Raw genomic sequence first — 72089 nt, forward strand, 5'->3', positions numbered from 1 at the left:
CTTGACTTTGCAATACAGAAGATATGCACTATGGTGGTTCCATTTTCATTCCAAACATGCTGCTATCTTCATCCAGGGCTATACAGGGACCAGACGACCCTTAGACCTTCACCCTCTAACCTTTCCCAGCCAGACAGAACAGAAGAGCACAAGGTCAAGGGGGAGTTGGAAGAGAAGCAGGTGGGATTGATGTAGCTTCTGTCTACAGTTCCACTGGGTGAGTGGTGAGTGTTAGTGCATGCTGCAGTGTATTGTCTGTCTGAGTCTGGCCTGTCTGTCACGTCTGCTCCTGGGCTCTGTCAACACACACACACACACACACACACACACACACACACACACACACACACACATACAGCGCAGTCTCACACCACCTGTGTTCTCTGAAACATTTTATCTGAGCTGATCTGTCTATACGGCCTCACTACTTCCTTGTCTGACCTCTGCCCTTAGCCAACGAGAGGAGTGTTTGCTCTATGGTGAGTGGAAGTTAATCTCTCTCTCTGAATTTTAATGGTGGAGCATTTGACGAAGACCATTACATTCATCAACCCTGACCTCACTGTGGGCAAACCATTTTGAGCCCCCTGCAGTGCTCAGTTCTTAAAGCCGATTTTTGCAAGGTCTGATATTTATTTTAAGATCGCCTTGCTTTATACTGTATACTAGTTTATCTGTGGGTGAGTGAATGTGTCTGCCTACCAGACCTTTCTCCTAGCCACTGTTGCCTTTACATTTGTGGGAGCCTAGTTTTGTCGTCTAACTTCAAAAGTTTGGCATTAACGACTGTGATGCCACGGTTTTCACAATTACTACTTAATAGTTTTGATACCAACTGGTGACAATTTTTATCAAGGAAAACATCTTGTGTTTTCTCTCCTCCCACCTCCTCGTGGTAAATTGTCCCCCTCAGGACGTACTGTCATATGGACTGGTATCTATCGATGGCAGCCCGGGCCCAGCAGTTATTAGAACTTCACACGAGCTGAGGAACACAGAGTTCAGGGGACGTGTCCACTTCGATTGACTCATTTGATTTGAGTGGAGCCGAGCGACATGGCGGGAGGGAGGCGGGAGACGATGATGCATTTATTTATAATCAGCTAGGCTGGCTGGGGTGAGGAGGTTCTCCAGACAGAATCGGTAGGTTTGGGCCTTAATACATGAGGTTCTAATGGAACACAGCCTTGAGAGGCTGGTGGTGGAGGTGAGGAGGCAGCCAGGGTTGGGGGGGCTGGGGGGCAAGGGTAGGTTGGGGGGGCTGCTGGTGGGGGGCCAGGATGAGGGTGGGTGTATGTGTCACAGTGTGAGGGTGTGTGGCTGATATGCTTGTGTATCTCTCACCTCCTGGCCTTATGAGTGAGTGACAGAGTCACAGGCCACTACAGGCTGTCTGGCTTTTTTGTTCCCTTTAACAATAGCTGTGTCTTGTCATATATAGATACGCTTCCTGTCTGTCACTTTAACACTGATATTTTCCGTTATTTTGTTTAACTGGCTAATATACAGTAGTGTTTCCATGGCCTGTGCACTCGCTTGGGCATAGGTGTGTGAGTGTGTATGTGTGGCCTGTGCATTTACTTTAGAGTGCATGCCTGTGTGTGTGTGTTGAGATAGTGATCTGCTGACGGCTAGGCTAGTCCCGCCGCTGCCCCTCTGTCTCCATAACACTTCCCCTGACACCTGCTGTCTCACCCCCAGAGAGAGATAGAGATCTGAGCCGGCCTCTCTGCACCCTGCTACCCCGCTGTCTGCTCCATAATAGAGCGCTCCTTTAAAAGGGCTTTACCACTAAACCCCACTCCCACCTTTATCTATCTCCCCCCTCTCTCTTTCTCACTCACTCTATTTCTTTTTCTCTGTCTCTTCTCTCTCCCCCTCTACCTCTCTCTCCCTCTCTTCTCTCTCCCCCATTCCCTCTCTCTGTCTTTCTCTCCCCACCCTTCTCTCGCTCTCTCTCTCTCTCTCGCAATTCAATTCAATTCAATTCAATTTAAGGGCTTTATTGGCATGGGAAACGTATGTTAACATTGCCAAAGCAAGTGAAGTAGATAGTAAACAAAGGTGAAATAAACAATAAATATTAACAGTAAACATTACACTTAGAAGTTACAAAAGAATAAAGACATTTCAAATGTCATATTATGTATATATACAGTGTTGTAGCAATGTGCAAATAGTTAAAGTACAAATGGGAAAATAAATTATAATAAATATGGGTTGTATTTACAATGGTGTTTGTTCTTCACTGGTTGCACTTTTCTTGTGGCAACAGGTCACAAATATTGCTGTTGTGATTGCACACTGTGGTATTTCACCGAGTAGATAAGGGAGTTTATCAAAATTGGGTTTGTTTTTGAATTCTTTGTGGATCTGTGTAATCTGAGGGAAATATGTGTCTCTAATATGGTTATACATTTGGCAGGAGGTTAGGAAGTACAGCTCAGTTTCCACCTCATTTTGTGGGCAGTGTGCACATAGCCTGTCTTCTCTTGAGAGCCAGGTCTGTCTACGGCGGCCTTTCTCAATAGCAAGGCTATGTTCACTGAGTCTGTACATAGTCAAAGCTTTCCTTAAGTTTGGGTCAGTCACAGTGGTCAGGTATTCTGCCACTGTGTACTCTCTGTTTAGGGCCAAATAGCATTCTAGTTTGCTCTGTTTTTTTGTTAATTCTTTCCAATGTGTCAAGTAATTCTCTTTTTGTTTTCTCATGATTTGGTTGGATCTAATTGTGTTGTCCTGGGGCTCTGTGGGGTCAGTTTGTGTTTGTGAACAGAGCCCCAGGACCAGCTTGCTTAGGGGACTCTTCTCCAAGTTCATCTCTCTGTAGGTGATGGCTCTGTTATGGAAGGTTTGGGAATTGCTTCCTTTTAAGTGGTTATAGAATTTAACGGCTCTTTTCTGGATTTTGATAATTAGCGGGTATCGGCCTAATTCTGCTCTGCATGCATTATTTGGTGTTTTTCGTTGTACACAGAGGATATTTTTGCAGAATTCTGCATGCAGAGTCTCAATTTGGTGTTTGTCCCATTTTGTGAATTCTTGGTTGGTGAGCGGACCCCAGACCTCACAACCATAAAGGACAATGGGTTCTATAACTGATTCAAGTATTTTTAGCCAGATCCTAATTGGTATGTCGAATTTAATGTTCCTTTTGATGGCATAGAAGGCCCTTCTTGCCTTGTCTCTCAGATCGTTCACAGCTTTGTGGAAGTTACCTGTGACGCTGATGTTTAGGCCGAGGTATGTATTGTTTTTTGTGTGCTCTAGGGCAACGGTGTCTAGATGGAATTTGTATTTGTGGTCCTGGCAACTGGACCTTTTTTGGAACACCATTATTTTTGTCTTATTGAGATTTACTGTCAGGGCCCATGTCTGACAGAATCTGTGCAGAAGATCTAGGTGCTGCTGTAGGCCCTCCTTGGTTGGTGACAGAAGCACCAGATCATCAGCAAACAGTAGACTTTTGACTTCAGATTCTAGTAGCGTGAGGCCGGGTGCTGCAGACTGTTCTAGTGCCCTCGCCAATTCGTTGATATATATTTTGAAGAGGGTTAAACTGCATCCCTCTCTCTCTTATTTTTTAATTTTTTAATTTTAATTTTATTTAGCAGACGCTCTTATCCAGAGCGACTTACAGTTAGTGAGTGCATACATATTTTGTCATACTGGCCTCTCTCTCTCTCTCTCTCTCTCTCTCTCTCTCTCTCTCTCTCTCTCTCTCTCTTTTCTCGGCTGCTATTGCACATGGAGGATATTTGCCTCAAGTGTCCACAGCTTTGTTCCTCTCCTCCGCACATTGGAGTCTTCCATCCGTTCATTTTTCACATGGTATTACCGCACAGCGCCCGTATTAATCATGCTTTTTCCAGTCGTTCCGGTGTTCGAACCCAAGTTTTCTTCCCAGCCAATTAACTCACATGATATATATCTGTGGAAATAGGGGAGACTGGGAAAGAAGCAGCGTCTCTCCTTTCCTCCGCTCCGCCTCCCAGTTTGGCTCCTCAAGGCCTGGGTCTCATCAATTTGTGGGAGATAATCAGCAACGCTCACACCAATAGAACATAAATAAAAAATAGAAAAGGATGCGAGAGAGAAAGAGAGAGAGAGAGGGAGCGAGAGCGATAGAGAAAGAGAGAGAAAGAGAGAGATAGCGAGAGCGATAGAGAAAGAGAGAGAGAGAGAGGGAGCGAGAGCGATAGAGAAAGAGAGAGAGAGAGAGGGAGCGAGAGCGATAGAGAAAGAGGGATTTACTCCCTCCTATCCTCCTGCCAGTCGTACAGCGCTGCGAGCAGCAACAGTAAAGGCATGCAGGGGAATTATCTTGGCAGCGACACTAATGTGGCGACGGTTGTTGTTTCCTAAACGGATTTCCTTAATCCGCCGCTTGTTCCACACTCTATAAAGACGGGGGCTTGTTTTTTGTTATCTGGGAGGTCCCTCCAACGCCTTCCACCCACAAACACACACCACCCACCAGCGTTAACACCTCTCCCCTCTACCCCCCCTCCACCTCACCCCCACCCAGTCAACCAGTGCCCTAATTAGTCCGAATTAAGATGAATGCCTGGGCCTCCCACGATCAATTGGTATCGAGCGGACCTCCGTCTGCCCCTGCCCAGGGGGCTCTCGCGGCCGGCAGATCATTTATATCAATCGCTTTTGTTTTTATTTTCTTCTCCCCTTTCCCAGTCCTCCCTCCATCCTCCCTCCATCCCGCTCCCTCTCGCAAGCTAGTAGAAGTGAAAGGCTCTTTGTATTGGATGGAGGGGTGGAGGGTATGAGGGAGGGAGGGAGGGAGGGGGGAGAAGGCCAATGGCAGGAGAGTAAATGGCGTTGCCTACGACGTTAACTTCTAGAGTTGTATTGACGTTACTGAAAGTGGAGTCCTGGGGTTAACAGAGAGAGTGATGGTGTATGTGAGCGTGAAGTGTGTGTAGGCCTTTGTTTTGTGCGTGTGTGAAAGCAAGGCTTAACTGGCCTGTCCCTTTCGACGCTGCCTCCTCCGGCGTTGTACTAACAAGCTCACCCTTTCGAAACTGAATCCCCTCTGCCCTTTTCTCCCCTGCAGGACCTTTAGTGAATTGTTACCCTCTTCTCCCTTCTCTTCTCTCACTTCATTGTTATTTGTCTGTGTGAAACAAGGCTGTACGTGCTCCATACTAGTCTATCGATTCAGCCCCTCTGGACATTATCTCAACAAGGGTACCAGGGCATCCTCTCTCTACCCCTCCTGGTCCTTCTCCACCCTTTATACATCTTCCCTCCCTACCACACTGAGTACTGCTTTGTGTCGACATTGTGTGGCCAGCCAAGAGATCTTAGACAAAATTGAAAAAGAAAAATGATGGGGTGAAATACGTGAGTATTTACATCCAAAGCGTAGGAGCACAAAATGATAGCTAGTATTTCCAAGTAGCCTACAGTACTACAGAGAGGGACAGACAGTGTGTCCTCTGCATGGGTCCCTAGATCCCTTTGGATCCCTTTATTTCCTTTACTTTGATCTGCATAGCACATTCTAGGCCTATGTGGTGGTGTGAGAGGAGAGCATGGTTCATTGTCTACCCTGGGGACAGGCTTAAGACTCTCAGGTTAGCGTTAGCCGCCTCTCCATGCTACGCTTGGTGTGCAGGTCTGCTGGATTAGCCATGCTGGCGTGAGCTTTAGGCTAGCTTACGTTAGCCATGACGCTGATAACGCTATGCCAAGCTTGGACTTCAGGCAAAGTATTTTGGCCTTGCTGGGTGTAGTTGGCAACTGGACCAAGGTTAACCATTGCTATGCAGTGCATCAGAATGAGGTTGTGTATGATACAGCTGGAATGCAGGCCTGATGAATTAGCTATGCTTGGGCTAGGCTGGGCCTTGGTATACTGCTAAGATACAGTAAGACAGACCTTGGGCTCTCCTTTTAGCTCAGGCTTGTTGACTGTGGCAGGACCAGATGATCTCTCTCTCTCTCTCTCTCTCTCTCTCTCTCTCTCTCTCTCTCTCTCTCTCTCTCTCTCTCTCTCTCTCTCTCTCTCTCTCTCTCTCTCTCTCTCTCTCTCTCTCTCTCTCTCTCCCTCTCTCTCTCTCTCTCTCTCTCTCTCTCTCTCTCTCTCTCTCTCTCTCTCTCTCTCTCTCTCTCTCTCTCGCTCTCTCTCTCTCTCTTTCTCTCTCTGCATGTGTAAGTGTATATTTTGAGTTGAGAGGAAGAGAAGGAGTGTTTTTATGTGTGAGCTCCCTGCTCTTTCTGCCCTGTCCCTAAGGCTGAGGCTGTTCTGGCATAGTGACTCTCCTCCTCTCTTTCCCTCTGTCTCTGTGCCACCTGCTATTTAGTGACGAGGCCTGCCCTTTCCAACCCCCAAAACATGGGCTGTATGCAGCATGCACTAGACAAACCACATCTGCACAACCAACTATCTCTCCATACTCTGTTTCCCTGCACTCAAAATATGGGTGGAGGGAGATTGGTGATAGAGAGAGATAATGTGTGTGTGTGTGTGTGTGTGTAAGCTTGCTCCATATAGATACGTTATGGATAAAGGGGAGGAGATCACAGCAGCTATTAAAGGATGCATGTGACTATTAGACCACTGTATCATCTCCTCCCCTCCCCCCCACCCCTCTCTCTCTCTCTCTCTCTCTCTCTCTCTCTCTCTCTCTCTCTCTCTCTCTCTCGCTCTCTCTCTTTATCCTCTCTCTCTTCTCTCTCTCTCTCTTTATCCTCTCTCTCTCTCTCTCTCTCTCTCTCTCTCTCTCTCTCTCTCTCTCTCTCTCTCTCTCTCTCTTTCTCCTCTCTCAGCACTTAAAAAAATAGTATCATTTTAATCAACGCCCCACCGTGTATGATGGTGACAAAGTGCCCTGGTAAATATTAACCAGTGTGTTTTTATTGTGCCAATTCATCTATATTTTTCTCCTGATTCTCTGCTCTCTAATGAGTCTCAGACGAGTGTAATAGGAGTTACTTAGATTCAGATTAACTCAGGAGTGAAGTGTGTGTCTGTACCGTGCACGTGTGTGTCTGTGTGTGTACCTACATGAGTGTGGTAGTGTGTGTTTCTGATTCTAAGTGTTTGTGATGTCATAGTGAATGTACCACTGGGTGAGAGGGGGAACTGAGGCATGTCTGTTTTATGTTGTTTCCTAAACCCCTGATGTGGCTATAGCATAGCACTACTATAACACTAGCCCCATAAGCGTTCCTGTGAGAGGTATCAGGGGAACGAGACATTGCAGTAGCCAGTGAGGAACATATTAGATGCTGATGAAGCAGGGAGCAGGAGCTGTGGGGAGAGACTAATTTTCATTAGGGGGCCAAGCCTTGGCATTCTTCAACAAAAATGGCCCCCATGGGAGGCCCAATGGGACAGGTCATGGGTGGGCTGATGAGCCCCTGCCAGGCCTACTGCCCAACCGGGCTGTCACAGTTGGCAGAGAGTAGCACTGATGTGGCAGGGCAGAGGGCAGAGGTCATAGGAGGAGGATGGGGTGAGGGTGCAGAAGGGTAAAGACTGGGGAGAAGCATATAGATCCACTAATTTCTCTTATGCAATAATGAATTGTGAAATAGATGCTTTCAGAGGATTTGTGTCTGTTCCAGGAGGAGGAAAATGGTGGGAGATTGGGTGTGTTGAGAGTATATTATTATTATTATTAGGATGGGGATGCCCGTCCCCGAGGTCAAAGAAAGTTCCATTCAGACTTTTACAGGTCTTGTCAACTCTTACAGGAGAGTAGAGGCAGGGATGCCTATTCCATACACTATCCATTCATAACCCTGTAGGAACAGAAAGGAAGTAGGGTAAACTCTGCATGCGTGACCCTATGGCACCTATGACCCTGAGCACTGAGCCATGTGGACAAACAGCATGGCTCCAGAATAACCAGTCAGAATAATTACTGACCAGCACGGTGAGGAAACAAGGTTGGATATCACAGGTACACCACCACCACCACACACACTCACCCTGGGGTCACTGTAGAGGGCACAGAGAATGTAGGTGTTAAGGGAACTAAGGTAGTGTATGGTTAGGGTTTGGATTTAGTGTTCATAATCATAATCTGTGTGAGATAAATTGTTAAAGCAATAGAGTTTTTTTTTTTAGGGGGTAGATCAGCTTTAATATTGCAGATAGATTGTAACTTCCATCAATGTAATTGTCTGCATCACTTCCAATCACCCATATGTTTTTTTTCCCTCGCAAATAGATATATGCATATATATATATATACATATATTATACATATATATACACACACACATACATATATATATATATATATACAGTGGGGAAAAAAAGTATTTAGTCAGCCACCAATTGTGCAAGTTCTCCCACTTAAAAAGATGAGAGAGGCCTGTAATTTTCATCATAGGTACACGTCAACTATGACAGACAAATTGAGATTTTTTTCTCCAGAAAATCACATTGTAGGATTTTTTATGAATTTATTTGCAAATTATGGTGGAAAATAAGTATTTGGTCACCTACAAACAAGCAAGATTTCTGGCTCTCACAGACCTGTAACTTCTTCTTTAAGAGGCTCCTCTGTCCTCCACTCGTTACCTGTATTAATGGCACCTGTTTGAACTTGTTATCAGTATAAAAGACACCGTCCACAACCTCAAACAGTCACAAATTGTAGACCTGCACCAGGCTGGGAAGACTGAATCTGCAATAGGTAAGCAGCTTGGTTTGAAGAAATCAACTGTGGGAGCAATTATTAGGAAATGGAAGACATACAAGACCACTGATAATCTCCCTCGATCTGGGGCTCCACGCAAGATCTCACCCCGTGGGGTCAAAATGATCACAAGAACGGTGAGCAAAAATCCCAGAACCACACGGGGGGACCTAGTGAATGACCTGCAGAGAGCTGGGACCAAAGTAACAAAGCCTACCATCGGTAACACACTACGCCGCCAGGGACTCAAAACCTGCAGTGCCAGACATGTCCCCCTGCTTAAGCCAGTACATGTCCAGGCCCGTCTGAAGTTTGCTAGAGTGCATTTGGATGATCCAGAAGAGGATTGGGAGAATGTCATATGGTCAGATGAAACCAAAATATAACTTTTTGGTAAAAACTCAACTCATCGTGTTTGGAGGACAAAGAATGCTGAGTTGCATCCAAAGAACACCATACCTACTGTGAAGCATGGGGGTGGAAACATCATGCTTTGGGGCTGTTTTTCTGCAAAGGGACCAGGACGACTGATCCGTGTAAAGGAAAGAATGAATGGGGCCATGTATCGTGAGATTTTGAGTGAAAACAACCTTCCACCAGCAAGGGCATTGAAGATGAAACGTGGCTGGGTCTTTCAGCATGACAATGATCCCAAACACACCGCCCGGGCAACGAAGGAGTGGCTTCTTAAGAAGCATTTCAAGGTCCTGGAGTGGCCTAGCCAGTCTCCAGATCTGGGAAAAAAAGTATTTAGTCATATATATACAGTGGGGAGAACAAGTATTTGATACACTGCCGATTTTGCAGGTTTTCCTACTTACAAAGCATGTAGAGGTCTGTAATTTTTGTCATAGGTACACTTCAACTGTGAGAGACGGAATCTAAAACAAAAATCCAGAAAATCACATTGTATGATTTTAAAGTAATTAATTTGCATTTTTTTGCATGACATAAGTATTTGATACATCAGAAAAGCAGAACTTAATATTTGGTACAGAAACCTTTGTTTGCAATTACAGAGATCATACATTTCCTGTAGGTCTTGACCAGGTTTGCACACACTGCAGCAGGGATTTTGGCCCACTACTCCATACAGACCTTCTCCAGATCCTTCAGGTTTCGGGGCTGTCACTGGGCAATACGGACTTTCAGCCCCCTCCAAAGATTTTCTATTGGGTTCAGGTCTGGAGACTGGCTAGGCCACTCCAGGACCTTGAGATGCTTCTTACGGAGCCACTCCTTAGTTGCCCTGTCTGTGTGTTTCGGGTCGTTGTCATGCTGGAAGACCCAGCCACAACCCATTTTCAATGCTCTTACTGAGGGAAGGAGGTTGTTGGCCAAGATCTCGCGATACATGGCCCCATCCATCCTCCCCTCAATACGGTGCAGTCGTCCTGTCCCCTTTGCAGAAAAGCATTCCCAAAGAATGATGTTTCCACCTCCATGCTTCACGGTTGGGATGGTGTTCTTGGGGTTGTACTCATCCTTCTTCTTCCTCCAAACACGGCGAGTGGAGTTTAGACCAAAAAGCTCTATTTTTGTCTCATCAGACCACATGACCTTCTAGATGGTCATTGGCAAACTTCAGATGGGCCTGGACATGCGCTGATCCCTCACCTTCCTCATGATCATTGATGCCCCACGAGGTGAGATCTTGCATGGAGCCCCAGACCAAGGGTGATTGACCGTCATCTTGAACTACTTCCATTTTCTAATAATTGCGCCAACAGTTGTTGCCTTCTCACCAAGCTGCTTGCCTATTGTCTTGTAGCCCATCCCAGCCTTGTGGAGGTCTACAATTGTATCCCCTGATGTCCTTACACAGCTCTCTGGTCTTGGTCCTTGTGGATAGGTTGGAGTCTGTTTGATTGAGTGTGTGGACAGGTGTCTTTTATACAGGTAACGAGTTCAAACAGGTGCAGTTAATACAGGTAATGAGTGGAGAACAGGAGGGCTTCTTAAAGAAAAACTAACAGGTCTGTGAGAGCCGGAATTCTTACTGGTTGGTAGGTGGATTTTTGTTTTAGATTCCGTCTCTCACAGTTGAAGTGTACCTATGATACAAATTACAGACCTCTACATGCTTTGTAAGTAGGAAAACCTGCAAAATCGGCAGTGTATCAAATACTTGTTCTCCCCACTGTACATACATACATACATACATACATACATACATACATACATACATACATACATACATACATACATACATACATACATACATACATACATACATACATACATACATACATACATACATACATACATACATACATACATACATACATACATACATACATACATACATACATACATACATACATACATACACACACACATACATACATACATACATACATACATACAGTGAGGGGAAAAAGTATTTGATCCCCTGCTGATTTTGTACAGTGAGAGACATAATAACAACAAAATAATCCTGAAAAACACATACATACATACATACATACACATACACATCCTTTAAAAACATATATTTCCCTTTATTATCTTCCAACCCCACCAACCCTTCCCTAATTGGAGTAAACTAGTGAACAACAATGCTTAGGCCTCTACTTCCAGCTTATACATACTATATGCATTTTATGGACACAGTCAATTTTACAATAATTATATTTTGTTTGTTTTTACTCCTGAACTTCCTCTACCCTCAACCTCTCCGATCATTTTCATGATCTCTTTCACAAAAGCTCTCATCCTATAACCTATATACTTATTATGCTTATTATGGACACAGTATGCTTACATTATTAGTTATCTTGTTGTTATTGGTTGTTGTTAGTTGTTATTAGTCCCATCCTTCAACTCCATTCAACATCACCCATCTATCTCTTAACACCATCCATATTGGATTTCAATTTGCCATATATTTTTCAACTGTACTGTGATGTTTTACAAAAGTTCTGAACCTTTCTATTCTCATTGTTTCTACAGATTGTAAATTGAAAAGAAACATTTTTGCTAAAAGTATTATTATATTATTGATCGATTGACTATGACTTTTCAGATCACTCTGTAATGCTATCTGCAGGGTTAGCTCCAAGTAAATATTGCAATCCTTTAGCCATTCCTGGACCTGTGTCCAAAAACAAGCTACAAATGGACAGTACCAAAACAAATGATCTAATGATTCTGTCTTCGCAGCAAAATCTGCAGAGCTGGGAAGATTATATCCCCCATATAAATAACATTCTATTGGTTGCAAGAATTTTATATAATAATTTAAATTGAAAAATTCTAAGTTTTGAATCCGGCGTCATCTTGCGTATCAGTTCATAAACACTATGCCATGGAATTGGTACGTCAAAAATCTCTTCCCAACTATTTTGCAATCTATATGGGACGGCTGTCAATCTTTTGGTCCTTAAATGAAACTGGTATACTTTTTTATATATCACAGTTTTCTTTAACCAATTATGTTCTTTAATGCAAGGCCGATATACAAGTTCCTTACTTTTTCCACCTTCCACTTTCCTCTTCCATTTTTGCGATAATGCTGCAATTATTTGGTTGTAATTTTGGGTAGAGCAGACATTTCCATATGTTTTTGTTAGCTGCATGTGCGACATGACTCCACCAGTCCTACCGATGAGATCATTTATGAAGATTATACCTTTTTTAAACATTTTGTCAAAACAAATAGGTTTTTTATCAATTAGTATATTTGAGTTTAACCACAATATTTGTTGCATTATTTGTTCTGTCGTTTCTGGAGGACTAAATTGAAATTGCAACCAACTTTCTATGGCTTGTTTTAGAAATAGTGATATTTGGGAGATGATTTATTTTTCAAATAACTGAAAGTGAGAGGTTGTAATCTGAATAAAGGGGAAAAGGCCATTCTTGAACATTGGGTGATACGATCTTACTAATTTGCTAGAGAACCAGTTTGGATTTAAGTACAACTTTTGTATGACTGAAGCTTTTAGTGATAGGTCTAATGCTTTAATATTTAATAATTTCTGTCCTCCGAATTCATATTCATTATATAAATAGGCCCGTTTAATTTTGTCTGGCTTGCCGTTCCAAATCAATTGGAATATTATTTTCTCATATAATTTAAGAAACTGTTCACTAGGCGTAGGCAAGACCATAAGCAAATAGGTAAACTGGGATAATACTAAAGAGTTAATCAGGGTGATTTTCCCACAAATAGACAGGTATTTACCTTTCCATGGTAACAAGATCTTCTTATTTTTGCTAACTTTCTATAAAAATGTATTGGAGTGGGATCATTTATTTCATTTGGGATATGTATTCCGAGTATATCCACATCACCATCAGACCATTTTATTGGTAAACTACATGGTAATGTAAAATGTAATTTTTTTCGTGATCCAATATGTAATATAGTACATTTATCATAATTTGGTTGTAATCCAGAGAGGTTAGAAAATGTATCTAGATCTTCTATGAGGCTTTGGAGGGATTCAAGTTGTGGATTTAAAAGAAAACATGAATCATCAGTGTTCAATGACACCTTTGTTTTTAAGCCCTGGATTTCTAATCCCTTGATATTATTGTTGGATCTGATTTTAATAGCTAACATCTCGATGGCCATAATAAATATCTATGCCTATAGTGGACAACCTTGTTTCACTCCTCTTGACAGTTTAAAACTTTCTGAGAAATAGCCATTATTTACTATTTTACACCCAGGGTTACTATACACGATTTTAACCCAATTTATAAGAGATTCTCCAAAATTGAAATGCTCCAGGCATTTATATATAAACACCAATCATACTTTATCAAATGCCTTTTCGAAGTCTGCTATGAATAGCAGGCCTGGTTTCCCAGATTTTTCATAGTGTTCTATTGTTTCCAGTACTTGCCTTATATTATCTCCAATGTATCTTCCATGTAAAAACCTGTCTGATTAGAATGAATAATATTCGACAATACCTTTTTAATTCTATGCGCTATACATTTTGCTAGAATTTTTGCAACACAACACTGAAGTGTAAGGGGCCTCCAATTTTTTAAAATGGACTGGATCTTTATATTTTCCACTTATATCCTGTTTCAGTAATAATGAAATCAGCTCTTCTTCTTGAGTGTCTGATAATCTACCGTTTACATAGGAGTGGTTAAAACATGCTAATAACGGTCGTCTGAGTATATCAAAAAAGGTTTGGTATACCTCAACTGGTATGCCATCCAACCCTGGAGTTTTCCCGGACTTAAAGTCTTTAATTGTATCCAGAAGTTCCTCCTCTGTAATTTCACCTTCACATGAGTCTTTCTGTATGGCTGTTAATTTTACATTATCAATAGAAAAAAAAATCTCTACAATTAGCTTCAGTTAGAGGAGACTGAAACAAAAACATATGCTTAAAGTACTTTGTTTCCTCTTTCAAAATATCATTTGGTGAATCATGGGTGACTCCGTCATTCGTAACCAGTTTCAGTAATAGCAATAGTCTTTATTACAATGAAGATAATCAAATTGTTAAAGTAATAGTCTTTATTACAATGAATAGAATCAAATAGTTAAAGCAATAGTCTTTATTACAATGAAGATAATCAAATTGTGAAAGCAATAGTCTTTATTACAATGAAGAGAATCAAATTGTTAAAGCAATAGTCTTTATTACTATGTACAGTGCCTTGCAAAAGTATTCATCCCCTTTGGCGTTTTTCCTATTTTGTTGCATTACAACCTGTAATTTAAATGGATTTTTATTTGGATTTCATGTAATGGACATACACAAAATAGTCCAAATTGGTGAAGTGAAACGAAAAAAATAACTTGTTTCAAAAAATTCTAAAAAATAAGAAATGGAAAAGTGGTGCGTGCATATGTATTCACCTTTTGCTATGAAGCCCCTAAATAAGATCTGGTGCAACCAATTACCTTCAGAAGTCACATAATTAGTTAAATAAAGTCCACCTGTGTGCAATCTAAGTGCCACATGATCTCAGTATATATATACACCTGTTCTGAAAGGCCCCAGAGTCTGCAACACCACTATCCAAGGGGTACCACCAAGCAAGCGGCACCATGAAGACCAATGAGCTCTCCAAACAGGTCAGGGACAAAGTTGTGGAGAAGTACAGATCAGGGTTGGGTTATAAAAAAATATCAGAAACTTTGAACATCCCACAGAGCACCATTACATTTTACATTTTAGTCATTTAGCAGACACTCTTATCCAGAGCAACTTACAGTTAGTGAGTGCATACTTTTTTTTCTTCTTTTCTTTTTCAAACTGGCCCCCCGTGGGAATCGAACCCACAACCCTGGCGTTGCAAACACCATGCTCTACCAACTGAGCTACATCCCTGCTGGCCATTCCCTCCCCTACCCTGGACCAATTGTGCACCGCCCCATGGGTCTCCCGGTCACGGCCAGCTACGACAGAGCCTGGATTCAAACCAGGATCTCTAGTGGCACAGCTAGCACTGCGATGCAGTGCCTTAGACCACTGTGCCACTCGGGAGATGAGTGGCGCAGTGAAAACCATGAAATCCATTATAAAAAAATTGAATGAATATGGCACCACGACAAACCTGCCAAGAGAGGGCCGCCCACCAAAACTCACGGACCAGGCAAGGAGAGCATTAATCAGAGAGGCAACAAAGAGACCAAAGATAACCCTGAATGAGCTGCAAAGCTCCATAGCGGAGATTGGAGTATCTGTCCATAGGACCACTTTAAGCCGTACACTCCATAGTGCTGGGCTTTACGGAAGAGTGGCCAGAAAAAAGCCATTGCTTAAAGACAAAAATAAGCAAACACGTTTGGTGTTTGCCAAAAGCCATGTGGGAGACTCCCCAAACATATGGAAGAAGGTACTCTGGTCAGATGAGACTAAAAATTGAGCTTTTTGGCCATCAAGGAAAATGCTATGTCTGGCGCAAATCCAACACCTCTCATCACATTTTAGTCATTTAGCAGATGCTCTTATCCAGAGCAACTTACAGTTAGTGAGTGCGTATATTTTCATATTGGTCCCCCATGGGAATCGAACCCACAACCCTGGCGTTGCAAGCGCCATGCTCTACCAACTGAGCTAACACCATCCCCAAAGTGAGGCATGGTGGGGGCAGCATCATGCTGTGGGGATGTTTTTCATCGGCAGGGACTGGGAAACTGGTCAGAATTGAAGGAATGATGGATGGCGCTAAATACAGGGAAATTCTTGAGGGCAACCTGTTTCAGTCTTCCAGAGATTTGAGACTGGGACGGAGGTTCACCTTCCTAAACATACTGCTAAAGCAACACTCAAGTGGTTTAAGGGGAAACATTTAAATGTCTTGGAATGGCCTAGTCAAAGCCCAGACCTCAATCCAATTGAGAATCTGTGGTATGACTTAAAGATTGCTGTACACCAGCGGAACCCATCCAACTTGAAAGAGCTGGAGCAGTTTTGCCTTGAAGAATGGGCAAAAATCCCTGTGGCTAGATGTGCCAAGCTTATAGAGACATACCCCAAGAGACTTGCAGCTGTATTTGCTGCAAAAGGTGGCTCTACAAAGTATTGACTTTGGGGGGGGGTGAATAGTTATGCACGCTCAAGTTTTCTGTTTTTTTGTCTTATTTGATCTGTTTTGTAATCACTTTCTGACTTATTTCCCTTTTAAAGGCATTGTAAATGGGTGGTCTTTAGCACCAACTGAAAGTTCAGGAATGTTTACTGCGCACCAGGGGGTAAACTATGGATATGTGTTCCTTTTGACCTATGATGTGTTCAGGGGTTTACAGGTCTTAACGCTGGCTTTTACCGTCACAGACCGGCTAATTCCTGAATAATCATTTGTTGTCACGACTCACCACCGCAAACAGACCAGGGCAAGAGAGAGAGAGAGAGAGACAGAGAGACAGAGGTTCCCAGACGGCTGCAGTGGGTGGTGCTGTATAGGCTTGGTCCTCTGGTGTCAGGAGATTTGTGTGGCTGCTGGGGGAATAGGGAGTGGGCCAGGGAGGGACAGCGTCAGGGCAATACCCTTGACGCTGATGTGATTGAGTAGACAGCAGCGACCCTCTCCTCATCTCCTCTCTTTGCCCACATCACTCCCTCCCCTCCACCCCCCTTCCTACATGACAGCACCCAGAGTGAGTGATCATTTAGAAATAAAAAAAGGTTGGTTATTATACGTAAGCTCATCCTAGTAATATATTCATGATTGCCTGGCGATCGGAAGCCATTTATCTTCCTGCCTATCGTTCTCTTTTTAATCTGTTGGCGTCTTGTTCCTCTGCTATTTAATCTACAGCGCTATTAAGAACGCCTGTGTGATGATTGGTGCTGCTCAGATGACAGTGTGACATTGCCTTCGCCATTGCTCAGGGAATGGCACTCGATTTGGTAATGTTGCAGTTGTGGAGTGGAGTGGTCCTCTGACATTACTGGTCCTGTGACTTTACTGTTGAACTGGGGCTTTACCACAGAGTTGCGGTGCTATCCGTTTTTGCTCTGGTTAAAAACAAGAGCAGAGCAATGCTCCCTCCCATTTTCTTCGAAAAGAAAGCACAGGGGTGGAGCTTTGGTGGCGTTCCTGAGCGCTGAGACAGCACAGCTCCTATCCCAGCCTCGGATGCGTCCACCTCTACTATGAATGCCAAGGAGGGATCAGGATGAGCCAGCACGGGAGCCGAGGTAAACAGAGCCTTCAGGTGACCAAAAGCCCTGTCCGCCCCAGCTGACCACTGCAGTCGCACCGGTCCCCCCTTCAGCAAGGAGGTAATGGGAGCCGCTACCTGACCAAAGCCCCGGATAAACCTCCGGTAGTAGTTGGCAAACCCTAAGAACCGCTGCACCTTCTTTACCGTGGTTGGAGTCGGCCAATTACGCACGGCTGAAATGCGGTCATTTTCCATCTCCACCCCTGACGCGGACAGGCGGTACCCTAGGAAGGAGACGGACTGTTGGAAGAACAGACATTTCTCAGCCTTGACGTACAGGTCATGCTCCAACAGTCGACCAAGCACCTTGTGCACCAGGGACACATGCTTGGAGTGTGTAGCAGAGTATATTAGAATGTAATGACTATCTAAGGCATGTACAGGAAAGGGCACATCAACAGGAACAATAGGGATCCCTAATCTAAGTGCAAAGGAACGGTCAATAAAGATCCCAGCTGCGCCTGAATCTACTAGCGCCTTATGCTGGGAATGCGGGGAAAACTCAGGAAACTCTATACAGACACACGTGCGCAACAGGGAGCTCTGGGTGAGTCGAGTGCCTACTCACCTGGGATGATCCACCAGTGCCCTGCCTGCTGCCTCGACTCCCTGGGGAACCTCCCCAATGCCGACCAGCAGTGTGCCCTCTGCAGCCACAGGTGGTGCAGAAAACGGCCCCCCCTCCGGTCACCCTTAGAGCAGCACCTCCGAGCTCCATAGGTGTAGACTCGGAGGTGCTGGGGGATGGAACGGACGGACCCCAATCCGAGCGTCCGCGGGTGGCCAACAGGTTATCCAGCCGGATGGATAAATACATCAGCTGGTCGAGGGTAATGATGGTGTCCCTGCAGGCCAGCTTCCGACGAACATCTTCCCGTAGACTACACCGGTAATGGTCGATCAGGGCCCTCTCGTTCCATCCCGCGCTGGCAGCCAGGGTCCTAAAGTCCAGTGCGAAGTCCTGTGCGCTCCTCTTCCCCTGTCTGAGATGGAACAAGCGTTCCCCCGCCGCTCTCCCCCAGGCAGATGATCGAAGACCGCCCGGAAACGGCGGGTGAAATCCTCGTAGTGAACCAACATTGCGTCTATCCCTCCCCATTCGGCGTTGGCCCACTCCAGCGCTTTCCCCGACAAACAGGAGATGAGGGCGGACACTCTCTCGTATCCCGAGGGAGCCGGGTGGATGGTCGGCAGGTAGAGCTCCACCTGGAGCAGAAACCCCTGGCACCCAGCAGCCGTCCCATCATAGGCCTTCGGGAGCGAGAGCCGGATCCCACTGGGTCCAGGTGACGGAATGGTGGACAGCGGTGTGGGTTGAGGTGAAGTTGATGGGGGTGAGGGAAAACCCTCTCTCTCCCATCGCTCCATGGTGTGCAGCACGCGATCCATTGCTGTGCCCAGATTGTGGAGCATCTTTGCATACTGCTGGACGCGCTCCTCCACCGGTAACGGAGGACTGGGTGCACCTGCTGACTCCATATGGGGTGCGTGATTCTGTCAGGTGTCAGTGTGCAGCGGTAGGATGGAGTCAGGTGCAGGACACAGAACTGAGTAACAGACTAACTTTACTCAGAAAGAAACAAATACTAATTCCACGCAGGGAAATACACCAGCTCACAGCAGTCATAAACACCAAACAAAGAACAATCACGCACAAAACCATGAGGGAACCAGAGGGTTAAATAGGGAAATAATCATAACGTGATGGGAACCAGGTGCATACAATGAAGATAAAACAAATAGAACACAGAAACGTAGATAGGTGGCAGCTAGAAGACCGGTGAAGACAACTGCCGATAGCCGCCCGCACAAGGAGAGGCACCAACTTCGGCGGAAGTCGTGACACACTGCCATGTAAGAACATTCTGTAACTATGATGTCAGGCCTTTCCTGATGCCTTGTTGAATTGTTGTCTGTGTGTGTGTGTGTTTAATGCAAATGTACACATACAATACAATGTTCTTTTAAAAGCATTGTTGTGTGTAGTCCATGTATGTAAGTGTGACAAGTGTGTGTCCCTGTTTCCTCTCTCCAGGAAACACTATAGGTGATAGTTTCTGTCAGATCAGATGGCCTCAATCAGCCGTACAGTGTATGAGGCAGCAGCAACAGCAGCAGCACACCAACCAGCAGGCTGACATGGCACTCCTTGTTCTCTCTCTTCTCTCTCTCTGTGACTCTGAGCCATAATGGATGCAGACCTTCCTTCATGTACTCTATCTGTTCCATTCAGCCTCTATCAGCCCAGGGATGCATCTTGATTTAACCCGTGCTCCCCTCTCACTCCCTGGCCTGCCTCCCTGGCCTGCCTACCTCCATCGTGTAATAGCCAAGTGCCCCCCTGGGGTATGTTCTTCCACTAATCCACCTGCGCTCTGGGAGGCAGGTGGATTAGATTTAATAATGAATGGTGCATGGAAAAAGGCACATGTTTCCACCAGGTTATTATAGAGGGAAGTGTTCCACAGGTGCAGCCACTCATTTCTCCTGATCCCACTCCTCTCTCTGATGACACAGGTGGGCTCAATTCCATAAAAGACAGTGTTTCTGGGTTTAATTTGGGTCTAAATTAAGACGTCACTTGAGTCACAGTGGAATTCGACCGGCATTTAGGGCATGTTTGAGATCTGAGAAATTATTCTTCAAGGAGTCTCTCTCACCCTGTCTCTTTCTGGTTGTGCTCCTCCTCTTCTCTCCAACATCCTCTTCAATCTATCCCCCATGTCTGTATCTACAACACTAATATTTTTATATCAGCTTAATATTGCAGATAGATTGTATCTTCTATCAATGTAATTGTCTGCATCACTTCCAATCCCCCATGTTTTTTATATACTCCCCTTTATTACTTTTCAACCCCGCCATCCTTTCCCTACTTGGAGTAAATTAGTGAACAACAATGCCCAGGCCTCTATTTCATTTAAGTGTTTGTTTGTTTGTGTGTACGGCTGTGTGGGCTAGTTGGCCTGTGTGAGAGACAATATTGGTGTATTTTAGATGGCACTCACAGCATCAGTCAGCCCACTGATTTCCCATTGGTCGATGTCAGTTAAGGTTATATTCGACACAGAATGCAGTGCATCTCTGAAATGGCTTCTCGCTCACCCTTTCTTTTCACTCACCATACCATTCTCTACCAGCCTTTAGTCTTTAGAAGAGGGAGCTACCGACTGACCTTTTCTTCACAAAAAAGATTAAGAACCACTGTGAAAGCTGGGAAGAGATAGTGGCTGGTTTCTAATGCACACTTTATTTCTGTCAATAGCTTCCAGCCTCAGCCTGGCCTGTTAGCTGGACTGGCCAGGGAGAAGAGAAGAGAGAGGAGTTTTGCAGGAGTATCTTATGGGATTTAGCCATGCTGTTGAACTTGCCCTCTGAGTCTGCTACTCCTTGGAGGCCAGTGTTGTACTCCGTCGTGTTCTCAGATGGCCACTGCTTGGGAGTCCCCTGAAAGTTGAATGTGATTTTTTTTTCATATCATCTTTTCTTCCTCGCTCTTTCATCACACACTCTCTCCATCTTGCCTCTAACCCTCCCTGTCACCACTTCGGAGCCTCAAATTTATGCCAGACAGGAGAGAGAGAGAGAGAGAGAGAGATGAGAGAGAGAGAGAGAGAGAGAGAGAGAGAGAGAGAGAGAGAGGAGAGAGAGAGAGAGAGAGAGAGAGAGAGAGAGAGAGAGAGAGAGAGAGAGAGAGAGAGAGAGAGAGAGAGAGAGAGAGAGAGAGAGAGAGAGAGAGAGAGAGAGAGAGAGAGAGAGAGAGAGAGAGAGAGAGAGAGAGGAGAGAGAGAGAGAGAGAGAGAGAGAGAGAGAGGAGAGAGAGGACATACAGAAGAAATTTGCTGTATTCATGGACTATTTTGCTTCAAAACATATACCAGTGTACCTCAGTTTTGAGAGGTCAGGTCAGGGTATCTCTCCAGCCTCTCTGATGGTGACAACTCATGCCCCTCCCTAATACAATCCTTCTCTGGCTGGCTCCTCAGAGACAGAGTGGCAAGGGCGTGTGTCAGACAGCTGTGTTACTTTTCAGGGTTTGATTGAAGACAGATAGCAGATGGGCGGGAAGGGAGACGTGCTGTAATCAGAGAGGGCTTGGGATGATGTCAATCACCGCGACTGCTGCCCTGGTAGAGGGAGAGGGGCTGGGAGAGCAGGATGGCAGGATCCAAAATGTCTGCTCAGTAACCCTGCCTGTTTCTCTGCAGTCAGCATCTGGAAAGGATTAATCTCTCCAGAATGCTCATAAACACCCTCACTCTTCATCATCCGTCAGCCATGTTTATTCTACAGCTTGTCCCCTTTGACATCTTCCTGTCTTTGTCAATGCCGCTGTTCTGACTGCTAGGTGGTAGAAACAGCAAGTCACCATGTTTGACCATTTCCACCTGCTTTTGTTCAGCCAATTCATTTTTTACTACTTAACAATGAGAGAAGGATGAAATTAGATGCTGTACTTGTGATCTATCCCGATGGGCTCTAGGCTAGGCAGTCACAGTGCCACTGTAAATGCCTGATATAGGGTTGACAAAGACTAATCTAATAATCCTTCCTTTTCCACCCACTCTCTGTCCTAACTTTAAAGCCTTTGGGCTGGATCCTAACTTGAGATGCACATGCTTAACTCTGACTTATCATGAGTTGATGTCAATGGAAGACTTAAGTGAAAAGTTAAGCTTGTGTATCACGAGTTAGGATTTTGCCTTTTATTTGCATCTATTAGTTTTCTTTGGAAATATGATCCAATTTGACAAAATGGCTGCTATTCAATTGTGTTCGCTTCACACTGACTCAACACTGCCCTGGTTGTGTTTGTCACAGACAGGCAATGGAGTCCCTCATCAGCAGCAGCATCAGTCAAAACCAGGCAGAGAAATTAAAAGAGATTGGGTTTCAGGCAGGCGTTTCAGGCAGGCACCTCAGAGGGGGCCTCTCTCCTGACAGTGCCACATCAAGGCCCCCAATGAAACGAGAATGGAAGAGAGTGGATCAAATTCTCACATCACACGAGGTGGTGTCAGCACAATCTCCCCTGCTGATCTGTTGACAATCTTCAAGCTCTTAAGTATTTACTTATTTATCCACATCTGTTTGTTTGCATATTTCATCTCTCCTACTTTTCCTACGTTTGGTTTTACAGCAACTTGTTTCTTTTTTAAATTGCATTTTGATTTGTGGGATGGTTGGGTGGACGGCTGTTTGGTATGAAAGAGCCCCAGTTCTGCTCTGCCCGGAGTGACTGTCCAGCACAGTTAATCAGAGAGCCCTCCCCACAGGGTTGTTGGTGCTATACACTGTATTGGGGCACAGCACAGGACAACACTCATCGCACTCTAGCGACTCCTTGTGGCGGGCCCGGTGCCTGCAGGCTGACTTCGGTCGTCAGTTGAACAGTGTTTCCTCTGACATATTGGTGCAGCTGTCTTCCGGGTTAAGCGGGCGGGTGTTAAAGAGCACGGTTTGCCCGGTCATGTTTTGGAGGACGCATGACTCGACCTTCGCCTCTCCCAAGCCCGTTGGGAGTTGCAGCGATGAGACAAGATCGTAGTTGAAATTGGGAGAAGAAAAGGGGGTTAAAATAAAAAAAATAAACCAAATCATCCAACTCCAATCCACTCTTACTACAAACTGCCACTTAACCTTTATTTTATCAGGGAGTCATACTGAGACCAAGGTCTCTTTTTACAGAGCCCTGAATCGCATAAAGTATAGAAAATACACACATCAAAATATAAATACAAAATCCAAGCAAAAAGAAAAACAAGGTAATAAAAACCAAACACATTCTTCAGTAATAAGGTCCTCAATCAGCTTTCTGAATTGCCCTAGAGGCACCGGAACATCCAATTTAACATTTTGAAGATTGTTCCACAAATAAGGTGCAAGAAAACTAAAAGCTGTTTTACCTGACTCAGTAGAGACAAAAGGAATTTCCAGAGTTAGCCATCCCTGAGACCGGGTGTGGTAACTTGTATGTCTAAAGTTTATTAATGATGAGACTTTTTGTAAAAGGGATTTATGAATTAAAACATATCAATGTATAAATGTACGTGACATCAAAGAGGGCCAGCCAACTTTCTGGTAGAGAATGCAATGATGAGTACTAAAATTGTCGCCCGTAATAAGGCACAGTGCGGTATATTAAACTGAAGTGGCAGCTGCGTTCATATAGATCATATCGCCGTAGTCTAGGACCAATAGGAACGTCGACTGAATAATCTGCTTTCTACTATTTAGTGAGAGGCAGTACCTATTTCTATAAAAGAAGCCTATTTTTATTCTCAGCTTCTTAACTAAGTCATCAATATGCTTTTTAAAAGACAGCTTTTAATCTATCCAGATGCCCAGATCAATATGGGCACCATCCAAAATGTATATGTGACTCACCACCTGGATTTGGTCTTATGTAGCAAAATTTGAAATTATGTTTTTACATTGGCTAAAAGTAGAGACTCAGAGCTCCAAAATGGTATATCATACGTTTGCTGACACCGGCCATATTCACCGGGTGTTGTACACTTTAGCTCAATACATGTAGCTAGCTAGGTAAACAATGAACCTAGCTAGGTAAACAACGTGTAAGATCACACACGTCACGTAATGATAGCTAGTTAAACAACAATGAACATAGTGCCAAATAAGGTCGTTACTACCCTGCATGAATCTGCTAACCAATCAGGTTCAATGTTAGCTAGCTAATATTAGGCTCTAACTAGCAAAGCAAATGGATCTGGGATACGAATAATAACGTTGTACATGTAACGTTAGCTAGGGAGTCAGCCAGCTAACGTTAGCTAGCTAGCTAACAGTACACTTTAGCTTAAGACATGCAGCTAGCTATGTAAACAATGAACCTAGCTAGGTAAACAACGTGTAAGCTCACATATCAAGTAACGTTAGCTAACGAGCCAGCCAGCTAACGTTACTAACGTTAGCTAGTTAAACAACAATGAACATAGTGCCAAATCATGTCGTTACTACCCTGCATAAATCTGCTGGGAGCTAATCAACCAGGTTCGATGTTAGCTAGCTAACATTAGGCTCTAACTAGCAAAGCAAACGGTTATGGGATACAAATAATAACGTCATACACGTAATGTTAGCTAGGGAGCCAGCCAGCTAAAGTTAGCTAGCTAGCTAACAGTACACTTTAGCTTAAGACATGTAGCTAGCTAGCTAGGTAAACAATGAATCTAGCTAGGCTAAGATCACACACGTCACGTAAAGATAGCTAACGAGCCAGTCAGCTAACGTTAGCTAGTTAAACAACGAGTAATAATGTCATACACGTAACGTTAGCTAGGGAGCCAGCCAGCTAACGCTAGCTAGCTAGCTAACAGTACACTTTAGCTTGAAATGAAACCACTTTCTTCAAAATTAGAAACATGTAATATCTGAAAATGTAGCTAGCTAGACTACAGTTGAAGTCGTATGTTTACATACACCTTAGCCAAATACATTTCAACTCCGTTTTTCACAATTCCTGACATTTAATCCTAGTAAAAATTCCCTGTCTTGGGTCAGTTAGGATCACCACTTTATTTTAAGAATGTGAAATGTCACTTTATTTTAAGAATGTGAAATGTCTGAATAATAGTAGAGAGAATTATTTTTCTTCAGCTTTTATTTCTTTCATCACATTCCCAGTGGGTCAGAAGTTTACATACACTCAATTAGTAGTTGGTATTGGTAGCATTGCCTTTAAATTGTTTAACTTGGGTCAAACGTTTCCGGTAGCCTTCCACAAGCTTCCCACAATAAGTTGGGTGAATTTTGGCCCATTCCTTCTGACAGAGCTGGTGTAACTGAGTCAGGTTTGTAGGCCTCCTTGCTCGCACACGCTTTTTCAGTTCTGGCCACACATTTTCTATAGGATTGAGGTCAGGGCTTTGTGATGGCCACTCCAATACCTTGACTTTGTTGTCTTTAAGCCATTTTGCCACAACTTTTGAAGTATTGCTTGGGGTCATTGTCCATTTGGAAGACCCATTTGCGACCAAGATTTAACTTCCTGACTGATGTCTTGAGATGTTGCTTCAATATATCCACATAATTTTCCTTCCTCATGATGCCATCTATTTTGTGAAGTGCACAAGTCCCTCCTGCAGCAAAGCACCCCCACAGCATGATGCTGCCACCCCCGTGCTTCACGGTTGGGATGGTGTTCTTCGGCTTGCAAGCCACCCCCTTTTTCCTCCAAACATAACGACAGTCATTATGGCCAAACAGGTAGCTTAGTGGTTAAGAGCATTGTGCCAGTAACCGAAAGGTCGCTGGTTCTAATCCCCGAGTCGACTAGGTGAAAAATCTGTCGATGTGCCCTGAGCAAGGCACTTAACCCTAATTGCTCCTGTAAGTCGCTCTGGATAAGATCGTCTGCTAAATGACTAAAATGTAAACAGTTCTATTTTTGTTTCATCAGACCAGAGGACATTTCTCCAAAAAGTACGATCTTTGTCCCCATGTGCAGTTGCAAATCTTAGTCTGTCTTTTTTTATGGCGGTTTTGGAGCAGTGGCTTCTTCCTTGCTGAGCAGCCTTTCAGGTTATGTCGATATAGGACTCGTTTTACAGAGGATATAGATACTTTTGTACACTTTCCTCCAGCATCTTCACAAGGTCCTTTGCTGTTGTTCTGGGATTGATTTGCACTTTTCGCACCAAAGTACGTTCATCTCTAGGAGACAGAACGCGTCTCCTTCCTGAGCGGTATGATGGCTGCGTGGTCCCATGGTGTTTATACTTGCGTACTATTGTTTGTACAGATGAACGTGGTACCTTCAGGCGTTTGGAAATTGCTCCCAAGGATGAACCAGACTTGTGGAGGTCTACAATTTTTTTTCTGAGGCCTTGGCTGATTTCTTTAGATTTTCCCATGATGTCAAGCAAAGAGGCACTGAGTTTGAATGTAGGCCTTGAAATACATCCACAGGTACACTTCCAATTGACTCAAATTATGTCAATTAGCCTATTAGAAGCTTCTAAAGCCATGACATAATTTTCTGGAATTTTCCAAGCTGTTTAAAGGCACAGTCAACTTAGTGTATGTAAACTTCTGACCCACTGGAATTGTGATACAGTGAATTATAAGTGAAATAATCTGTCTGTAAACAATTGTTGGAAAAATTACTTGTGTCATGCACAAAGTAGATGTCCAACTGTATTTACCCGTATACATAATCATGCATGATGGACGCGTCTCCCTCTCACGGATGCCATGCCACGGTTGCCCTTAGTTTGAAGATGTAATCCGGAGACAGGTGTTTTCTCCATCTCTTTAGCTATCATACTCTAATTCCACTGATTTCAAAACTCGATCCTCCAGAAAGTGGAGAGCAACACATATGCAGCTCCAATACACGATACATTTCAAAAATAGCCGCGTTCGACAGGATTACCAACACAGACTGTCCGGCTCAAATAGACAGAAGGCTTCTCTCGGCATGTCCAGCCCACTCAATTACTCAGCCAATCACATGGCTAGTGGGAAGGTTGCTGTCTTTTTCTGTGGCTTAACCAACAAGGCTCGTAATTTAACAATGGTATTCGTATTTGCAGATGGCATACAAGTTTGTTATTAAGGCACATGAAAGTTCACATGTTCCAGAAGGCATTTCTGTCAAAATACGCATAAAAATAAAAATAAAAAACAACAACATTCAAATGGCTCTCCTGTGAAGTCATGACTTGCGACATACGCCTAGTTTTCTGAAACGGGTCACATATGCTTAAATCATTAGACTTATTTGTATTCGCTCTAGAGAACAACATATACTTAGTTTTACCTGCATTCAATACTAATTTCAGGTCAATAAAGTTTTTCTGCAACGCAATGAAGGCAGACTGTAGTTCAGATAGAGCCTGGTCAACTGTGGGGGCAATAGCATACACAAGAGTATCATCGGCATGCAAGTGCGGGTTAACATTTGTTTTACAGACAAGTCCATATTGTTAATGTAAACAGTAAAAAGTACAGGAACAAGAATCGACCACTGTGGGACACCTTTCGTAATATCCAGGAAACCTGATTTAACACCATCAGTAGAGACAGTGAGGGAAAAAAGTATTTGATCCCCTGCTGATTTTGTACGTTTGCCCACTGACAAAGAAATGATCAGTCTATAATTTTAATGGTAGGTTTATTTGAACAGTGAGAGACAGAATAACAACAAAAAAATCCAGAAAAACGCATGTCAAAAATGTTATTAATTTATTTGCATTTTAATGAGGGAAATAAGTATTTGACCCCCTCTCAATCAGAAAGATTTCTGGCTCCCAGGTGTCTTTTATACAGGTAACGAGCTGAGATTAGGAGCACACTCTTAAAGGGAGTGCTCCTAATCTCAGCTTGTTACCTGTATAAAAGACACCTGTCCACAGAAGCAATCAATCAATCAGATTCCAAACTCTCCACCATGGCCAAGACCAAAGAGCTCGCCAAGGATGTCAGGGACAAGATTGTAGACCTACACAAGGCTGGAATGGGCTACAAGACCATCGCCAAGCAGCTTGGTGAGATGGTGACAACAGTTGGTGCGATTATTCGCAAATGGAAGAAACACAAAATAACTGTCAATCTCCCTCGGCCTGGAGCTCCATGCAAGATCTCACCTCGTAGAGTTGCAATGATCATGAAAACGGTGAGGAATCAGCCCAGAACTACACGGGAGGATCTTGTCAATGATCTCAAGGCAGCTGGGACCATAGTCACCAAGAAAACAATTGGTAACACACTACGCCGTGAAGGACTGAAATCCTGCAGCGCCCGCAAGGTCCCCTTGCTCAAGAAAGCACATATACAGGCCCGTCTGAAGTTTGCCAATGAACATCTGAATGATTCAGAGGAGAACTGGGTGAAAGTGTTGTGGTCAGATGAGACCAAAATGAAGCTCTTTGGCATCAACTCAACTCGCCGTGTTCAAATCAAATCAAATCAAATTTTATTGGTCACATGCGCCGAATACAACAGGTGCAGACATTACAGTGAAATGCTTACTTACAGCCCTTAACCAACAGTGCATTTATTTTAAACAAAAAAAGTAAGAATAAAACAACAACAAAAAAGTGTTGAGAAAAAAAGAGCAGAAGTAAAATAAAGTGACAGTAGGGAGGCTATATATACAGTAAAATAAAGTGACAGTAGGGAGGCTATGTATACAGGGGGGTACCGTTGCATAGTCAATGTGCGGGGGCACCGGCTAGTTGAGGTAGTTGAGGTAATATGTACATGTGGGTAGAGTTAAAGTGACTATGCATAAATACTTAACAGAGTAGCAGCAGCGTAAAAAGGATGGGGTGGGGGGGCAGTGCAAATATTCCGGGTAGCCATGATTAGCTGTTCAGGAGTCTTATGGCTTGGGGGTAGAAGCTGTTGAGAAGTCTTTTGGACCTAGACTTGGCACTCCGGTACCGCTTGCCGTGCGGTAGCAGAGAGAACAGTCTATGACTAGGGTGGCTGGAGTCTTTGACAATTTTGAGGGCCTTCCTCTGACACCGCCTGGTATAGAGGTCCTGGATGGCAGGGAGCTTTGCCCCAGTGATGTACTGGGCCGTACGCACTACCCTCTGTAGTGCCTTGCGGTCAGAGGCCAAGCAGTTGCCATACCAGGCGGTGATGCAACCAGTCAGGATGCTCTCGATGGTGCAGCTGTAGAATTTTTTGAGGATCTGAGGACCCATGCCAAATCTTTTTAGTCTCCTGAGGGGGAATAGGCTTTGTCGTGCCCTCTTCACGACTGTCTTGGTGTGTTTGGACCATGATAGTTCGTTGGTGATGTGGACACCAAGGAACTTGAAGCTCTCAACCTGTTCCACTACAGCCCCGTCAATGAGAATGGGGGCGTGCTCAGTCCTCTTTTTTTTCCTGTAGTCCACAATCATCTCCTTTGTCTTGGTCACGTTGAGGGAGAGGTTGTTGTCCTGGCACCACACGGCCAGATCTCTGACCTCCTCCCTATAGGCTGTCTCATCGTTGTCGGTGATCAGGCCTACCACTGTTGTGTCGTCGGCAAACTTAATGATGGTGTTGGAGTCGTGCCTGGCCATGCAGTCATGGGTGAACAGAGAGTACAGGAGGGGACTGAGCACGCACCCCTGAGGGGCCCCCGTGTTGAGGATCAGTGTGGCAGATGTGTTGTTACCTACCCTTACCACCTGGGGGCGGCCCGTCAGGAAGTCCAGGATCCAGTTGCAGAGGGAGGTGTTTAGTCCCAGGATCCTTAGCTTAGTGATGAGCTTAGAGGGCACTATGGTGTTGAATGCTGAGCTGTAGTCAATGAATAGCATTCTCACGTAGGTGTTCCTCTTCAGGTGGGAAAGGGCAGTGTGGAGTGCGATAGAGATTGCATCATCTGTGGATCTGTTGGGGCGGTATGCAAATTGGAGTGGGTCTAGGGTTTCTGGGATTATGCTGTTGATGTGAGCCATGACCAGTCTTTCAAAGCACTTCATGGCTACAGACGTCAGTGCTACGGGTCGGTAGTCATTTAGGCAGGTTATCTTAGAGTTCTTGGGCACGGGGACTATGGTGGTCTGCTTGAAACATGTTGGTATTACAGACTCAGTCAGGGACATGTTGAAAATGTCAGTGAAGACACTTGCCAGTTGGTCAGCACATGCTCGGAGTACACGTCCTGGTAATCCGTCTGGCCCTGCGGCCTTGTGAATGTTGACCTGCTTAAAAGTCTTACTCACATCGGCTACGGAGAGCGTGATCACATAGTCGTCCGGAGCAGCTGGTGCTCTCATGCATGCTTCAGTGTTGCTTGCCTCGAAGCGAGCATAGAAGTGGTTTAGCTCGTCTGGTAGGCTTGTGTCACTGGGCAGCTCGCGGCTGTGCTTCCCTTTGTAGTCTGTAATAGTTTTCAAGCCCTGCCACATCCGACGAGCGTCAGAGCCAGTGTAGTATGATTCAATCTTAGACCTGTATTGACTCTTTGCCTGTTTGATGGTTCGTCGGAGGTCATAGCGGGATTTCTTATAAGCGTCCGGGTTAGAGTCCCGTTCCTTGAAAGCGGCAGCTCTACCCTTTAGCTCAGTGCGGATGTTTCCTGTAATCCATGGCTTCTGGTTGGGGTATGTACGTACGGTCACTGTGGGGACGACATCATCGATGCACTTATTGATGAAGCCAGTGACTGATGTGGTGTACTCCTCAATGCTGTCTGAAGAATCCCGGAACATGTTCCAGTCTGTGCTAGCAAAACAGTCCTGTAGCTTAGCATCTGTGTCATCTGACCACTTTTTTATTAACCGAATCACTGGTGCTTCCTGCTTCAGTTTTTGCTTATAAGCAGGAATCAGGAGGATAGAGTTATGGTCAGATTTGCCAAATGGAGGGCGAGGGAGAGCTTTGTATGCGTCTCTGTGTGTGGAGTAAAGGTGGTCTAGAGTTTTTTCCCCTCTGGTTGCACATTTAACATGCTGGTAGAAATTAGGTAGAACGGATTTAAGTTTCCCTGCATTAAAGTCCCCGGCTACTAGGAGCGCTGCATCTGGATGAGCGTTTTCCTGTTGATTAATGGCCTTGTACAACTCATTCAGTGCAATCTTAATGCCAGCATTGGTTTGTGGTGGTAAATAGACAGCTATGAAAAATATAGATGAAAACTCTCTTGGTAAATAGTGTGGTCTACAGCTTATCATAAGATACTCTACCTCAGGCGAGCAAAACCTCGAGACTTCCTTAGTATTTGATTTTGTGCACCAGCTGTTGTTTACAAATATACACAGACCGCCGCCCCTTGTCTTACCAGAGTCAGACGTTCTATCCTGCCGATGTAGCGTATAGCCTGCTAGCTGAATGTTGTCATTGTTGTCGTTCAGCCACGACTCTGTGAAACATAAGATATTACAGTTTTTAATGTCCCGTTGGTAGGATAACCGTAATCTTAAACCGTCAATTTTATTCTCAAAAGATTGAACGTTGGCTAATAGGATTGATGGGAGAGGCAGTTTACTCGCACGCCGTCGGATCCTTACAAGGCACCCGGATCTGCGTCCACGATATCTCCGTCTCTTCCTCACGCGAATGACGGGGATCTGGGCCTTGTTGGGTGTCTGTAGAATATCCTTCGCGAACGCCTCGTTGAAGAAAAAGTCTTCGTCCAATGCGAGGTGAGTAATCGCTGTCCTGATATCCAGAAGCTCTCTTTGGTTATAAGAGACGATGGCAGAAACATTATGTACAAAATAAATTACAAATAACGCGGAAAAACACACATAATAGTACAATTGGTTAGAGGGCTGTAAAACGGCAGCCATCTTCTTCCGGCGCTGTCTCGGAAGGAGGAGGAATGCTGCCTATGACCCCAAGAACACCATCCCCACCGTCAAGCGTGGAGGTGGAAACATTATGCTTTGGGGGTGTTTTTCTGCTAAGGGGACAGGACAACTTCACCGCATCAAAGGGACGATGGACGGGGCCATGTACCGTCAAATCTTGGGTGAGAACCTCCTTCCCTCAGCCAGGGCATTGAAAATGGGTCGTGGATGGGTATTCCAGCATGACAATGACCCAAAACACACGGCCAAGGCAACAAAGGGTTTTGCCACCAAGTACTAAGTCATGTTTTGCAGAGGGGTCAAATACTTATTTCCCTCATTAAAATGCAAATAAATTAATAACATTTTTGACATCAATCAAACAATCAATTTTATTTTATATAGCCCTTCTTACATCAGCTAATATCTCGAAGTGCTGTACAGAAACCCAGCCTAAAACCCCAAACAGCTAGTAATGCAGGTGTAGAAGCACGGTGGCTAGGAAAAACTCCCTAGAAAGGCGAAAACCTAGGAAGAAACCTAGAGAGGAACCAGGCTATGAGGGGTGGCCAGTCCTCTTCTGGCTGTGCCGGGTGAAGATTATAACAGAACCATGCCAAGATGTTCAAAAATGTTCATAAGTGACAAGCATGGTCAAATAATAATCAGGAATAAATCTCAGTTGGCTTTTCATAGCCGATCATTAAGAGTTGAAAACAGCAGGTCTGGGACAGGTAGGGGTTCCATAACCGCAGGCAGAACAGTTGAAACTGGAATAGCAGCAAGGCCAGGCGGACTGGGGACAGCAAGGAGTCACCACGGCCGGTAGTCCCGACGTATGGTCCTAGGGCTCAGGTCTCTCAGTTGGCTTTTCATAGCCGATCATTAAGAGTTGAAAACAGCAGGTCTGGGACAGGTAGGGGTTTCGTAACCGCAGGCAGAACAGTTGAAACTGGAATAGCAGCAAGGCCAGGCGGACTGGGGACAGCAAGGTGTCATCATGCCCGGTAGTCCTGACGTATGGTCCTAGGGCTCAGGTTCTCAGAGAGAAAGAGAGAACGAGAGAATTAGAGAGAGCATACTTAAATTCACACAGGACACTGGATAAGACAGGAGAAGTACTCCAGGTATAACCAACTAACCCCAGCCCCCCGACACATAAACTACTGCAGCATAAATACTGGTGGCTGAGACAGGAGCGGTCCGGAGACACTGTGGCCCCATCCGAAGAAACCCCCGGACAGGGCCAAACAGGAAGGATATAACCCCACCCACTCTGCCAAAGCACAGCCCCCGCACCACTAGAGGGATATCCTCAACCACCAACTTACAATCCTGAGACAAGGCCGAGTATAGCCCACAGAGGTCTCCACCACAGCACAAACCAAGGGGGGGCGCCAACCCAGACAGGAAGATCACGTCAGTAACTCAACCCACTCAAGTGACGCACCCCTCCCAGGGACGGCATGAAAGAGCACCAGCAAGCCAGTGACTCAGCCCCTGCAACAGGGTTAGAGGCAGAGAACCCCAGTGGAGAGGGGAACCGGCCTGGCAGAGACAGCAAGGGCTGTTCGTTGCTCCAGAGCCTTTCCGTTCACCTTCACACTCCTGGGCCAGACTACACTCAATCATATGACCTACTGAAGAGATAAGTCTTCAGTAAAGACTTAAAGGTTGAGACCGAGTCTGCGTCTCTCACATGGGTAGGCAGACTGTTCCATAAAAATGGAGATCTATAGGAGAAAGCCCTGCCTCCCGCTGTTTGCTTAGAAATTCTAGGGACAATTAGGAGGCCTGCGTCTTGTGACCGTAGCGTACGTATTGGTATGTACGGCAGGACCAACTCGGAAAGATAGGTAGGAGCAAGCCCATGTAACGCTTTATAGGTTAACAGTAAAACCTTGAAATCAGCCCTTGCCTTAACAGGAAGCCAGTGTAGGGAAGCTAGCACTGGAGTAATATGATCAAATTTCTTGGTTCTAGTCAGGATTCTAGCAGCCGTATTTAGCACTAACTGAAGTTTATTTAGTGCTTTATCCGGGTAGCCGGAAAATAGAGCATTGCAGTAGTCTAACCTAGAAGTAACAAATGCATGGATTAATTTTTCTGCATCATTTTTGGACAGAAAATTTCTGATTTTTGCAATGTTACGTAGATGGAAAAAAGCTGTCCTTGAAACAGTCTTGATATGTTCGTCAAAAGAGAGATCAGGGTCAAGAGTAACGCCGAGGTCCTTCACAGTTTTATTTGAGACGACTTTACAACCATCAAGATGAATTGTCAGATTTAACAGAAGATCTCTTTGTTTCTTGGGACCTAGAACAAGCATCTCTGTTTTGTCCGAGTTTAAAAGTAAAACGTTTTCAGCCATCCACTTCCTTATGTCTGAAACACAGGCTTCTAGCGAGGGCAATTTTGGGGCTTCACCATGTTTCATTGAAATGTACAGCTGTGTGTCATCCGCATAGCAGTGAAAGTTAACATTATGTTTTCGAATAACATCCCCAAGAGGTAAAATATATAGTGAAAACAATAGTGGTCCTAAAACGGAACCTTGAGGATATGCGTTTTTCTGGATTTTTTTGTTGTTATTCTGTCTCTCACTGTTCAAATTAACCTACCATAAAAATTATAGACTGATCATGTCTTTGTCAGTGGGCAAACGTACAAAATCAGCAGGGGATCAAATACTTTTTTCCCTCACTGTACATTTAGAATACATTTAAAAGATACAAGTTCTTAGCTGAGAATTAATCAAGGATTCTAATATTTTAGCTAGGCAAGAAAGTTTAGAAATAGGCTGATAATTATTTAGGTCACAAGGGTCACCACCTTTGTGAAGGAGGAGTACATGGGCCGCCTTCCAAACCTTGGGGATAGAACCAGATATAATCATCAGGTAAAAAATATGGGTTAATGATTCAGCAATCAGGGGGCAGAGAGCTGCAGCAAAAATATATCAAGCATATCAGCCCCAGTGGATTTTTTTTTACATCAATCTTCAGCAAGGCATCTAGCACATCACAGATAGTAAATTGTTTAAATGAAAACAAAGTTTTATTAGAAGTTGACGGGTTAACCGTCGAATCAGCTAGAGGCTGGCAGAGGGAATCAGTCGATTGACTTACCAGGGTCACTTAAACTACAGTTTTTCTCAAATAAAAAGCCTGCCGAGATAAAATGATGATTAAAAGCATCACTTATCACATTCTTCTTAGTTACGATGCCAGAGTCAGATAGAACTTGCTTAGGCAGGGAAGAAGAGGAATTTGTACGCTTCAGTGTATTTACTGTTTTCCAAAATTTAGAAGGATCACCAGCAGAGTCAGAGATAGAGTTTAAAAAGTAGCTTGATTTAGCTTTCTAAATGTCATTATTTTCCACCTCTCCCCCACTTTACCTTACTCCCTACTCTCTTTTTTTCTCTCTCTCTAGCTCCTCTCTCTTTTTCAGTTTTTATGCATCAAAAGAGATTGAGGGTTTGACAGGAGCGGCCCCGGAAACTTGCTGCCTCCCTCCAGACCCTCCAAAGTCTCTGCTCCCTCATTGAACTGTTATCTGCCCCATTTATGGGCTTTTCCATGGCAACAAGCAAGCCGGAGAGTGAGCGAAAGGAGCAGGGTCTCCAGCGGAAACAGCATCTTGTCTCAGACAGCTGTCTGCTAAAAGATACGCTTTTAAAAAAACAAGAGGAGAGGAAATGTTTATAGAGTCGTTTTTTTGTTGCTGTTTTCATATATCTGAGACCCACTAAGAGGCATTTTGCTCAGTTTTTATTTTGAGGTTCAACCAAAGAAGGTATTTGACCATTCTTCAATATGTGAGGGGTCAGGAGCCTTATTTTGGAATTACTGTAAAACGTGTCCCTTGAATTGTTCACATTGCGGAGACAAGGTTGACATGAATCTGAGATTTTCCCTGATGTGTCAGAAGCTGCTTGAGTTTCCTCTGGAGTTCCTGCACAACCTGTTCACTTGAAGCAAGCCTAAAACGTGAAAGCCTGCCAATTCCATTGATCCATCCATATTTGAGAGGACCCCTCAGTGGAAGTAACCCAAATTTCACGCTATTTTAGGATTCATGTCGTAAATAGGGGTTTACTGAAATACATGGGTCTCCCACTCTCACATGTATGAGGTAGGCCTCTGAAAAAGATAAGATGTGCTATGGGTTCTTTTCGGTTGCCATTGCTCCTTCATGCTACTTAGTTTATCTTCTATAGGTTCCCTCACTGGGCTGCAGAATGACAAGGCAGAAGACTATAACGTTGGGTTAAGTTTGTGTCTACAGGATTACACCAGAATCCCTATGGTTTTAAACCAGTCACACTCTGCGACACAAAAGCGAGCCATTTTTCATTTGTGGCGTTTATTAAAGAAGCCCGGGAGACTGTGGTGACAACTCAAGCGTTTTGTAGAAACAGAATGAGGGATAGAGGCAGAGACAGAGTGCTAAGCAATTGGGTTTCTCCTTTTAAAAGTTTCAATCTCAAAGCTTTCAGAGCCTTTGTCAGTCAGTTTAGAGAACGGAAGTCAAGTCGCAAGCAAGCATGGCCCATGGACATTAAGGCCCCTAGGAATGGGAAGGAACTGAGAGACAGAAAGTCAGAGAGAGAATCTGCGCGTTGTGATAACCATTCTTCTTCTATAGTGCTGATTTAGTACAAGGGTCCCAATTCAGATTCTTCTCTTCCAAACCACCAGTTCTTACGTCAACCCTCAAACCTCTTCCATCCTTCCTCATTGCCATATCCTACATGCCCATGTTCTGAGAGGAGATTTGGAGATTGGAGATATCCTTGTACTTTTCCCCCCGCTTCCAGTCCCTGGTGCTGCTATTTCAGTTTGCCTGCTTGTTTGAAGGAGGTGCCAGGTGCTTCTGGCCCAACAAATCACATGTGAGGCCTGACGGCCCCCCCCCCCCCCCCCCCCCCCCTCACCAGGGGGAGGGTTAAGGATGAGGGGAGCTGGAACTACCTCTGAGAGCTAGCTGTACCCTGCCTGCCTGGATCCTCAGTTGGCTGACGGCAAAAAATTGAAACAACAACAAACCAACCAAAGCTCAACTCAATCCCTAATCTCTCTCTATGCTCTTACCCCCTGAGCGAGGTGGGGATGCTGGATGCAGGCATGGCGATGCTTCCTTCTTCAGTGGACTCCCCCTTGGGGCCAGAGAAACTGATCCTGTTTCCATGAGTCAGTTGGCGTGGCGTAGTGTAGTGTATTACCATGGCTCAGCTCCGGCCTCAGCTCTGAGAAAGTCAGCTCCGTCACAGATCGCTGGTCTGTATCAGTCTCTGGCCTCCTGAACTCCAACGGTCATGCTAGTGCTCCTTCCGCTACGGTTTCTTCATGTTCCTCAGACACACAGACATTTCTCTCAACTCTCTAAACTGCAAATCCCCATCCGCGTCTGTTTTTCCCTCCGTTCTCTCCCTCTGATCCAAAGTTGGCTGCGTTGCGATCGAGCTGGTCGTATGGTAATATTTTATGTATCATTTAAGGAAAATGTTGGGAAATGTCAAAGATAAAATATAGTAAACATGATTGACATTCTATAATTCAGATGTATGTTTGAATAAGGAATATAGCCAATACAGTGTGTAACCATGCCTTAAATCTTAAAAAGCGAGTAATCAAGCAGATTATATGGCACAAGTTCAAGTACTGTGCTCCAAGAGGATCACAAAAAAGAAACACACACCCACGTCTAGTGTTCCTAGTTGTCCCTGAGACTGTGCCTCAGACTAGTAGTACCTGGGCCTGTGCCTCAGACTAGTAGTCCCTGAGACTGTGCCTCAGACTAGTAGTCCCTGAGACTGTGCCTCAGACTAGTAGTCCCTGAGACTGTGCCTCAGACTAGTAGTCCCTGAGACTGTGCCTCAGACTAGTAGTCCCTGAGACTGTGCCTCAGACTAGTAGTCCCTGAGACTGTGCCTCAGACTAGTAGTCCCTGAGACTGTGCCTCAGACTAGTAGTCCCTGAGACTGTGCCTCAGACTAGTAGTCCCTGAGACTGCCTCAGACTAGTAGTCCCTGAGACTGTGCCTCAGACTAGTAGTCCCTGAGACTGTGCCTCAGACTAGTAGTCCCTGAGACTGTGCCTCAGACTAGTAGTCCCTGAGACTGTGCCTCAGACTAGTAGTCCCTGAGACTGTGCCTCAGACTAGTAGTCCCTGAGACTGTGCCTCAGACTAGTAGTCCCTGAGACTGTGCCTCAGACTAGTAGTCCCTGAGACTGTGCCTCAGACTAGTAGTCCCTGAGACTGCCTCAGACTAGTAGTCCCTGAGACTGTGCCTCAGACTAGTAGTCCCTGAGACTGTGCCTCAGACTAGTAGTCCCTGAGACTGTGCCTCAAACTAGTAGTCCCTGAGACTGTGCCTCAGACTAGTAGTCCCTGAGACTGTGCCTCAGACTAGTAGTCCCTGAGACTGTGACTGCTGTGGTTGTTCTCCCTGAACAGTGTCCCAGAAGTCCCAGTTGGCCCAGCGGTGTCCTGTAGTCTCTGCCTGGGACTCTGGGATGTGTTGTGACAGAGGCTGTAACGCCAGGAAGACTAGCCACTCTTCACCTGTCACCTCGCCCCCGAAAGCAGCCGCCACTACTAACGCCACCCTGCCGCATCTGGGCTCTGACAGGAAGTGTTTGACAGGAGTGACAGGTAGTTGACCCCTGTCTCTCTCTCTCTCTCTCTCTCTCTCTCTCTCTCTCTCTCTCTCTCTCTCTCTCTGTCTCTCTCTCTCACCATCTCACTTACTCACCACAGGCACAATGCTCTCCCCGCTGCTGGCCCACTGGGTACTGTCAGGGTTCTAATAGACTCCTGGTCCATGCCATGGTGGTGTGCTAGTGCTTTTTCATTGTTTGTTTATTCACTCTGTTTTCTCTGACCTTTCCCTCCGTGGGGTGGAAGCCATGCGAAGGACATGTTTTTTGTTGTTATCTCTCAGGCCTCAGTGTGCAGTCTACCATCGCTGTTCTACTTCTGCATGTATTACTGTGGAGGTTAGAGCCTCAAGTTACAGTTTAACTTAGGGTTGGTTTTGGAGTCAAGGTCAGTATGATATGAGGATGAAACTAAAATATTGATTACGGTTAAGGTATGGGTCACTGTTAGGGTTAAGGCTTTGGTTATGGATAAACTAGAGTCAAGGTGTTGGTTGTCTTAGTGAGGGCATTGATAATGATTTACGTTAATATGATGGTTAAGCTAATGACTTTGTTGTTAGTGAGTGCAATAGCTAGGGATGGGGTTATTGGGTTATGAACATAGATCCAGTGGTAGTAAAATGTATAACCATCTTGATGCACATCTCAGTTTTTACCCTAGAGAGGGTGCCGTGTATTCAGCTCTTATAACAATGATGAAATGTCAGAAGACTTTCAGGCAGCTCAGAATTAAACATAAATCCCCTCTGAGTATAGGACTATTCTCATTTCTCCTCTCCTCCTTTTCACACATTGGTCAAACAAGGAATGAGTATACCTTCTCAGTGGACCTTGTGATGCTGATGGTGGCAAATGGTTTAGGAACTTTAGTCTACAGTTGTACCTTAAGAAAATTATTCTGCATCGCTTTCATGGGTCCCACCCTGAGAGCCCAGTCCTGGAAATGTGAGACGGCCCCAAAACTTTGATAGTGCTTTAAGTAAGGAGGGGGGATATTTTATTAATGGAAGCTATTAATATTCCATAGCAGTGGGATCACGGTGTGTTTCTTTTCACAGAGGGCTAATGAATAACTGAGTACCTCCACGCCACCCGAATCCTCCACATGAATATTCAGGCTGTGACTGGGGCTGATGGAGGTCTGTGGGGTCTCTGCTCTAGTCTGTGGTGGGACAGTCAGACTCACTATCTCAGCCCCTCTCTCTCTCTCTCTCTCTCTCTCTCTCTCTCTCTCTCTCTCTCTTCTCTCTCTCTCTCTCTCTCTCTCTCTCTCTCTCTCTCTCTCTCTCTCTCTCTCTCTCTCTCTCTCTCTCTCTCTCTCTCTCTCTCTCTCTCTCTCTCTCTCTCTCTCTCTCTGTCTCTCTCTCTCGCTCTCTGTCTCTCTCTCTCTCTCTCTCTCTCTCTCTCTCTCTCTCTCTCTCTCTCTCTCTCTCTCTCTCTCTCTCTCTCTCTCTCTCTCTCTCCTCTCTCTCTCTCTCTGTGCTGGTACAACTCAGTCTCAGGCACCTTTCTCTCTGAGCTGCCTGGTACACATGGGGTTGAAGCTTATAGATCTGAGGGTGTGCTTTCACTAGGCACACAGGGTGAGAGGTGCACTCTTGTATTCGCTCTCTATGGCTAGAGCTCTTTCATTTGTGATTGCATTTCTCTCTCTCATCTTCACCGCCACCGTTACCTCTGTGGGCGTGCGCACGCGTGGGTGTGATTTGCTCTGTACGTCCTGTTCCTGTACCCGCCTGGAAGCTGTTGTACAAACCTGGCCGAAGGCATTCAAAGTCTAACAAAGAATTCTTTACAGATGCAGACATTTTTCACAGTGGTGCTGAACTGAAGGAGATTAAGGAGTTCACCAAGAGAGAGGAGAGGTACAAAGAGAGCCAGGAGATGAGAGAATAGAGGTGATCTGGATAAAAGAAAGTGAACAAATGAAAGACTAACAGACTGCCTGATAGAGAGACATACAGGTAGGCATGCAAACAGAACATGCATGGAATGCCATGGAGAGTTAGAGAGACAGTGTTTCAAGACAGTAACAGTATGACAGAAAATAAAGAAAGAAAGACAAAGAAAAAGAAAGAAAACAAAAGTGAAGGGAGTATTTCTGGGTTTACATCAGTAGTAACAGCATCAGTCCTTGGACGGGCTCAGCCTGCCTGTGCCTCCCCTCCCTGGTGTGCTATGGAACAGTGCAGTGAGTGGTGCTGGGCTAACCCTCCCTACCTCTATTAGAGACAGAAACCAGAGGATTACTGCCAAGGCCAAGGCTAATGACTGTCACGGCCACAGAAAGCCGATTTACAGAAGAAGCCTGCTGCAGAGAGGCGTAAAGCCAAAATCTATCTCATATTAAGAGAGACAGTCTTAAATAAACCAGCCTTTTTGTGTATTTTGCATTGTATTACATTAGATGGGAACAAATTTATAGGATGCAAAAATGTTTATTTGGGTTGTTCCACGAAATGAGTGCCTTTTGCATCCCTTTGATATTTTAAGTAGAAATTGTGCACCAATATTGCATTTTAAAAGTCTCTTATATTCAATGAAGTGCCGTTTAATATAGACCACATGGAGAATTTAATACATCAGATTTTTTATATGAATAACGACTTGTTAAAGTGCCAAAATTCTGTATTTTGACATGTCCTTCTTGGAAGATGTTAACCCACTTAACCCCAACATTTTTCCAAGTTCACACCATCCTTGTAAAGCCCTAGTTATTTTGTTGCAAAGTAATTTCTGAATATTATTATTTATTTCATGTTATTAGGGATTGATTTTAAGGAGAAAATAAATCCTGTCATTCATTTTAAGGTCAACCCTGTTACAGGAACTGAACGTTTTAATATGGTGAATATTATTATTTTTTAAATATTTTCTTCAGAAGAAACATTGAATATCTAATAGTAAAATCATAGTGTAAAAGCAGGTGAGCTGGTTCTACACTTTTTGGCCATTTTCTGGTGTTTTGTGGCGGAAAACTGAGCCGGTCGAGCATAACACGTCAACCCTAGATAAACAAGCTTGAATGTTTTAACAATTTCATTTTCTTGTGAAGCTTGCATTCAATAGCCACTCCCTGTTGCACACAACAAGCCTCCATTCTGTCACAAGGGGATTCATGGCTGATTTTAAGATTAAATCGTCAACCCTTTTATGGTCAACCCTGTTACTTTATTTGGCACATAATAGGCACTTACTGTAGTAATTTTTTCTTTCATCTCTTGAGATGGGAATACAAATAAATGAATAAGTTTAACATGTGCTCTTTATGACAGAATGTTAAAATGAGGTGAAATCAAATGTTTTTTGTTGTTGACCAAGTTAAGCATCTCAAAAGGCACCGAATTGGTGGAACGACCCATCTATCCTATACTGTTCTTATCCCTAATGTCCTAAAGAAAGAGGGATGGAGAGAAAAGGAGTGGGTGAGAGATAGGGGGTGTAGATTGATACAGGAAATATCTAATAGCGCAGTCAATGCTTTGTCTGACCCATTAGAATGGAGTGAATCAAGTAATTTACTCACAACTCACTGACCATATCTTGACTAAAGCATTTGTGAATATCTATCCACCTAAATCTCGAAGCATACATACACAACTGCTAGACATTCTGCACTTGCTGTAACAACTGTAACCAAATTAGCCAGGGCCTGACTGAGCAATAGTTGGCCAACATTCTGTGCTCAGTAGGTTTAGTATTCAGACAACAGCTCTTGAGTGAGTTAACTGAAGGCCACAATTTAATCACCCCCACAGACACCAATAAAAACACAATGGGCCTTCATCCCACGCAAACAGTATCACTAGACGTGCTATCATGGTAGGATACACAAACAGGTTAGTTCTTCCTCATGCACATTGTGTCCCATGTAGGTTAGAATATGGGGGAGGCTAGATAATGGTTGAATTATGGCAAGAATTGGCCTATCCTTTTATGGTACTTTAATAGGTCTTTGTTGGTATTTGTACAATGGTTTAACTTTCATAGTAGTAGCTTGTTTGATGTCCAGTATATCCGAAAAGGGCTCACATGTTTTTAAGGCCACCAAATCTAAAGTGTAATAATCATGGAGCGATGAAAAAGGGAAGGGAAATTGGTGATGAAAAGGCTCTTTGTGGCATAGCGTAGTGAGAGGCCAGAGAATATGCAGGGAGAGAGAGAGAGAGAGAGGGGAGAAGGGTTGCCATTGAGAAGGGTAAACACAGGAAAACCTGGCTCCCAGTGGAGGAAAGGCTGTGTAACCACCATAAAACACAAAGAGAGTGTCATTTCCCCAAATTTGAAACCATTATTCAAGGTTTCAAAGACCTCTTTGATGAGAAGAGGCTACCCGTGCTGTTGGGGGAGGACGTAGAGAGCTGTGGGTTGGCAGCACACTACATTGCTGCCTGCCATAAAATAAGGGGCAGTTTCTGACAGACAAACCAACCTGCACATGTCCTCTATGCAATTGTTATTGTCCATTGTATGGTTATTTTGTACTCTTGATTGTTGTTCTTACTGATTGTCCCGTTAACGATCTTGATTATTATTATTATTTTAATGATGTTAATATTGTAAATTAATCACTTAATTTCCAAAGTACGCTTTGGCAATATGTTCATTGTTACGTCATGCCAATAAAGCAATTTGAATTGAATAGAGAGAGCGCGAGAGGGGGAGAGAGAGGGGGAGAGAGAGAGAGAGAGAGGGGAGGGGGGAGAGAGAGAGAGAGAGAGAAACTCCCTCTACCAAGATATCTTTATATTCCTCAAGACAGTGTCAAGTGACTCAGCACGCCACGGTGACATTTATGAATAGCAGATCTGAGGAATTTCTTATCACCCTCAGTCCCTTTCTCTCCTTCTCTCCCTCCTCCAGGCTGAATATATGTTTTACTGCATTAGTGGAAGGCGAGGAGGGAGAAGGGAAGGCATTGCTATTCTGTGTGGCACCTCAACTGAGGAAATAAAAAACGATTTCATCCCAGGAGGAAGCGACTTGGTTGACTTGGCAATGGACTTTAGGATGTAAGACAATGTGTGTCGGCTTGTAGATTTGTGCAATACACCACCCTAAAGGGAATAGTTGGTGGTCTAACATGAGATCAAAAACCCAGGGGGGGAGTTACCCCCTCCTACTAAATAGGGACTTCCACTGGCAGTTTGAGGGGCTGTTCTGAGGGCCTGATCATAGCAAGCATAGAGAGGTGCTCTATAACTATGATAGTGAGCTTCCTTTTCAACTGGTAATTATTAATCTATGAACAAGTCTATAATCTATAACCTCCAGAGTGTCGCAGTGGTCTAAGGCATTGCATTGCAGTGCTAACTGTGCCACTAGAGATCCTGGTTCGAATCCAGGCTCTGTCGTAGCCGGCCGCGACCGGGAGACCCATGGGGCGGCGCACAATTGGCCCAGTGTTGTCCAGGGTAGGGGAGGGAATGGCTGGCAGGGATGTAGCTCAGTTGGTAGAGCATGGTGTTTGCAACACCAGGGTTGTGGGTTCGATTCCCACGGGGGGCCAGTATGAAAAAATAAAAAAATTATGTATGCACTAACTGTAAGTCGCTCTGGATAAGAGCTTCTGCTAAATGACGTAAATGTAAACAAGAGCTATCTAATATATTCCAATACAAATGGCACCAATGTCCACTCCTTTCCCTCCAAATCTGATACCTAAAGGTGGCTAACCAGTGGACACTACAGGGTTATATCAATAGCCTTATATACCCCAAAATCCTTGTCCGTTTGTGAATGGGGAGGAAGTCTGGTGAAGAATTAAGGGCGAACAGCAAGCTGCCAAAATGTGCTCAGCCTGTCAGTTTGGAAAGAAAGAAAATAAAGAAAAGGAGAGAAAAAAAACGTCAGGAAGGAGACGGAAAACGAGGCTCATTTCAATAAGGAGATCGATGGGGATGCAGGGAAAAGTGTTGTGTGTGTTGATGATGAGCTTCATTGGGAGGGGTAGAGGGGGAGAGGGGGTGGGATGAAACGGATGAGGAAAAATGTAGAGAGGATAAAGAGAAGGACGAGTGAGGACACTGTGCCTTAACTATTGAACAAAATACTAGTAGTTGGTTTGACTGTCATGTCACGATCGTTCAAGGAAGTGACGGACCAAGGCGCAGCGTGATATGCGTACATTCTTTTATTGCAGTACACAACACGAACCAAAACAACAAAACAAACGTGAAGTCCTGGGTTGAACACAAACCTTCCGGAACAAGATCCCACAATTATCAGGTGCAAAACAGTCTGCCTAAGTATGGTCCCCAATCAGAGACAACGAGAAACAGCTGCCTCTGATTGGGAACCACCCTGGCCAACATAGATCTACACGATCTAGATCAACAACATAGAAAATACAACATAGACACTACACACCCTGGCTCAACATTTAAGAGTCCCCAGAGCCAGGGCGTGACATGTCAACTGGGTAAAGACATTTCTTTGAAAAGAACACTGTTCCTGGTGGTTGTTTAGATCTCTAGAGCATTTGAGACAATTGAATGAAGTAAAGGTGAAGGAGATATAACAAGGCAGCCAAAGCACAACACTTAGGTGACAAATAAAACCATTAGGCCCAGATCACAAACATTGCAATACTAGTCAAGGTATTCACTTCTGTTTATATTTGTGAAGATTTCCCTTGTGAGGAAACAAGATGTCTGATATTGGACAGGCAATTTTGTTACTGCGTTTCACAGATTCAAACCTTGTTTTGACAGCCATTAACAGACAGTATATAGTTGGACTTATCTATGTAGGCTGTGGTCAGTATTTTTAGGCTGTTGGCCTTTCTGGCAGTCACTTCCCTCTCACCAGCCCCCTATGGGTGATATGATAGTTGGGGACAGGCCTTCAGCAGTGGTCCATGTCAAGGGGGCTTGTGGTGGATGCACTCTGCACCGCATCATTGATTATAACAGACTATCTGAAAAGAGACAACTGGCCATGACTGGGTTACTGTTAACCAATGAAAACCTACATTTCTAATGTTGGTTTCCTGTTCTTCTTTGTTGTACTTGATCACAATGCTTGGCTTCAGATAGTATTCCTAGCACCCTATGTAGTTTTCATTTTTCTTTCATTTTCATCAATTTTGTTACAGTGTTGGTAAGCAAGGAATGGCACTTTTCTGATGGAATACAGCCATTGTTCCCCTGCAGATGTTTCTGTATCGCCCATCCCATTCCTCTGTCTCCTCTTAAAGTGATGCTCCAAAGGTTTTGTATAATTTTAGCCAGTCGTTTTGAATGTAGTGCTCACGAGCCAAAACGGGTCCCCGGAAATTATGCACAATTGTGTACTACGTCATCCATTTCTTATGATATGTTACGTCCTGCAAAAATAATAATAATATATATTTTGTTGCAATTCGTATGATATGTTACGATTTCCAATTCAAACAGTATGTTAAAGATGTGTGAGTGCTTAAGGTCCCAGACTGCATCTTTAAACTATCTATAGTCCAGCTGTCTTCTTACAGGTCAGTGGTCATCACCTGCCATTGACATCCCAGTGACCTGGTGTTATGGATGGGATATTGATAACTCTTCAATTCCTGTCATGCTGGTATTAGCCACAATAGCCTTTGATGCTGGGCGGATCTGGTCCTGGCTTACTGTAGACACATTGAAATGCCAAGGGGGTTAAGACCAAAAGATTCCTGTCACCTGTTTGAACATACGTTTTGTATGGTGTTATGGGGGTTTGAGGCAAGCTGAGACAACATGGTGCAAGAGGAATAATAATGACTTTTTTCCACCTCCTCACTCCCTGTTAGAAAATCCGCAAACAGAAAAAAATAACAGACAGGCTATTTCTTGGTAGCTGTCACTGCGTATTTCTCAGCGGCTCGCAGCCTGACATGTTAACACTGACAATAAGACAGATTAGTCGCCATAAAGGCGGTTTTTTGGACCGGTGGTGGCAGCAGGGGGAGATTTGTTCAATGTTGCTCGCTGCTCGTTCTTGTGCATTAAAAATAGGCCCCCGCAAAGGCTGACACAGAGCTATCATGGCATGTCATCTATGGGATCAGCTCTCAGCTGAAAAATGACTGGACACCTGTCCCTCTCCCTCCTCCTTCTGTAAAGAACGGATTGTGTTTCTACTATCATTCCTCATTATTGTCCCCCTGTCCCGCTTCTCTTTCTCATCATGTTAAGAAAGCTGTCTTTGAGGGATGTTGAAGACAAGTGTGGTTTAACAAGAGGTATACGGTATGTAAGGGGATGTTATTTGTCCTTGTTACCCCTGCAGTCACTCTGGTCATGACGTGTAAGGGTGTGTGTATACCCGTCTCAGATCCTGGCTCCTGTAGGCCATTTGGATGGACAGTGACCCCTACCTCTGGGGGGATTCCAGGTTGGAGAAAAATAGGATAAGGAAAAATGTATGATCAGTGACACATCATGTCCATGTGATGTACTGTATGTCAAAGAACTGCAGGTCGACTGCACACAGAGTGTTTCTTGGTAGTCGTAAACAAAAAAAGAAGACACCAGTACCATGTTAGATATAGAGTTGAAATGTATTCAATTTTGAGTTTACATCCCAATATTACACTTTATATACATAACAGAAGACTGAAATATAACAGAACCGTTTGACATAAAAACACAGGATTTTCTGCGTTTCAAAAATATTGATACAATTCCACCCATGAGGCCACAAGGTCACTTGACTGCAGGAAACGGCTACAGAGAGAGTTATCTCCTTGGGTCTGTTTGGTGTGGGACAGTTTGCTGGAGTTAAAACATGCATTGTATGTTTGTTGACAGTCCATACATACTGTAGAAATGACAATGTTTGTTTTGACTTGAGGTTCGAGTGAGTTGAGACCCTTGGGGGTGGCAGGGGTTATATAGTACATGCCACACCCCACACCCCTCTGCCTCCCCCTCCCTTCTCCCCCCTCCTCCCAGGGTGCACTTGAGCAGGTCGTACAGGCACATCCATCTTCTTTTAATCCCCAATTACTCTGTCTCTGTGTTTCTGTCTCTCTGTGTAAATGGAGAGGGCGAGAGAGGGAGGGAGGGAGGGAGGGAGGAGGTGTGGGCTGATGGATCTCATTAGAGGTGTTGCATTGATAGTCGGTAGACAGAGGAAGAGAGGCATGTGGCGAGAGAGGGTGAGAGAGAGAGATGGATAGAGAGGGAGAGGGAGAGAGATGTCTCTATTCACCCACAAGGTGCCCTTGAGAGAAAAGAGAAAGAGAGAGAGGGAGGGAGCAAGCAAGAGAGAGACACACAGAGAGAGAGAGCAGAAGCGAGTCTGAGAGAGGAAGAATGTTGAGCCTTCACAAATGCAGCAGTCACTTCGGTTTATCTCCACTGGTGCTTCTGACTGACCAGAGAGTTCCATCCCTCCTTCCACCTGGGAGAAGAGTGATTCTCCATGTTTACCAAGGATAAACGCTTTCTCCTCTTCTCCTCCTCCCTCCAACCCCTCACTGGAGGAGCAGAACTCTGTTCATAATTCATACCTTATACCCTTATCTTCCACTTGGCCTATTTGGTTACAATGACCGCACAAGGCATTTGTCTTCTCTCTTACTTTCTACAGCATCAGCTTTTCACTAATGCCTCTACAGAGGGGGAAGTAAGAGGGACTGTGTCTGCTGTGCTGACAACACTAAAGAAAGATGTGTACTGTATCGTGTTTGTTTGTGTGTACACCACATCACAGACAATGACACCACACAAAGTAATTACACATATACTGAACAGAAATATAAACGCACCATGCAACAATTTTAACGATTTTACTGAGTTACAGTTCATATAAGGAAATCAGTCAATTGAAATAAATAAATTAGGCCCTAATCTTAAAAATGGCGCCGGAGAAGATGGCTGCCGTTTTACAGCCCTCTAACCAATTGTACTATATATTTCTGCCATCGTCTCTTATAACCAAAAAGAGCTTCTGGATATCAGGACAGCGATTACTCACCTCGTATTGGATGAATAATTTTTCTTCAACGAGGCGGCCGCAAAGGATATCCCACAGACACCCGACAAGGCCCAAATCCCCGTCATTCGCATGAGGAAGAGACGGAGATATCGTGGACGTAGGTCGGGGTGCCTTGTAAGGATCCGACGGCGAGCGAGTAAACTGCTGCTCCCATCAATCCTATTAGCCAATCTTCAATCATTGGAAAATAAATTGGATGACCTAAGATTACGGTTATCCTACCAACGGGACATTAAAAACTGTTTCACAGAGTCGTGGCTGAACGACGACATGGATAACATACAGCTGGCTGGATATACGCTACATCGGCAGGATAGAACGGCTGACTCCGGTATGACAAGGGGTGGCGGTCTGTGTATATTTGTAAACAACAGCTGGTGCACAAAATCAAATACTAAGGAAGTCTCGAGGTTTTGCTCGCCTGAGGTAGAGTATCTTATGATAAGCTGTAGACCACACTATTTATCAAGAGAGTTTTCATCTATATTTTTCATAGCTGTCTATTTACCACCACAAACCAATGCTGGCATTAAGATTGCACTGAATGAGCTGTATAAGGCCATAAGTCAACAGGAAAACGCTCATCCAGAGGCAGCGCTCCTAGTGGCCGGGGACTTTAATGCAGGGAAATTAAATCCATTCTACCTAATTTCTACCAGCATGTTAAATGTGCAACCAGAGGAAAAGAAACTCTAGACCACCTTTACTCCACACACAGAGACGCATACAAAGCTCTCCCTCGCCCTCCATTTGGCAAATCTGACCATAACTATATCCTCCTGATACCTGCTTATAAGCAAAAACTAAAGCAGGAAGCACCAGTGACTCGGTTAATAAAAAAGTGGTCAGATGACGCAGATGCTAAGCTACAGGACTGTTTCGCTAGCACAGACTGGAACATGTTCCGGGATTCTTCAGACAGCATTGAGGAGTACACCACATCAGTCACTGGCTTCATCAATAAGTGCATCGATGATGTCGTCCCCACAGTGACCGTGCATACATACCCCAACCAGAAGCCATGGATTACAGGAAACATCCGCATTGAGCTAAAGGGTAGAGCTGCCGCTTTCAAGGAGCGGACGCTTAACCCGGACGCTTATAAGAAATCCTGCTATGCCCTCCGACGGACCATCAAACAGGCAAAGAGTCAATACAGGACTAAGATTGAATCGTACTACACCGGCTCTGACGCTCGTCGGATGTGGCAGGGCTTGAAAACTATTACAGACTACAAAGGGAAGCACAGCCGCGAGCTTCCCAGTGACACAAGCCTACCAGACAAGCTAAACCACTTCTATGCTCGCTTCGAGGCAAGCAACACTGAAGCATGCATGAGAGCACCAGCTGTTCCGGATGACTATGTGATCACGCTCTCCGTAGCCGATGTGAGTAAGACTTTTAAGCAGGTCAACATTCACAAGGCCGCAGGGCCAGACGGATTACCAGGACGTGTACTCCGAGCATGTGCTGACCAACTGGCAAGTGTCTTCACTGACATTTTCAACATGTCCCTGACTGAGTCTGTAATACCAACATGTTTCAAGCAGACCACCATAGTCCCCGTGCCCAAGGACACTAAGATAACCTGCCTAAATGACTACCGACCCGTAGCACTGACGTCTGTAGCCATGAAGTGCTTTGAAAGGCTGGTCATGGCTCACATCAACACCATTATCCCAGAAACCCTAGACCCACTCCAATTTGCATACCGCTCCAACAGATCCACAGATGATGCAATCTCTATTGCACTCCACACTGCCCTTTCCCACCTGGACAAGAGGAACACCTACGTGAGAATGCTATTCATTGACTACAGCTCAGCATTCAACACCATAGTGCCCTCAAAGCTCATCACTAAGCTAAGGATCCTGGGACTAAACACCTCCCTCTGCAACTGGATCCTGGACTTCCTGACGGGCCGCCCCCAGGTGGTAAGGGTAGGTAACAACACATCTGCCACACTGATCCTCAACACGGGGGCCCCTCAGGGGTGCGTGCTCAGTCCCCTCCTGTACTCCCTGTTCACCCATGACTGCATGGTCAGGCACGACTCCAACACCATCATTAAGTTTGCTGACGACACAACAGTGGTAGGCCTGATCACCGACAACGATGAGACAGCCTATAGGGAGGAGGTCAGAGACCTGGCCGTGTGGTGCCAGGATAACAACCTCTCCCTCAACGTGACCAAGACAAAGGAGATGATTGTGGACTACAGGAAAAAAAAGAGGACTGAGCACGCCCCCATTCTCATCGACGGGGCTGTAGTGGAACAGGTTGAGAGCTTCAAGTTCCTTGGTGTCCACATCACCAACGAACTATCATGGTCCAAACACACCAAGACAGTCGTGAAGAGGGCACAACAAAGCCTATTCCCCCTCAGGAGACTGAAAAGATTCGGCATGGGTCCTCAGATCCTCAAAATATTCTACAGCTGCACCATCGAGAGCATCCTGACTGGTTGCATCACCGCCTGGTATGGCAACTGCTTGGCCTCCGACCGCAAGGCACTACAGAGGGTAGTGCGTACGGCCCAGTACATCACTGGGGCCAAGCTTCCTGCCATCCAGGACCTCTATACCAGGCGGTGTCAGAGGAAGGCCCTCAAAATTGTCAAAGACTCCAGCCACCCTAGTCATAGACTGTTCTCTCTGCTACCGCACGGCAAGCGGTACCGGAGTGCCAAGTCTAGGTCCAAAAGACTTCTCAACAGCTTCTACCCCCAAGCCATAAGACTCCTGAACAGCTAATCATGGCTACCCGGACTATTTACACTGCCCCCCCACCCCATATTTTTACGCTGCTGCTACTCTGTTAATTATTTATGCATAGTCACTTTAACTCTACCCACATGTACATATTACTTCAATTACCTCAACTACTCATTCTGATTTGATTTGATTTGATTTAATATATGGATTTCACATGACTGGGCAGTGACAGCTAATCAGAATGAGTTTTCCCCCACAGAAGGGCTTTTTTTCAGACAGAAATACTACTCAATTTCATCAGCTGTCCGGGGGGCTGGTCTCAGACGATCCCAGAGGTGAAGAAGCCGGATGTGGAGGTCCTGGGCTGGCGTGGTTACACGTGGTCTGCTGTTATGAGGCAGGTTGGACGTACTGCCAAATTTTCTATAACAACGTTTTGAGGTGGTTTATGGTAGAGAAATGAACATTAAATTATCTGGCAACAGCTCTGGTGGACATTCCTGCAGTCAGCATTCCAATTGTACACTCCCTCAAAACTTGAGACATCTGTGGCATTGTGTTGTGTGACGAAACTGCACATTTTAGAATGGCCTTTTATTGTCCCCAGCACAAGGTGCACCTGTGTAATGATCATGCTGTTTAATCAGCTTCTTGATATGCCACACCTGTCAGGTGGATGGATTATCTTGGCAAAGGAGAAATGTTCACTAACAGGGATGTAAACACGCTTTTTGTGTGTATGGAAAAATTCTGGGATCTTTTATTTCAGCTCATGAAACATGGGACCAACACTTTACATGTTGCGTTTATATTTTTGTTCAGTAGAAGGCCCTAGTTATCCCAGTCACTGTGTGTTCTGTGAGCTCACACAGTGAAGATTACCCTCCACAGCATTTTCCTGCCCACCACCTGTCCAGAGCCTCTTCATGTCCTGGGTACCTCTGCAAACCCTTCCACCCCTCTGCCACCCCTCTGCCACCCCTCTGTCACCCGGGCCTAATCAGAGGTATGGACAGAGGGGCCTGACTGTGGAGCTGGAGGCTGGTGGTGGGCCCGCTGGTCCACCCTGTATGGAGCTGTCACTACACAGGGTTATTGCTCAGTGGGTGCAATGAGGAGAGGGCCACATTAACAGGGGACTGGCTGGTTGCAGGCTGCAGGCTGCAGGGAGAGGAGAGGGGCGAGGCTGTCTCTCTGTGGGCCACCTTAATTGGATCATCTATGCATCCCTGGACCTGTGGAGGGGTTAGGGTTGGGGTGAGGTGTGTGTTTGTGGGTGGGTTATATAAAAGGAATCTGCCTGTGGAGGTGGTGGGAAATATAAAACAGATTTTCCACCCTGTATGGAAGGCAGCCAGGCAGGTGTTTGTGGTTGGGATCAGGTGGTGGGCTGATAAGGTGTCAGTGAGTCTATGACTCCCTCCCAAGAACAAAGGCATTATGGGATAGCCTGTGATAGCGTGAGAGGGTGCATGGTTATTGGTTTAGGGGCCACTTGAACTCCCTGCCTTTTTGTGTGTGTGTGTGTGTGTAAGCGCATCATCCCTGTCAAGGCTAACTACAGTTTGCAGGGATGTTCAGCTGGGGTGGTACAGGATTAAGGGGAGCTGAGTGGTGTGTGGGGGTGGGGGGCAGTCATGCTTGTACAGGAGGTATTATGTACAGCCTGGTGCATGGCATGGCACGGCAGAGGAGACATTCACATGGAGGCTATGAGATGAGCTGGGCATTATTGGATCAGGGGAGCCGTACCGTGGAAGAACAGGCATGGAGGAATGCTGGCTTCAGAACAGCTTGTGCTTTACCCGCAATCAGCTGCTATACATATCGGATGCAATCACTGAGAAACCCATGAAAAGAGCCAGGGACAATCAGTGTGTTTATACCTATGTGTTTGTGTTATTGGTGTGTTTGTGTGTCCGCTAACCATATTCATATTTGTATTCATTTTAATTGAAGGCCAAAATTAATTCATAACGCAATGTAAACAGAAAGTAAACCATCCATATCTTTCTGTAGTTGAGATTGTGACATTTAGGGATGGCTGTGTTTTCTGTCAATATCCATCGAACATGTAATTCTTTGAGTTTTCTGGTTGAAGTGATAGAAAGCAGCTTGGGAGGTGTGTTTGCTTTAACACGGTTGACACCTCTGATAGAGAGTAGGTCATGTGAGAGAAAGTGCGCTGTAGAATAGCACTTACAGTTGAAGTCGGAAGTTTACATACACCTTAGCCAAATACATTTAAACTCAGTTTTTCACAATTCCTGACATTTAATCCTAGTAAAAATTCATTGTCTTAGGTCAGTTAGGATCACTACTTTATTTTAAGAATGTGAAATGTCAGAGTAATAGTAGAGAGAATGATTTATTTCAGCTTTTATTTATTTCATCACATTCCCAGTGGGTCAGAAGTTTACATACAGTCAATTAGTATTTGGTAGCATTGCCTTTAAATTGTTTAACTTTTTCGGGTAGCCTTCCACAAGCCTGACAGAGCTGGTGTAACTGAGTCAGGTTTGTAGGCCTCCTTGCTCGCACACGCTTTTTCAGTTCTGCCCACAAATGTTCTATAGGATTGAGGTCAGGGCTTTGTGATGGCCACTCCAATACCTTGACTCTGTTGTCCTTAAGCCATTTTGCCACAACTTTGGAAGTATGCTTGGGGTCATTGTCCATTTGGAAGACCCATTTGCGACCAAGCTTTAACTTCCTGACTGATGTCTTGAGATGTTGCTTCAATATATCCACATAATTTTCCTTCCTCATGATGCCATCTATTTTGTAAAGTGCACCAGTCCCTCCTGCAGCAAAGCACCCCTACAGCATGATGCTGCCACCCCGTGCTTCACAGTTGGGATGGTGTTCTTCGGCTTGCAAGGTACCCCCTTTTTCCTCCTAACATAACGATGGTCATTATGGCCAAACAGTTCTATTTTTGTTTCATCAGACCAGAGGACATTTCTCCAAAAAGTACGATCTTTGTCCCCATGTGCAGTTGCAAACCGTAGTCTGGCTTTTTTATGGCGGTTTTGGAGCAGTGGCTTCTTCCTTGCTGAGCGGTCTTTCAGGTTATGTCGATATAGGACTCATTTTACTGTGGATATAGATACTTTTGTACCTGTTTCCTCCAGCATCTTCATTTTTTTACATTTACATTTTAGTCATTTAGCAGACGCTCTTATCCAGAGCGACTTACAGTTATCTTCACAAGGTCCTTTGCTGTTGTTCTGGGATTGATTTGCACTTTTCGCACCAAAGTACGTTCATCTCTAGGAGACAGAACGCGTCTCCTTCCTGAGCGGTATGACGGCTGCATGGCCCCATGGTGTTTATACTTGCGTACTATTGTTTGTACAGATTAACGTGTACCTTCAGGCGTTTGGAAATTGCTCCCAAGGATGAACCAGACTTGTGGAGGTCTACCATTTTTTTTCTGAGGTCTTGGCTGATTTCTTTAGATTTTCCCATGATGTCAAGCAAAGAGGCACTGAGTTTGAAGGTAGGCCTTGAAATACATCCACAGGTACACATCCAATTGACTCAAATGATGTCAATTAGCCTATCAGAAGCTTCTAAAGCCATGACATCATTTTCTGGAATTTTCCAAGCTGTTTAAAGGCACAGTCAACTTAGTGTATGTAAACTTCTGACCCACTGGAATTGTGATACAGTGAATTATAAGTGAAATAATCTGTATGTAAACAATTGCTGGAAAAATTACTTGTGTCATGCACAAAGTAGATGTCCTAACCGACTTGCCAAAACTATAGTTTGTTAACAAGACATTTGTGGAGTGGTTGAAAAACTAGTTTTAATGACTCCAACCTAAGTGTATGTAAACTTCCAACTTCAACTGTATTTTTTATTCAACTCTAGTCAGAACCATACAGATCTGCCATTGCACTTTAAAAACAACATCCAATTAATTAGCTACATTGTCTGAATACTCATAAATAATTTTAATCATACTTGATTGAATGTGTTTGAATGAAAAATGATCAATTAAAATGTTTAAAATAACCCAGAGCTGTGTATGTAAATATGGCTCTGCTTTGACCTATTGAGGATACCTAACACATAACAACTTTGTAAAGCCAGCCAATAAGGGATATTTACATTGTCCTTGACTTACACAATTAACACAATTTGCTCAGCTATGAAACCAAGAGCGAAAAGTAACCATCAAAACAAAATAAGTGTTAAGATGCCAAATGAGTGTTATTTAGTCTCAAGGACGAAAGCCCTGAAAACTCTCTTCCATGTACTGTATGTACATTATTGAAATGAAACTTCCCTAAAGGGATACCATTAAGTGAGCGTATGGTACGTGCACACAGGTCAACCCAGGATAGTATTTAATCAACCCCCTACTTTCACAGCACAGGGGATTTGCCACGCTCTCTGGAGCCAGTCAGCCAGTCAGCTTTGCTTTCCTCTCTCCAACCATGCAAGACCATGGCCTACATCAAGGTTGCTGGTTACGATCCAAAACTGTTTAGCTCATTTAACTGTATAACAACTGTATTACAATAGTAACAATATAACAATTCAAAATAATGTACTTCAGTCTTCGCTGAAAATGTGCCTTTTCCCCACATTTTGTTCTGATCCTGTGAAGTGCCAGCTTTAGTTTAGTTGCTACTGTTGTTGAAAGTGGTTTTGTGACGACTGACAGAGTGAACATTTCCCAATGTTGTTGTCTTCCCCCTCGTCAGATATCAAAGTTTTAGGGCCATCTCCCTAAATACTGCAGTGCCATCTCCCTAAATACTGCATGATTCCATGACGGGAGCAGATCCATTTGATTAGAATAACTAGGACACAAAGAGCTGCCATTAGGCAAATTGTTTTTCTACCCTCCTCCCTCAGAGTCTCCGGTCTTTGATACAATGCTTCTAATTAGCAGAATGATAAAGCAGCAAAGCCACAGACACTTTAATATCTATTTAAGTCAATTAATGGGGCTTGTGACATTTGTGTGAAGTTGATAGGTGCTCAGGGGTGGATTCAAATGCTGGCGGATGGAAATAAAAAATCCCTACGATTGATCCTGCGCATCGATTAGAATCTGGCTTGGCCCTTTTGATGCCTGTTTGCAAGTCGCCCATTAATTGAAACAACATGTGAGCGTGTGAGTCAGTGAGTGTGCCTGCCTGCCTCTAGTGAGGCTGGGAGTGTGTGTGTGTGAAGTGTGTGGGGTTGGTTTTAAGGGGAGAAAGGCGCCTCCTGAGCCAGCAGAGCGTGATCCGTCTAGAAGTTTGCGAGCCGTGCGCGTCTTACACTGACACAAACGCTGCGACACCCTGCTCTGCAAATGTCACTCCCATCCAATTATATGGTGGGTTGATGGCGTTGCCCACAAGGCGATACCGCTAAGTAAGCTATCTGTTTGTGGTTATTGTGGTTATTTTCATTTTCCGTTATCGTTTCAGGAGAGGGTTCTTCTCAGTCAAGAGAGAGATACATCACAAAACAAACAGTGACAGATGGAACCTGCTGCGAGCTATTGCCATATTTCAGGGTGTTTCTTTACCAACTAGCTTCATGCTGTTTGTCTGCTTCGTCGAGGTCATATCTATGTTTGTAATTCATTTTCAAGCAGTCTTGACCACCTACACACGCTATATATACACACCAATGTCAGTCTGCTGTCAGCACTGTTTATTTCACTTTGATTATGTGTTGCTCCTGGGATGTGTTACGGCTCAAGCTGCAGGAATTATATTGTCAAATAACTACTCAATTTAATTTGCCTCTGTAATGTAATCTAACTCTGTAACTGAAAACTGCAATTTAGTGAGCACAAACAGCCAACGCAATTCCTTCGTTGGCTCAATTGTATTAAGGCATTGGCTGTAAACATTAGACACATTTTATATCAAATGCCATTTCTCTGGCACTCTTTGGGTAGAATTCATTGTCTCTGCTGTAAGAAGTCATTTTGTAGCCTTGGAGATTGAGCTCTAAAATAACTTGTCTCTCTTGAATATTGCACAGCAGTGACACAAAAACTCCTGCTGTGTAGCTCATTTTGAGTGAGGCATTGATATAGGGAAACATTGCTCGTAATATGGACATAAATGCCATTACTATCATATGATCACCATCTTATCCTGTTAGACTTTTTCTATTCCCTTTCACTTGTATGACAGCCACTCCACACACTTTAAAGGATGACTTACAGTAGGCTACTGCATATACCTTTATGTTTATTTTACCATACAGTTGCTAGCCACCACTAACCTCCTCCAGTTCTTCTCTTCTCTTCTCTTTCCTGTCATACCTTTGCCTGTGTTTCTATTAGCTCGGCTTGCTGTCAAGCAAAGAGGGGGTTTGGAAGAGGAGGAGCGGGTGCCACTGAACTCTCCGCCCTACCCGGCCCAAAAATTATTGGCATTACTAAGCCAACTCACTAAAGCTGTTGCTGGAATTGATAGGGCCAATCTGTGCAACAGAAAAAGGGAAGATATATGCGAGCTTCGGTGCAACAGGAATTGACAGGAATTGTTCTTAATTGGTGATCTTATAAATTATTATTGAGGTGTTGCTCACAATCCGAGGCAGATCCTACACCCTGCTCTCTTTTCGTAGTTTCATATTCTCATACCCCAGCTTTTGAGACATAGACATGATAGGCATGTTACCCACTCCCTAAGAAGCTGATGAGCAAAGGCATCACACATTTCACTCTCCAATATGTTAGTCCAGAGATAAATATGGTCTCAAAATCCTCCTTTGTAAATCATCTGTCTGCCTTACTTAGTATTTTACCCTTCCCAAAACGTTACTGCAATTTGAGGATGCCACTAAAGCATCACAGCAGTAGTGTGGGACCAATGTTTGTGTGCTTTAAAAGGGATTTCTTGTTCATGTGGATAGCTCTGTGCTCCCAATTTTCCTCTAGTGACAGTCCCCCTGCGAAGGACACTGACCATTACATTACTGGAGGCATGTTCTAAGAGGTGGACCTCTCTCTGGGTCACTGTCTGAAGGCAGGAAAACATGGACACTTCAACATTTATTCATGGTGCACTACAAACACAAGAAACACACAGAAATCCTTAGAAATCCTTCCTGAATTAGTATACTCGATTACAATGCAAGTATACTCAGGTATTGCTGTGTTCATTTTCCTGCCTGCACAACCTAGCAACATGGTACTTGTTTTATTTGATTGCCCAGATGCAGTCTCATGAGATGTTTATAAATAGATGGTTCCAAAGGGCATGCGGTTCCTGTGCTGTTCTGGTGCTAGGCAATGGAGCTCAAACACCTCAAGACAACTTTAGCTAGCTTCCCCATCTGCTCTCTGCTTATTTCAGTCTCAAGCACATCGTGACATTCTACACTCCAGTTTTGTTACCCAGCCTTGTGAAAAGTGAAGATTGGTGACATGTGGGTGGTAGACAGCTACCTCAGACTACAACCCTTATGCTCCTCATCTCACATTGACAAACCAAACAATTGTAACTGTCTAATGCAAATGAGAGAATATGAGAAGAAATTAGAGGCTAATGCAGGCTAACATGGTGTGTAGTTAAAATCATCAAAAATCTATCCTACATTGCAGCCTAATTAAAGCGCTCCCAATGCTCTCCATATCTGAAATAGGAAATTATCCTCAGCCTTGAGTGTTCCAGCACTCCTAACAGAACCTGATGAAGGCTTATGTTGTCATTGTGCAGCTTTGTCCTGACTGAGGGCTAGTGGAGACAGGGACTGATAGGACTTGTGATTGGATAGCGGATAACACAAATGAGTCGCAGGCTGCTGTGGAAACTTTCAATGTGTTTGTTTGTCGTCGTCAGAGTTTGGTAGGAATAGATTAAAGCGTGTGAGAGTGGAAATCATAATGAGCGCCGCTGCATTTTTCTGTTAGTGTGTTTCAGCGATAATTGGTTTAGATAAAAATGAAAATCCTTGACAAACAGGTAATTATGAGGGAAAAAAAGTTATTTAAGATTCAAACCTTTAATTGGTGTAACCTTTTTATCCAAAGCTATTATCCCCAATCTTGCTGTTATTTGGGTATTATGTTGACTCATTTTGTTGAATTAATATGAGTGTGTACTGATCCCTATGAAGTTAGAGGGAAGTTTCATAGGAGAGTGTTAATGAGATGTGGTGTTATTTCTGACAGTCTTGGATGGAGATCCTGCAGGCTAATGTAGACGTAGAGCATAGGACACCACGGCACAGAGAAACCAAATCATCTGGGTTTATAACATGAAATATATTGTGTGAGTTTTTCTCTGCAACGTTCAGGGTCTCAGACAATGGGGGGAGGTTATGGTTTGGGTAATGTGAGCAGTCAGCCATAATGGAACTCTCACATTCACTATTCCCATCAGGAGGACAAGCTCCCTTTATATGTCTTTAGCACGCAACCATCCTCACTACTCAATCCACTGAGGGGAGATCCTAAAAGACCAAGTCAGGGGAAGACAGCAGAACAGAAAGTGATGGGTGCTACATTAAGGAGGAGATAGACTGGTAGAGATGGAGGAATAAAGTGAAAGTTGGTAGAAATGGAAGGAAATAGAGACGGAGCGATAGAGAGAGGAGTTTTGGCTAATGTGAAAGCCTTCAAGTGAGACAGTAATCGGGTTAATCTGTCAGGCTGCTCTCAGATGGGGGGATCTCCATGCTATCTTTCCCAATTAAACACTGTGGGAGAAGATACAACCAACGGTTAATTGTTTAACATGTAGCTGAACGGCTGTAGAGGAGCGAGCTGAACACAGATTGCAGTGTGGGGAGACTGACATGGAGGTCCCCCAGGAGACGGGCTCTCCATCTCACACTCTCTCAGATACTGTTTCCCATCACATTGATGCAAAGAAAGCATTAAAGAGAAGGGGACCAATGAGGAAGTTATCAGACACTACTGTAGTAGTTTTATGGTGTCAAGTTTGTCATTGTTTTGACTCTAAATGTATCAAAAATGTATAATCATAATTTGACAGTTATGACTCATGCAGGCAGAAAAAGGGTATTGTCCTTTTTTATATAAAAAGGACCATTATGAATATTTTCCTTTCAGTGTAATGAAATACACCTCTCCCTCTGTCTTTCTTCTGTCATGTTGCCAGCTGCCTTCATATGTCGACCCCTCTCTCTTCGACTGTATAAGAGTCCCCTGGACAGGAACAAGCTGAAGGAGTCTACCTACCCTTTCACTGTGACAGGCTTCTATAACCAATCAGGCATCACTAAGGCCAATTAACTTCAGCTTGACAGGACTTAGCAACTCTAATTTCTTTCACTTCTTCTTTTCACCCCTCCTCCTATCATCCCCCATGTCTCCATCCCAGCCAGAGCCAAGAGTGTCCATTTGGTTATGTTTGCAGAGGGCTCATGGCCAGCTGAACCAACAGGCAGCTTGATTAAAATGAAAGACCACACTCTGTCCTGGCCCTCTCCCACCGTTTCTGTTTGCTCTCTCCTTGGCTGAGGTGGCAGGGTGGTACATGTCTACTCTGAGGAAGGGGGGTGATAAGAAGATCACCAACACATCAGGTTTTCTTGTATTAATTTGGAATTTTAAAGGAAAAGAAAGTTACTCAATTTGTCGTTGATCCCTGATAGACAGACAAACAGACAAAATAGCTAATTACGTTATGTTATGTGAAATAATTTATGAGGTGTAAATGAGTGTTCTCCCTCGTGTAAAATCACCCTCCTCAGACACTAGGCTCTGCTGGGCCTGAAAACCCAGTGTGCACTGTGATCACAGTCCGATGTGTGACAATGACGCTGCATGGCACCCTGTGTGACATCCTAATCAGCACCAGTTCTATGGGGTAAATTAGGTGAACCGGCAGATGACAAGTCCCCCGCTAACACAATGTGTCGTCATCAGGCATGGACCAAGTGAGATGGGAGAGAAATTGAAAATGATGAGGGTTGAGTGATACAAACTGAGAGAGGTGATATTGAGGGAGAGAGCGACGAATTCAGAGGAAAAGAGGATGACATGTTGAGGTTGTAGTCTGTGTAAACGGCTAATGATGAAGACAGAGTCATTACCTGCTCCTTTCTAGAGAAAGCCAGGGGTGCACACACACCCCTCTGAAGATGTGTGTGTGGAAGTGTGAATGTTTCCTGTTGGCAAGCTGTCACAACACCTGCCGTTTTGACTGTGTGTGTGTGTGTGTGTGTGTGTGTGTGTGTGTGTGTTTGAGTGAGCATGTGCATGCATGGCAGTATTCTAAGGTCATCCAGCTCCAGGATTCCTTGTTTGCACATGTTCAAGAGCTGCGTTGCTTACTTACCCAAACCTCTGAGTCATTGTCACCTTCGCCTAAGTGACATTTCCTTATATGGCAGTGAATTATCCAAATATGATAGTCAAAAATATTATGAAAGAGCTACATGTATTGTCTAAATCTTCTAATTCTGTTTACTAAAATGAAAAGTTTGTCTGGTTTGCCTTTTTTCTTTTACCTTTTATGTTTGTGCACTTTTAATATGAATTGTATTTTAAATAAGCAGGCTGCTCATTATATTCTATATACTGTGTGCAAGTTTTCAATTAAATCCTCCATTATCATGGACTTTTCTATGCTTTTTAATCAAAGACAGCCTTTAGGAAAACAATGCCTCCCTCATTCAACAAGGTAACATTTCATTTATTTGTCAGCTCCACTCAAACCCCTCCCACTCACAGCATCGCTGCAAGGTCCATTTACCAATTTACTATGACCTTTTATCATTAAAATCTGATAATTTAAAAATACTTTCTGCTTTCCTTCTTGGTTGGATCCATCCCTTGGTCTGACTGAGGAGTGAAACTCAGTGTGACTGTGCAAAACACATCTACACACTCAGTGTCCTTAAGCCCCTCAGAGGAAGAGATTGAGTGAAAAGGAAACCTTATAAATGTTTTGACATTAGCAGTAAATATACGTTTTCAACTTGGTGAGAAGGTATTTTGTATCAATAAAAAAGATCCCTGGAAAAAGTACCCAATTGTCATACTTGAGTAAAAGTAAAGATACCTTAATAGAAAGTAAAAGTGAAAGTCACCCAGTAAAATACTACTTGAGTAAAAATCTAAAAGTATTTGGTTTTAAATATACTTAAGTATCAAAAGTAAATGTAATTGCTAGAATATGCTTAAGTATCAAAAGTAAAGGTATAAATAATTTCAAATTCCTTAAGTTAAGCAAACCAGACGGCACCATTTTCTTACTAGTGAGTCCACCAGATCAGAGGCACTAGGGATGACCAGGGATGTTCTCTTGATAAGTGTGTGAATTTGACCCTTTTCCTGTCCTGTTAAGCATTTAAAATGTAACGAGTACTTTTGGGTGTCAGGGAAAATGTATGGAGTAAAAAGTACACTATTTATTTTAAGAATGTAGTGATATAAAAGTAAAAGTAGTCAAAAATAGAAATAGTAAATAAAAAAATAGATACCCCCCAAAACTACTTAAGTAGTACTTTAAAGTATTTTTACTTAAGTACTTTACACTACTGGTAAAACTCATGTACACTGAGTGTATAAAACATTAGGAACTCATTCCATGCCATAGACTGACCAGGTGAATCCAGGTGAAGCTATGATCCCTTATTGGTCACCTGTTAAATCCACTTCAATCAGTGTAGATGAAGTGGAGCAGACAGGTTAAAGAAGGATTTTTAAGCCTTGAGACAATTGAGACATGGATTGTGTATGTGTGTGTGATGAGTGTGATTAGAAGGAGTCAGGCGCAGGAGGGTAAATCACTGAATACAGTGTTTATTCCTTCGTACACAGTTGCGCTGGATAGCGACAACAAAATACAGGCACAGGGGAACAATCTACCCCGGCAATACAAGGTACGGGTAGCTCCAACAAAATACAGGCACAGGGGAATAATCTACCCCGGCAATACAAGGTACGAGTAGCTCCACCGAGCTACACTCAACTCACATAAAACAATCACCCACAAGGACAAGGGGGCAGAAGGAACACTTATACACAGACTAATGAGGGGATATGAACCAGGTGTGTGTAATTGACAAGACAAGACAAATGGAATGATGATATATGGAGCGGCAGTGGCTAGTAAGCTGATGACGACAAACGCCGAAGCCTGCCCGAACAAGGAGGGGAGGCAGCCTCGGCGGAAGTCGTGACAGTACCCCCCCTCCCCCCTTGACGCGCAGCTCCAGCAGCACGCCGACCCTGGCCTCGGGGACGGTCAGGAGGACGCGGAGCAGGGCAAGCCGGATGGCGACGGTGGAAATCCCGCAACAGGGAGGGATCGAGGATATACCTCACCGGGACCCAGCACCGTTCCTCCGGACCGTACCGCTCCCACTCCACGAGGTACTGAAGGCCCCCCACCAGACACCTCGAATCCAGGATGGAACAGACAGCGTATGCCGGGGCCCCCTCCATGTCCAGAGGAAGTGGAGGGACCTCCCGCACCTCAGACTCCTGGAGCGGACCAGCCACCACTGGCCTGAGGAGAGAGACATGAAACGAGGGGTTAATACGGTAATCAGGGGGAAGTAATAACCTATAGGTGACCTCGTTGATTCTCCTCAGGACTTTGAACGGCCCCACAAACCGCGGGCTCAGCTTCCGGCAGGGCAGGCGGAGGGGTAGATTCCTGGGTCGAGAGCCAGACCCGATCCCCCGGTACGAAGACCGGGGCCTCACTGCGGTGGCGGTCAGCATTGGCCTTCTGACGTTGGAGGTGAACGTGGGCAGCGTCCCACATCTCCTCCGCATGCCGAAACAAGTCATCCACCGCAGGAGCCTCGATCTGGCTCTGGTGCCACGGTGCCAGAACCGGTTGGTAACCTAAAACACACTGGAATGGCGTTAGGTTAGTAGAGGAGTGGCGGAGAGAGTTCTGGGTATATTCTGCCCATGGCAAGAACACTGACCACTCCCCCGGCCGGTCCTGGCAGTAGGACCGCAGGAACCTACCCACATCTTGATTTACCCGTTCCCCCTGCCCATTAGACTCGGGGTGGAACCCAGAGGTCAGGCTGACCGAGACCCCCAGACGTTCCATGAACGCCTTCCAGACCTTGGATGTGAACTGGGGACCTCGGTCAGACACTATATCCTCTGGTACCCCGTAGTGCCAGAATACGTGTGTAAACAGGGCCTCCGCAGTTTGCAGAGCCGTGGGGAGACCGGGCAGAGGAAGGAGGCGGCAGGCCTTGGAAAAGGATGGTGGTGTTACCTTGGGAGAGGGGAAGATCAGTCAGGAAATCAACACTTAGTTGAGACCATGGTCGTTGTGGAACTGGTAAAGGTTGTAACTTACCCATTGGGAGGTGCCTAGGTGCCTTACTCTGGGTGCACACCAAGCATGAGGAGACATACACCCTCACGTCCTTAGCCAAGGTAGGCCACCAGTACTTTCCGGTCAGGCAGCGCACTGTACGACCGATACCTGGGTGACCAGAGGAGGGTGACGTGTGTGCCCCGTAGATCAGACGATCACGGATAAGAGCAGGCACGGACCACAGCCCAGCTGGGCACTGAGGTGGAGATGGATCTGTGCGTAATGCCTGCTCTATATCCGCGTCCATCGCCCATACTACCGGCGCCACAATGCAGGAGGCCAGGAGTATGGGGGTGTTGTCTCTGGGCCTCTCCTCTGTGTCATACAGCTGTGACAATGCGTCTACCTTCACGTTCTTCGTACCCGGAATGTATGACAGTGTAAAATCGAACCGGGTGAAGAATATGGCCCACCTGGCCTGGCGAGGATTCAGCCTCCTCGCTGCCCGGATGTACTCCAGGTTACGGTGGTCTGTCCAGACGAGGAAAGGATGTTTCGCCCCTTAGAGCCAATGCCTCCACACAGTCAAGGCTCGGACAACAGCCAACAGCTCCCGATCACCAACATCGTAGTTCTGCTCCGCCGGGCTGAGCTTCTTAGAGAAGAAGGCACAGGGGCGGAGCTTGGGTGGTGTGCCCGAGCGTTGAGACAGGACAGCACCTATCCCTACCTCGGACGCATCCACCTCCACTACGAACGGTAGTGATGGATCGGGGTGGGCCAGTACCGGGGCGGAGGTGAACAGACCCCGCAGTTTGCTGAAGGCCAGGTCAGCCTCAGCAGACCAGCGGAGCCGGGATGGCCCACCCTTCAACAGGGATGTAATGGGAGCTGTGACCTTGCCAAAGCCCCAGATAAATCTCTGATAGTAGTTGGCGAAGCCAAGGAAGCGCTGCACCTCCTTAACCATGGTTGGAGTCGGCCAATTACGCGCTGCCTCAGGTGGACCAGCCGCTCGCCCTCCTCTCGACCTTCGGGCGAGTGATCGAAGACAGCCCGAAAGAGGCGCGCGAACTCCCCGTAGTTCTCCAACGCGGCTCCTCCTTCGTTCCAAACCGCGTTGGCCCACTCCAGGGCTTTCCCCGAGAGGCAGGAAACGAGGACGGCACATTCTCCCGCTCTGATGAGGCCGGCCTGATGCTGGAGAAGTAGAGCTCCAGTTGGAGGAGGAATCCTTGGCAGAGCGCCGCCGTCCCATCGAACTCCCGTGGTCGGGATATCTGGATCCCTCCGGGTGCTGGGGTGTGGGTGGCTGGATCCGGTTGGCCAGCTGGTCTCGACAGATCGGGTCCTCTCCTCTCCAGGAGTTGGACGACCTGAAGAACCCGATCCATCGCTTCCCCCATGCTGGCCAGCATCGTGGAATGCTCCTGGACCCGTGCCACGACTCCAGGCATGCGGTCCTCTCCCGCTGACTCCATGAAGGGTGGGTGATTCTGTGATGAGTGTGATTGGAAGGAGTCAGGCACAGGAGGGTAAATCACCGAATACAGAGTTTATTCCGTTTTACACAGTTGCGCTGGATAGCGACAACAAAATACAGGCACAGGGGAACAATCTACCCCGGCAATACAAGGTACGGGTAGCTCCAACAAAATACAGGCACAGGGGAATAATCTACCCCGGCAATACAAGGTACGAGTAGCTCCACCGAGCTACACTCAACTCACATAAAACAATCACCCACAAGGACAAGGGGGCAGAGGGAACACTTATACACGGACTAATGAGGGGATAAGAACCAGGTGTGTGTAATTGACAAGACAAGACAAATGGAATGATGATATATGGAGCGGCAGTTGCTAGTAAGCCAGTGACGACGAACGCCGAAGCCTGCCCGAACAAGGAGGGGAGGGAGCATCGGCGGAAGTCGTGACAGTGTGCCATTCAGAGGGTGAAGGGACATCCAGCCAACTTGACACAACTGTGGGAAGCATTGGAGTCAACATGGGCCAGCATCCCTGCAGAATGCGTTCGACATCTTGTAGTCCATGCCCCAAAAAATTGAGGCTGTTCTGAGGGTAAAAGGGGGTGCAACTCAATATTCGGAAGGTGTTCCTAATGTTTTGTACACTCAATGTATATTTTAAAGGTTGAATAGATAAAAGGGCATCACTAGATTTAGAGAAGAAGATTTGCCCCAGGTGCTATGGGTTTGAGAAAACTACAAAGCCCACTGTTCAACAGTCTGTATGTATTATTCCTTTATGTATTAATTTGCCTTAATTCCCTAATTTCTTATCTCCAGTAAGTAGGAAGTAGTAGGCTAAACTGTGTTGTATTGTCTCTCACTAACTCAACTACTTCACTCAACATGCTCTCTCTTCTCACTCTCAGCTCTGTCTCTGTCTGTGTGTAATATGTATGTGTTGAACCGAGAGTTAAGACTTAATGGAGCGGATGAGAACAGACCCCAGTATTCTGGCATCAGACTGTGTGAGGAAGATTGAGGAACAGGCAGCCCCAAACTGTTCTCATGGGACATGTAGTGTTGTTCAGAAAATGGCCTTAAACTGCCAACATTAGTTTAAATGTTGATTATTCAACGTCTGCCTTTGGACAAGGTGAATGGTGAAAACTACAGCTGTCAGTGTTTTCTATGCACTTCTTTTGTTCTGTAACCCCGATCTTGCTTCAGAGTGGGGACGGTACAATTTGTGGGAATGGAAATCAAATGACCCTCGCTTTGGATGAAGCTGTTGTGCCACACACTTAGTCAAAGAGAGATAATGATGATCTGTTTTTATTCACTTTCATTTATATCTAATGCGCTAGTGATTTCATATCTTGCCTGGAGGAGTGCCTCAGTGGGGTACACGGCGTGTTGTCTTAGAATCGACTAGTATGCCCAGACCTTATGTAAGTTTAATACATTCAGAAGGTCCTTGTGTTTGTAGGTAGGCTGGAGGGCTGGACTGTGTTTTCGTGCGACGCTTCAAGCCCATTGGGACTATCCCATATGCTCCTCATCTGTCATGCCCCTTCTTTGTAGTCTAAGCTCTTTTATACATAAATCATATTTACTTCTGTTGTAAAACATTCAGAACAATTCAAAATGGCATAGCCCTCTTTTCATCAGTAAATCGGTGTACTCCTCTCTATTTTACTGTTGGAATGAATTAGTTAGACTCTCCCACCATTGTAAAACGAACAGCTAGGTGGGGAACACCATCGGACAAAGAAGCCATGGGAAACCAAGTGACAAGGCGGTGGGGGTATAACCAGAAAACAACATTGATGAGCTGCCTGTTGTCAGCTGATGACTAATGTAGTGATTGGTCCATAGATTACCGCTTATCAAACCCTTTAATGGCCTGTACATCATTGTGAACTGAAGCTGTTTTTGAGTCTGTGATTAGTGTGGTGTTGTGTGGGGAGAAGAGGCAGTGTCACCTTGTCAGTCTCGGGCATGCTGCCAAGCAGAATGCAGGAGGCTGAGGAGAGGGGGGCAGTAATTATCCGCCTGCAGAGGGTGGGACATCTGCAGCAACACTAGACAAACAATCATCAGTGTGTGTGTGTGTGTGTGTGTGTGTGTGTGCTTGGTAAAGAACAGGGTGACTCACTGATCATGGAGAGGAGAGGAAGAGAGCGTTCTCACAATGGTCTGCAAAATCTAATCAGATTTGTGAATCACTAGTGACCTGACATCTTTTCTGTTTTCTATATGTTAGTTGTGTACAGCTGTGCGTCATGGGGTGTGGTCTTGGGTTAGAGTAGTAGGGTGATGGCCATAGGGTTTTATTTAGCCTGCCCCCTGCCTGTCATAGAAGGGCCATGATGTCCTTGATGGATCATCGTTGCTCATACAAAGTGCATGGAGAGTTTGGTGTTTTACAACAATAACTCATGCAATCCCCCCCTCCCCTCAACATCATTCCCTGAACTCTTCTTGAGCCATTACATTCCCTTCAGAACGGGGCTCTACCCCCCCCCCCCAACTCCAGTCCGCTGTTATCCCAGACCCCAGAGCACTGGCCGGGGTTTAATGTTTTTCTGTGGTGGCACATCTGATCAGGGACTTGAAGAAGAACATGAAAGTCATTGAGAATCAAGGTCATGTGTTCATGAACATATCCCTGGACAGCTAGGCTGTCACAACTGCAGCTTACAGCACTTTACTGTACATTGTATGGCTGAGAGGAGGTGGGTGGGTGGATGTGTTGGTCGCACCCTCAGGCCGTTTGGTGTTAAGAACACAAGTATGCACTGTCATGTGAATCACTCATGGTTGTGATGGTTGATGGTTGACACTGCTGTAGGCTACAGTCAAACTGAATTCAAACTCGACTGGTTTGCAGATGGAGTGTACTGGTTTAGCAGAGCACTATATATACAGCAGCTATTTATGAACACTACTAATTATGAACGAATTAACTGAATACATATCTATATTTACATAGTCTTAAAACTATGTGTACAGTCGTGGTCAAAAGTTTTAAGAATGACACAAGTATTGGTCTTCACAAAGTTTGCTGCTTCAGTGTTATGAGATATTTTTGTCAGATGTTACTATGGTATACTGAAGTATAATTACAAGCATTCCATAAGTGTCAAAGGCTTTTATTGACAATTACATTACATTTATGCAAAGAGTCAATATTTGCAGTGTTGACCCTTCTTTTTCAAGACCTCTGCAATCCGCCCTGGCATGCTGTCAATTAACTTCTGGGCCACACCTGACTGATGGCAGCCCATTCTTGCATAATCAATGCTTGGAGTTTGTCAGAATTTGTGGGTTTTTGTTTGTCCACTCGCCTCTTGAGGATCGACCACAAGTTCTCAATAGGATTAAGGTCTGGGGAGTTTCCTGGCCATGGACCCAAAATGTCGATGTTTTGTTCCCCAAGCCACTTAGTTATCACTTTTGCCTTATGGCAAGGTGCTCCATCATGCTGGAAAAGGCATTGGTCGTCCCCAAACTGTTCTTGGATGGTTGGGAGAAGTTGCTCTCGAAGGATGTGTTGGTACCATTCTTTATTCATGGCTGTGTTCTTAGGCAAAATTGTGAGTGAGCCCACTCCCTTGGCTGAGAAGCAACCCCACACATGAATGGTCCCAGGATGCTTTACTGTTGGCATGACGCAGGACTGATGGTAGTGCTCACCTTGTCTTCTCCGGACAAGGTGATTTCCGGATGCCCCAAACAATCGGAAAGGGAATTCATCAGAGAAAATGACTTTACCCCAGTCCTCAGCAGTCCAATCCCTGTACCTTTTGCAGAATATCAGTCTGTTCCTGATGTTTTTCCTGGAGAAAAGGGGCTTCTATGCTGCCCTTCTTGACACCAGGCCATCCTCCAAAAGTATTAGCCTCACTGTGCGTGCAGATGCACTCACACCTGCCTGCTGCCATTCCTGAGCAAGCTCTGCACTGGTGGTGCCCCGATCCCGCAGCTGAATCAACCTTAGGAGACGGTCCTGGCGCTTGCTGGACTTTCTTGGGCGCCCTGACGCCTTCTTCACAACAATTGAACCTCTCTCCTTGAAGTTCTTGATGATCCGATAAATGGTTGATTTAGGTGCAATCTTACTAGCAGCAATATCCTTGCCTGTGAAGCCCTTTTTGTGCAAAGCAATGATGACGGCACGTGTTTCCTTGCAGGTAACCATGGTTAACAGAGGAATAACAATGATTTCAAGCAACACCCTCCTTTTAAAGCTTCCAGTCTGTTATTCTAACTCAATCAGAATGACAGAGTGATCTCCAGCCTTGTCCTCGTCAACACTCTCACCTGTGTTAACGAGAGAATCACTGACATGATGGCAGCTGGTCCTTTTGTGGCAGGGCTGAAATGCAGTGGAAATGTTTTTTTATTTTCATGGCAAAGAGGGACTTTGCAATTAATTGCAATTCATCTGATCACTCTTCATGACATTCTGGAGTATATGCAAATTGACATCATCAAAACTGAGGTAGCAGACTTTTGACCACAACTCTACTTTGACTAGGGACTTGAGCAGTCTTTTTGATTATGAACGTTTCACTATGCAGTATAGCTGCCTATGGAATGCAGCATGTGGAATGTTGCTTGGGGAAAACCAGGATAGAGTGAGGAGGAGAAGGATAGAGTGAGAGAAGGTCCTCTCTCCTCTGGCAGAGTCACTGAACTCTAGTACTAATGAGGACCTGGAGGTGCCTGGCTCTTCTCTGGAGAGGCAGAGGGAAGCTCCCCAGAAACACACTCAGGACCTGGGGACTCTGTGCCTCCCTGACCCCTTCCTGGTCCAGCCCTCCAGAGGACAGTCGATGGTCGAGGTGCAAGGACCTATGAAATCTGCCCATGTCAAGATATCCAGCTATCCAGGCCACAGCGCTTTTTCACCCTTTCTCACTGGATTCCCCTCCAAATTAGATTATTACAAACCAGCAAACATCTCGTTTGAAGATGAATTAGGTCATTCGGAAAGAGGGAGAGGGTGGGCTGGGGAGCACTAAATGGTTTCATCGTGTGATTTCTTTAAATGAGGTAGATTGAGTCTTCGCTCTTTGGTCTGCACGGCTGGGTGACCGTGGTCATGTTGACATATCATCATCATCGTCATATGGAGGGTGAATGGAGTAGTAGGCCTATGCTGTAACACCAGGGGCATAACTCCACCACTCCATAGCGCTCTCTCATTGATCCCCTCATATGACAATACTAATGATATCTGGAGCACCATGCATGCACAGACTGTTGGCTTTTCGAAAGATGAGGCATCTTCTGTGTACTGAAGTATGGTGGGATTCCTCTCGGATGGAGGGAGGGTGAAAGAGGGAGGGAGAGACGCATGCACACGCACAGAGACATGAAGGGATGACAAGGTTAAGAGAAGGTGATAAATATGATGGGGCTGTAATGTGATGGCTGATTTGAATTTGCACCGAGGCAATGTGAGAGAGAGAGAGAGAGAGAGAGAGAGAGAGAGAGAGAGAGAGAGAGAGAGAGAGAGAGAGAGAGAGAGAGAGAGAGAGAGAGAGAGAGAGAGAGAGAGAGAGAGAGAGAGAGAGAGAGAGAGAGAGAGAGAGAGAGAGAGAGAGAGAGAGAGAGAGAGAGAGAGAGAGAGAGAGAGAGAGAGAGAGAGGACTCCACCACTGCTATCCATCCATGTCACCCCTGGAGAGAGATGTGGAGAGAGACCCATAACTTCTGAAATAACATCACTTAATATATTCCTCTTTGACCCTCATAATTAGCACACAAAGCAAAAGCAGGGGAAAGGCTCATTTCAATTGGTCCCTGTGAGCTTTTGGTTTCAGCCTGTAATAAGATAGTGCCTCATAGACAGTATTTTTCCTGTAACCAAAGAATAGCTTTGTTCAGCGGCAGGTACAACATACTACATGACCAAAAGTATGTGGACACCTGCTCGTTGAACATCTCGTTCCAAAATCATGGACATTAAAATGGATTTGGTCCCCTCTTTGCTGCTATAACAGCCTCCACTCTTCTGGGAAGGCTTTCCACTAGATGTTGGAACATTGCTGCTGGGACTTGCTTCCATTCAGCCACAAGAACATTAGTGAGGTCAGGCACTGATGTTGGGCAATTCGTCATTCGGACTGCCAGATGGTGAAGCGTGATTCATCACTCCAGAGAACGTGTTTCCACTGCTCCAGAGTCCAATGGCGGAGATCTTTACACCACTCCAGCTGACGCTTGGCATTGCGCATGGTGATCTTAGGCTTGTGTGCGGCTGCTCGGCCATGGAAACCCATTTCATGAAGCTCCCGACGAACAGTTCTTGACGTTGCTTCCAGGGGCAGTTTGGAACTCGGTAGTGAGTGTTGCAACCGAGGACAGATTATTTTTACGCGCTACGCGCTTCAGCACTGAGCGGTCCCGTTCTGTTTGTTTGTGTGGCCTACCATTTCGCGCCTAAGCCG

Source organism: Coregonus lavaretus, assembly GCF_964263955.1.
Source record: "Coregonus lavaretus genome assembly, chromosome: 28".
Taxonomy (NCBI): domain Eukaryota; kingdom Metazoa; phylum Chordata; class Actinopteri; order Salmoniformes; family Salmonidae; genus Coregonus; species Coregonus lavaretus.